Source organism: Enhydra lutris, unplaced genomic scaffold (assembly GCF_002288905.1).
Source record: "Enhydra lutris kenyoni isolate GAN:26980312 unplaced genomic scaffold, ASM228890v2 scaffoldscaffold5, whole genome shotgun sequence".
In the NCBI taxonomy this organism is placed as follows: domain Eukaryota; kingdom Metazoa; phylum Chordata; class Mammalia; order Carnivora; family Mustelidae; genus Enhydra; species Enhydra lutris.
In genome coordinates, this window is record NW_019154089.1 from 5,434,671 (window position 1) to 5,499,925 (window position 65,255).

At 49.5% G+C, this 65,255-nt stretch overlaps 2 protein-coding genes across 2 annotated transcripts; one reads left to right on the top strand and one right to left on the bottom strand.

Moving 5' to 3' along the window:
• Positions 1-10,117: 10,117 nt before the first annotated feature.
• LOC111141254 (paired like homeodomain 1) lies at positions 10,118-15,354 on the top strand. The gene is made up of 3 exons (XM_022493700.1): positions 10,118-10,283; positions 12,567-12,799; positions 14,812-15,354. The coding sequence occupies exons 1-3, from the start codon at positions 10,118-10,120 to the stop codon at positions 15,352-15,354; spliced, it is 942 nt and encodes a 313-aa protein (XP_022349408.1).
• Positions 15,355-31,189: 15,835 nt separating this feature from the next.
• LOC111141231 (cation channel sperm associated 3) lies at positions 31,190-60,699 on the bottom strand. The gene is made up of 8 exons (XM_022493653.1): positions 60,599-60,699; positions 58,515-58,668; positions 39,342-39,581; positions 34,785-34,967; positions 33,956-34,096; positions 33,482-33,601; positions 32,461-32,618; positions 31,190-31,505 (listed from the first exon to the last, which is right to left on the bottom strand). The coding sequence occupies exons 1-8, from the start codon at positions 60,697-60,699 to the stop codon at positions 31,400-31,402; spliced, it is 1,203 nt and encodes a 400-aa protein (XP_022349361.1). The 3' UTR covers positions 31,190-31,399.
• Between the last annotated feature and the right edge of the window lie 4,556 nt (positions 60,700-65,255).

The following is a 65,255-nucleotide window of genomic DNA, read 5'->3' on the forward strand; positions in this document are numbered from 1 at the left end:
GGCTGCTGAGGTCCCGGCCACAAAGCCCCAGAGGATGGGACAAACAGCTCAGGTCCGCGGAGGGTGATCTGGGGCAACAAGGGATAGCTCGTGGCAGGCAAGGGTCACAACTTCCTACCTTCACAGTTCTCAGGCCAAACTGTGGCCCCCTGTGCCTATGGAGGGTGGATGGACCAACAGACACATAAAAGGATGGACAGAGAGACAGAGTGATGATGTCACAGTAATTGGCTCTGATCCCATCTCAAACCTATCCTCTACTCTCCAGGCACAGCGATCTTTGTAAAAGAGAAATGTGACCGGATCTCCCACTGTTAAACCCTCCCCCCCCCACCCCCGCTCCTCTTTGCCTTCAGGATAGCATCCCACACTCCTAACAAGGATTATGAACCCCTGTGGTATCTGGTTCCTACTTAATTCTCTAGCTTCCTCTTCTCCCTTTCTCTGCCTTCTCACCTGTCCCAGTGCTGTTCCCGGTGAGGAATGGGGAGTGGAGAAACTGTTCAGGCAAACTCAAGACCTGTATGGCACTCAAGACCCTTCAAAAGCAGGCTGTAGATTTCCTCTCCAGCACTGTGCTCCAAAATGGTTATGGGTTGGTATGTCTGTCTCCAGCTCAAATAAGCAGAGGCCATCCATCCTTGTATCACTGCAATCACAGGCACAGAATATGTGCTCTCTAAATTTGCTGACCTGATAAAGGCCAGTCCAGGAAGGTCCCAAGATCAGGTCTCTTTCCACTATTCCATGCAGATGCTGATAGGTTTGCAATGAAAGAAAATACTTAAGATGCCCAAATGGTTCCTATTTTTGCTTTGGCTGCCAGGAGGCTCAGAGTGCAATATAATTATGCTCAAATAAATTAATATCTTACCTGATCGTAGGGGTTCCTCTCTATCTGTAGAGACTCTAATTCCCTCCTCACAGGTAAGAAAGAGTACCAAAATATCCCTCCCTTGCTCTGCAGATCCATCCCTAGATACGAGTCAGTAGACACTGAGCCTTACCCCCACAGACTTTTGGGTAGCCCTCCAGCTCTTTCTACAGATGAATGCAGGAACAATCCTGATGGACTTCAGACTGTCCCAACAGAGCCATCTCCTCCCCATCACACTGCAGTGGACTCCCTACCAACACCATCAGCAGCCCTCTGAGAATCTTCACAGTGCAGGGACTTTTTTGAAAACCAACCCATTCCCTGCCACAAGGAGCTCAGAGAACTTGCTCAGGACAGCAGCCAGGATTCTTGGGGTAGTGTGCTGCTTAAGATGGGGGAGTTCCCCCTCCTAGCCTTCTGGGGTGGATCCTGTGACCCTGGCCTAGCCAACCACAACCCCGAACCACTCTTCCTCACAAGGCGATTGGCTCCGCTTTGGGCATGTGCGTTGCACCCAACCAATCAGCACAACAAATCCCTTGGCCCACCCTAGGGAGGGACCTGTGGTTGGCAAGAGAGACTCAGCCCGGCTTTTAGAGACCTTAGAAGTGGTAGGGGCAACGGGTTTTAATCAGTCATTACACAGATATTGGTATCAATCCTAGTGCAATAAGCGCTATGAAGGAGAAAGAGGACACTTCTCCCTACTTTCGCTGGATATTGAGATGAGAAACTATGGAAGAATTTATATGCCTTTCTGCACAAATGCGACTAAAGACATTTGCCCTTATGTTTAATATGAACCCATGTGACAAATTCATCCCAGAGTTTTGTACTAGAGACAAAAACTTCTGATTTGAGAACGTATATGAGTTTGGAAGGAAAAACAAAGCAAACTCATCAGGAGATCTGCTGATCTTTTGTGATTAGGTCCCTAGAAGCTCACCGCAAACGTGATACTGGGGTACGAGGCCTGTGTTACCTCTGTTCCTGGTCGATCCAGCCCCAACCTTCCTCTCTCTGAAGCCTGATCCCTCTGCCTTCAAAGAGGAAATGTATGTGCCCCAAGATGTCAAAACCTGAAGGGAAATCGGGAAAATTTCTTTTTGGAGGAAGTGAAAATAAGATCATAAAAAATGTGTTTTGACGCACCCCAGTTCGCGAAGAACTTCCAGGCCTTCGGGGCCTGATCTCACCCCCACCCACCTGCCTAGTCTCCCTAGTCTGAAACTTCCTAGAAGCTAAGCAGGGCATGAGGGGCAGGCCTACTAAACCAGAGAAGGGACCTGCTCCAGCCTGACTCAAACAACAAGAGCACAAAGAAGGAAACAAAAGTGAGAGCAAACTATTTTAAAGAGCAAAGCAACCTGGCAGGTTTCACCATTAACTTTCAAACATTCGGCCCAACTGCCCATCTCCCGGCAGGGCCGCACCTCTCTCCAATATCTCGCAGATTTCTCCGTGAAACCAAAACTCTTTTTATTCCCATTTTGCAGGTAAGAACACTGAAGCTACAAGAAGTTATGTGATTTGCCCAAGTCCACGTGGCAGGATTCCTACCCCAGCCCTTGGGTCTCAGAGGCAGCTTTCTGGCACCACAGTCTCTCCCTGTAAACAAGGGCACACAGATATCCACACATACACATGCCCTGCGGTTGCTGGGAACAAAACCCGGAAAATTGCTGGTGTGCAGGGGTAGGAAGGTCTGATTTCTCAGTGCAGATGCCAGAATGAAAGCCACTCCAGCTAGACATGGAGGTCACACCCTCTATGCAGAGTAAGGGCCCAGCAGTTGCATTTATGCCCAAAGACACTAGGCCACCTTGGGTCTCTGGGAAGGCTGCCCCAAGGTCGGAAGTGTCTCAGCTTAGCAGCCTGCAGGGCCAGATCTGCCAGCAGACCAGTTTCACACATAAAACAGCCAATATCATGGCAGTGGAGAAGCAGAAGCTAGAATTCCTGAAGTGCAATGTCTAAGCTGCAAGACTACAGGGCCACCTCCAGGTCCAGGTCTGAAATCCTGTGGGCTAGGGGACTTGGCTCTTAACCGTTATGATCCTCTGTGCACCAGAGCCACAGCAGCCACCAGAGAAGCATTCCTGCTGTTGACAATGGAGGGGAGGCTAGGAGTCCCGAAACAGCAAGACAGGGGGCAGGGGCCATTTCTCAGGGCCCAGAACGTGTGGAATCTGCGAGCTTGGGTAGGCTTTGCGAGTTGGCAAGGAGTTCCTGTCTCTGCCATCCCACGCCAGGTGGCCCTGGAGACGCCGGCAAGCAGAGTGTCAGAGCGGGCGCGGGGCCGTGGCCTCTCCCGGGGCAGCTGTCGGCTCTAACCAGGCAGGGAGGCGCCGCTGGTGACGGCACCTCATGAAACATTGATGCCCGGCTTTCACACTGCCATCTCCCGGCACCTTGAGCCAAAGCGGCAGCCCCAGAGACCCGTGGCCATCGGAGGGCAGCTCAGCGGCTCCTGCCCCCCAGGGTAGTCCCCCGACAGTCTGGTTTGCGGGACCTGTCCCATCGCAGGGTCCCAGCAGCGGTAGGCTCAGACTGGGGGCTTGGGAAAAGCAGGAGCCTAGGTCAGCCAACTGCTTTCCCCCACAAGGCTTCCAGAGGGATTATCTGGCTGTGGGCAACACCGGGTGGAACCCAGATCCCATGAGTCCTGCCCATCTCCCAGGAAGAGGCCAACGGGGACACATGGAGAGAGTCCTCCCTTATACGGGGGCTACCGATGGAGGGTATGCGGGCGAGGGACGGAGCAAGTGGCCACAGAAGCATCTGCGCTCCGTAGCGTTGATCTCTCTGCTCATCAGCCCAGCCCCGGAGGAGAATTAGGGAGGGGGGTTATCCTCCAAGCAGGGCAGGGGTCGGGCGTTCGCCCCTCCCCAGTAACAACACCCCCCCAACACCCACAGAGAAATTCTAGGGTCGGACCTCAAACCTCCTTGGCCGCCAAAACTTGCGACGCGGGCACTCCCTGCCAAAATGCAAGACCAGCTTCCTCCCGCAGGCTGAGTGGAAAGGGGAAAGGTAGAATCTTAGAACCCCAGCGTGACCCGCGCCAGGCAGGACCAGGGGAAACTCCAAACAGAACCCGTCAAACCGAGGTCTTCCTGGGCTCCTGGTGTGCCAGGTGGAAAACTGAGCCGAGTGAGGAAAAGTGCGCGGAGGCCAGGCCGGGACCCACGGCGGCTTCGTCCGCATGTGGCCCGGGTCCCCCTTCCGCCCGCGTTCCCCGGCCTCAGACCCCGCCGGCGACCCGCGCCGACCTCTGACTGCGCCCCGAGGGAGGCCCGGACCCCTAGCCTGCAGGACGGCGCGCCGCCCCTCCCCGCTGGTGCAGGCGATCGCCTCGCTTCCCCTCCCCCCTTCCCGCCTCCCCGGCCGGTGTCCCCGCCTTCCCCGCGGGCGACGGGCGGCGGCGGCGGCGGGAGGAGCGGGCCGAGCCGAAGCTGCCTGGACCTGGCGCGGTGCGATGTAGCGAACCAGCGGGCACCGGAGCTGCGCGCACTGCTGGAGACGGAGCTGGATCCGGGGCCCCAGCCGAAGTCGAAACCTGAGGCGGAGTCCGTGGCTAGCGAGCCCGGAGCCGAAGAGCCGCACACGCAACGCAACCCGCGTGGGGTAAGAGTTGTTGGGCTGGGGGCGCTGGGTCGCCGCAGTGTTGGGGCGCAGGGAGGCGGTGGCGGATTCCGCACTGTTTGCTCCAGGCGTTTGTGGGGTCCAGTGGGTGGCGCGGGACTGAGCGCACCTCCCGGGAGTCCGGGTGCCATCGAGGCAGCGCAAGGACTCGCTCCTGAGCCCAGCGCACTGGCCCAGCTGCCGTCGCGGAGCGCTGCCTCTCCTACTTGGCGGTCCCACCCCATGCTTCGGCTCTAGGCACCCCAAGAGGGCAGCAGCCCCGGGGGCGCGGGCCCCAGCCCTGCTAAGGGCACAGCCCCGACGCCCTTCGCAGCCCCTCGCGGAGGCGCAGGCCTCCGGGGACCTCTAGGAGAAAGGGCAGGCGAGAGGGCCGCCCGCCGCTTCCCGTTGCGCTGCGGAATGGGGGCCCCAGCACGAGCGAAAGCGCTGGCCCCTCTGCACGCCTGGGGACTTGAGCCGCAGCTTCGCGTCAAGAGGGTATTTTTTCTAAACGACACCGCTTCGTTCGTTGGTTCGTTGGTTCCTTCGGGCGGCTATGCCGCAGAAAAGCAACAGACACCGGCCAGAGCCCCGGCTCTCTTCGCCAAGGACCCCGACGTCCCAACGCAGTGCTCCGAGGCGCCCCCAGCCCACGGCGGCCTGCCCTCGCCCGCAAGAGTCGGGCTTTTTCTTACCCAGACAGAAACCCCAAATGCTCTTCGCAAAATCCAATAAAGACACTCCCGCGGCTTCTCCGGGGTTTGGTTGTTGACGCAGGGCTCCCCGGCACACAGCCGCTTCTCTAGAACCGGGTCTTGGAAATCTGAAATTGACCAGCCGGCTCTGAACGGTTTCAGCCGCGGTCAAGCGAGGGCCCCCAGGCCGGCATCGCAGAAATGGGAACCCCAGGCTGGAATCCGGTTCCAAGGTTTTCCGATTCAGGAATTCCCTGAATCTAAAAATATTTGAGCCCACTTGTCTGAGAAACTGAGGCTTGGGTATTCTGTTGGCAACCCAGGGGCCTCTGACAGCCACCGGGCCCAGAGGAAGGCAATCCCAGGTTGCTGTCCCTTTGGCCAAAGACACAGGTCTAGGGTAATGGTTAAAGCTACAGGCTGCAGAGGCAGCAGGGGGGACTCGCTGGCTCCCTCCCCTTTCCTCATACTGCTTGGAACTCTTTATCTCTGCTCGGAAAAGGAAAAGAGGCAGACGGGGGCATGGAGACCAGCCTGCCAGGACTCTGGGGTGCAGGGGAAGCATTGTTGCTTCTCCGGCCATACTCAGAGTGCCCTTCTCTCAGGAAAGCAGGTCTTGGGAAGAGGAGGCTGGGGTAATGGCATTAGCTGACCCTCTGCTCCCAAGTTGCGTGACCAGCCTCGGCCATTCGCCCAGCCTTCTCCGCCCCTCGGCTCAGCCATTCTCAGGAACCAGAGAACGACCAGTGAGTGGACTCCGTGAGCCATGAGGCCAGCCCTGCCAGCTGGTGCCAGAATTCCGAGTTCCATGCTTCCATAGGCACCCCACTCAGCCTTCCTGCCTGAGTACATCCCAGGTTTCTGCACCAGGACAGGCTGGGGAAGCCCAGGTATCAGGAAGACTCAAGCTGGGATCCTTGGAAACCTAGAGAATCCAGTGAGATGGTTCCCTGCCCCACTTGAGCACCCCTTTCCCCCTTCACCCAGTAATTGCTTGTATTCAAAGAAACAAGAGCTTTTATTGGAGAGGGGGTAGAGCAGACAGAAGGAGGTAGGTGGTCCCAGATGCACTCCCAAAACTGGGTTTTCTAGTTTGAACTTCTCCACAGCCTAAGAGGCTTAGGGTTGGAATGTCCCAGAGAGTCATGGATGGCCTCGAGGGCAAGCCACGGCACATTCCTTCCTTTTTCCTAAAATCCCTTGATTCTAATGCAAAGATTAGGACAGGGTACCCCCCATAAGTGGGCGAAAGGATGCCCTCCGTGACGGCCCTCCAACCACTCTTCCCAAATAAGATTACTGAACCATTCTTGGGCACAGAATCTGTTTTGAGCAAGCCCGGCCTCAGGAAAGGTCCCTATGGGGACTACTTCAAACCCCACAACAGCCTAGGCTTCTCCACTCAACCCAGCCAGGACTCCAAGCCTCCAAATTTCCTGAAAGTCACAGATTCATCACTAGCTCTGTGTGGCCTGGAGGGATGGGAACTAGGGCACATGGTTCCAGCTCCAGGAAGCCCTCTTCCCTCCTTTCCTCACGTCCCCATCACCAAGCAAGCTGGAAGCTGAAGCAGCAGGTAGGAATTGCTGAGTCCCGAGTCAGACATGGAAACTGGGGCACAGTGCAGGCCGAGCCTTGCCCAAGGTCAGATGGCAAAGCGGGGAGAACACTGAACCCCTGCTTTTACTCCTGAAAGAGAGCTGCGTCCTGTCCTGTGTGTATGATGCATGTCTGTGAGTGTGCTCAAAGCCCCTTCCCTGCCTGGGATAGTGCCCAGCCCGCAGAGGGTGAGGCTGGAGAAAAAGAGAAACCGTCCATGTCCATTCTCCAGCCAACACCCTGGCTGGCCAGGGTGTCCTCTCGGTCAGTCCCTTCCTCGCCCTGTGCTCATTCAGTATTGGGGGGAGGGGTGCTGTGCAGCGGAAGTGACCCCCCTGGGCTCAGCCCCTCTCTAGGCCTCCGGGCCCCTGGAGATATGGAGCTTCACCCTGAAATTGACTGAGGGCCTTTTGGTGGTCCACACAGCAGGCATCAAGATTTCCAAAAAGAGGGACTACTGTGACTGCCTAGGTCACTGCCAGAGGCTTGGGTCCACTGGAGCACACAGCAGGTGCTCGATAAACGCATTAAATGCATCAACAGTGAAGGAGGTGAGCCCCTCAGATGGACCAACTAGAGCTTCAGAGTCACAGAACACTCTCCATCCATCCATGGAAGATGGTCTCCTTACACCCCATGGACAGTGGAAGGCTAGAGCTTTCAGCCTCTGGACACCCAGAGGTGCACCATTCATTCCCCGTCACCACCCAAGCGGCCACTGTGCTCCCCACCTTGGCCTGACACCTGGCAGCCTTAGAACATAGCTCCTGTCCCCGACCAGCCTGGTTTTGCGTTGAGTAGAGTTCTGGAACCCAGAGGTCTGGCTGTGGGCATGCCTAGGTGACTATACGAAGCCCCATGGGTGGATTTAGTGAGTACGTGTGCATCTGTGTGTGCCCCACACCTACATTGTACGTGCTACATGCGTGTGTGTTTGTGTGTGTGCGTGTGCGCTCGCGCGCGCTCCTGAGTCCTGCCTGTGCCCAGGCAGGCTGGGTCACACGCTATGCTTGAAAAGAGTTACCTGCTGCTGCAGGAGACGCAACCGCGAAATGTGGTGAAAGATGGGGCTGAGGGCAAATGCCGGACAACCATACTTCCCAGGCCCCCTTTCTGCCATCCTCCGCCTACACACACACACACACACACACACACACACACATACACACACACACGACTTAGAGAAATTCCCCTCTGGGAGGAAAGGGCAGGAGTTGCAGAATCTCCCCAAAACCAAACCCCCTGAGAACATGGTCCCTCTGTGGCCTCAGACCCAGACCCTGCCCCTGCGGCCACAGGCACCACTGAGAGAGTGCGCCAGACCCCCAAGGAGCCATGCTTTCTCCCAGAGCCCAGAGCTGGGGTCTCGGGCTAAGCTTCAGGGAGTGAGAAGCAGGCCTGTTTCTACCCTTCGGCCATGGACCCCTGCAAAATTCGCCAAACAGCTCAGCCTGAGACTGTGGGTCTCCCTCTGGTGAGAAGCCAGGGTGAGGGCAAGAAGACAGTGCCTGCAGAACATCGCAGATCTCTCAGCCTGCGCAGTCAGTCCTAAGCAGAGACCTTCCTGGAGGAAGAGATGCGGTTGCACCAGGCCCTGGGGTGAGGCGCGGGGCCTGGAGAGTAGGGCAGTGCTTCTCCACCGGGGTGCAGTCCTGCCCAGCGCTGCTCCTATCTGGGGAAGTTGGTCAGCAGGTGAGGGGCAGAGGGCAGTCTGGGGTCCAGCTGTGGTCAGTGTCACACTCGCCCACCCTAGCTGCCCTCTGTTTGCTCAAGACTTTGAGGTCTCAGGGCCGGCTAACAATTGTTCGGCAAAATTGTTCAACAAACTTCACTGAAGTAGAACTCCAGAAGCGTATCCTTCTTGGGGTGGGGAGGAGAACGTCTGTGCCTGCACCCATGGAGGCCCCACTGAGCTGAGCTCAGCCACCGCTGTACCAGAGAGAGCCTCAAAGGGGGTAGGCTTCCTGGCCTGGAGACCCAGGGCTCGCAAAAGGCAGGCACCTGGCCTGCAGGCGAGGCCAGGTGCCTGCCTCTCCGGGAAGCCACGCAGAGGCCCCAGATGGCTGCAAACCTGCCCTGAAGGGGGCAGAAGCCAATCCCCTGGCTGCCAAGGCCCTGGCCGGGCTGATTTGGCCGGACTGGCGCAAAACAAGCGGAGGGAGCCCTACAGAAGAGGCTGCGGGGCCTGGTGGGGCTCTTGGGGTCTCCCGCTGCACTCGCCAGAGGCCTGGAGCCAACAGAAACGTTTCATCTGATTAGAAGCCATCAGTTCTATCCCAATCCCAGAAAACTGCGGTGCAGAGGGGGAGGCCTGAGAAGCAGCCTTGGAGGACAGGGTCCAAGCTAATTAGGAGGCAGCATCCGGGGGCCCATTAGAACGCAGGCTGCTGTCACTCAGCCGGGCTCAGGTCCCGGGAGAAGAGGCCGAGAAAGGAGGGGCGGGCGGCCCTTCGACGAGGACGCCGCTGGGAGCTGCCGGAACGGGCCCCGGGCTCTGCCCCCGCCCTGGCGCTGGCTCGGAGGCGCCCGCTCCGCGCGATCCTGCTCAGGGAACATTCTCTCATCCTGGGCTGTTCTCGCCGGGGGCTGGGGACTTCGAAGCGGCCCAGACAGGAGTTGATTCTGAGCAAAACAAGTCATTTGGGGCTTGAGGTGGGCACGAGCCACGCGGGACTTGGAGGCCAGATGCGTTTCTTTTGTGCGGCCGAGGGAGAAGTCGGTGTGTCAACGGGGAAGGAGGGAGCGGCGCGGGGAGGCGCCGGGGGGGTGGGGTGGAGGGAGGGGGCGGGGAGGCGGCGGGAAGGTGGCTGCGGAGGGGAGGGCACGGGCAAGGGAGGGCGGGCGGCTCGGGGCTGGATTCCGCCCGCGCTCCCTCGCTCTCTGGCTCGCTCCCTCCTCAGCCCCCTCCCACCCAGGCCCACCCCACCCACCACCCCTGGCGCAGGGACTGCTGGAACCTGGCGGTGCGCGCTGTCGCTTTAAGACAGCCTCTGCCGGCGCCGTCCGGAGCCTTAGAAACCGGCCCCGGATCGGGAGCCAGAGACGGGGCCGGGCGGGCGGCAGAGGCCCGAGCGGCGGGAGCGCAGCGCGGAGCGCGGAGCGCGAAGCTGGGCATCCGGTCGCGAGAAACCGCTGCCGCTGCCGCCCGCCTGGCCCCGCAGCCCCGGGCGGTCCATGGGGCGGGCGCGGCGTCGCTGCGGGCGCGGGCAGCCCTGGGGGGCAGCCAGTTAGGCGCTGTGCTCTTGTCCCCGCAGGTCGCAGCCAGGGCGGCCGGGCGCGCCCAGCCCCGGCCCCTGGAGCGCCCGCCGCGGTCCCCGCCTCCATGGACGCCTTCAAGGGGGGCATGAGCCTGGAGCGGCTGCCGGAGGGACTCCGGCCGCCGCCGCCGCCGCACGACATGGGGCCTGCCTTCCACCTGGCCCGCGCCGCCGACCCCCGTGAGCCCCTGGAAAACTCCGCCAGCGAATCGTCCGACACGGAGCTGCCAGGTAAGCGCGGCTCCCCGCGAGGCGCGCACCGAGCCGAGCCGGGCGCACGGAGCGGGGAGCGGGAAGCAGGGCCTGGAGCCCGCGCCGCGCAGTCAGGCTCCCTCTACACCCAGGAGCGTCAGGACCTTTTCTTTTCCCGTTCTCGGCCTGAGGGTGAACGCGTAAATTTACGCGCTTTATAAAACGAAATTCAGTGCTCTACTTCCACCCGGTCCCCACGCGCCAGATGCACAAACCTACAACGGGAGGGTCGGATTGACAGCCCCTCTTGTTCAGAAGCAAAGAGAACAGGAAAAGAAAAATCCGTTTGCGTAACTGGTTGCCCAGGGGCCGCTCAGACAGCCGGAGAGGAGTAGATCGAGAAAGGAATGGAGCAGCGGACGAGAGAGAAAGTGCCCGGAGAGACAGAGACGGGGGCACACACCCCGACAGGCAGTGGGCAACAGACTGAGGAGGGAGAAATCCAAGAGAAGGCGCGGCGGGAAAAGTCAGGAAAACAAACAGGGGAGCGGCGGTGGACAACCTCAAATAAAAAGAAGGCAGAGAACAGCGAGGGCGAACGGGCCAAGGGGTGCGCACCGAGCAGGACCCCCCCATTGAGGGAGCCCGGCCCCACGTGCGCCGCGGGACCCCGGAGCCGCCAGGCCGCCCAGCCAGGGCCCTGACTCGGCTCGAGCACGTCTCCCTCCGCGCTGCCTTTTTGTAGGAGCTCAGGCTTTTTCCCCCAGGCCCGCTGCAAGCTGGGCCGGCGGGTGGGCGGTGCGGGCTACATAGCGCGGCTAATCGTCGGCGGGTGCCGGCTCCCGGGGTCCCAGTTTGGCTCCCGCAGACGGCGCCCCGGCAGAGCTCCCTGCTCCGTGGGCGCCTCTGCTGTGCTCATTTCTTAATCCACCGCTGAGTGTATCTCTACGCGTTTTTAATCTCTATTTGTTTCTGTTTTGCATCCCTAAGTGACTTTCTCTGAGAAGTTCTGTTTGCTTGGCTAAGAAACAATCAACGCGGAACTGTACTTTTGTTTTCAAGAGTTTTTAGCGTGGCCTTTGGTTGGTTTTTATTTGTTAAAACCCAGAGGAATATACAGCGGTAGACTGCTTTTTAAAACCAAATCTACGTGAATATATTTAATTTTTTAACTGTAATTTTCGGTGTAGAAAGAATTACTACACTAGGCATATTTCTCTGGAATTTTAAAATCTCTACATGCAACATTATTCTTGGGGAGATGTTTTAAAAGTCAATCCAAAATGGCGCGTTTCTCCGGGATTTTTTTTTTTTTTTCAAAATCTATTTGCATTGGTGTTATTTTGATAACTTAAATTATCTAACTCTATAGTGTTGTATTTCCCTGGGACTTAAAAATTATCTCTAGAAAGGGCATTATTAGGAAGGGGTTAAAAAATCTATCTACAACAGTACATTGGTTTTTTTTAAATCCCAGAGAAATAAATGCCTGTGTCTGCTTGGAGTTTTTACACCTACAGCACTGTATTTAGTTAGGGGTGTGTTTGCACGGAGATTTCAGGCTTCTTAATTTGCGTTTCCTGTGTTCCTACCTATTTTTAAGATTTTGTGAGCCTTTCCATGGTTTTAGGATAGAATTGAGTTTATCTGGGCTTCTATGTTTTGTTTTTAAATTTTGTCTTTTTATTTCCATGTGTCTGTGACTGAACATGTTTTGCGTAGCTGTAAAGAGTGAGAGGCTAGAGCCCCAGGTCACCTAGACAGTCTGTTGGTCTGGGCTGCCGCCTGAGGGATTTTCTGGGCCTCTGGAGTTGAGGCCTGGAGCAAAGGCTGGGAACACAGCTGTGTTGTGCCTGCCCATGTGGCTCCCACACAGCCCTGGGGAGAAGAAGGTGGAGGGGCTGCAGGCCATGGCCTCGCTCCAGCTCCACCAACCCACTAGCTTCAGGCTGGAAAGATTTGGTCCTGGCTCAGAAAAGCAGAGCCCCTCCAGATTGACACCCCAAAGAGCCCTCAAAATTTCATACATATGCGGGTGACAAAGCCAGACGGGCTCAAGCCCCAGCGGAGCGGCAAGAGCCGGCTCTGCCTAGCCAGGAACCTCGGCCTGTGCCTCCGGTTCCTGGGCTCTTGGGGCGCATCTGACCAAAGGTGACTACTGACGATCTGGCCCCCAGCAGGCTCTTTCCAGTGGGGACAATTCTAGGGCTCCTGGCGGGAGGAAGGGCATGCCAGCGCTCGTGGCAGGCGCTTCGGTGGAGCCGGGATGGGTGCAAAAGGGCAGAAGCCCAAGGTGACTGGGGCCTGTCCTGTCCGATTCAGAGAAGGAGCGCAGTGGGGAAGTCAAAGGGCCGGAGGACAACGGCGCAGGAGGCCCGGGCTGCGGCGGCGCAGAGGACCCGGCCAAGAAGAAGAAGCAGCGGCGGCAACGCACGCACTTCACAAGCCAGCAGTTGCAAGAGCTGGAGGCCACGTTCCAGAGGAACCGCTACCCCGACATGAGCATGCGGGAGGAGATCGCGGTGTGGACCAACCTCACCGAGCCGCGCGTGCGGGTGAGCTCAGCGTGCGCGCCTAAGGCGACCCGAGTGGAGGGCTGCTGGCCACCTCTGCCGCCGTCCTCGGAAAGCTTTAGACCCGCGCTCAGATTTTGTCTCTGTCCCACCACTCAGACCTGCTCCTTCCCTCCGTGGGAGAAGATTCCACTGTAGGCCCTGGTCTCCCGGCTGCTGCTAAGCCCTTTGGTGGTTAGTGCCCTCACCGCCTGGCAGCCTACCTGACCCTGGGGCTCTGCTACAACTTCACCGTAAGATCTGTGGCCCCAGAGGGGATTTCCCCTGTGCTGTAGGGCCCAGAGCCCACTCGGATATGACTGCCCTAGACTGCACAGAGGATTCCCACTGATGGGGACCTCGGAGCTGCTGGCACCTTCTCCCGAAAACGAAAGGGAAAGGCACGTCTTGCCTAGCCACCTGGCAGAGGCCTAAACAGTACCTAGGCTTGGAGGCTCAGAAACTCCTGGGGCAGTGATCCCAACCACACAGGCTGCTTCTCCAGAACCTCAGCACAGTCCCCGCCTGACTCCTCTCCAGCCAGTCAGCCAGTAGAGAGCTGGACCCTTTCCCTGTGGCCCTTTCCTGTAGGGCTGGGTTCAGGTGAAGGAGGAGCAGCTCTGGTGGAAGAGTGACCCTCAGGCCGAGTCCCTTTGGAGATGTAAGATCTCTGACCTGTGACCAGACTGCACCCTCCCTCTCCTCGCCTTTTCCTTCCCAGTGAAATCAAGAGCGAAGAGGTTATGTTGCCAGAGCAGCAAGAGAATCATTTCTTTTCTGAGTACGCAAATATTTAATCAGATACTGGGAGGACGTCCCAAGCGAGCCCAAAGTGCTACCTGGTCTACTGACTCCCTGCTAGAACGCAAGCTCTCGCCCCTCCCATCAGGCTGGCCAGCCCAGTGGGACACGAGTGAAGACAGCACTCAGTAATCCTGAACTCACTAATCCTGCCCAGGTTTATGGTGATTCGGGTGGTGTGGGGTGGAATCAGGCAATGTCAGTGCCCGGGACTAGAAAAGGCTGAGATGCAGGGGTCCGGCAGGCTCGCTCAGGAAACTCAGCCCAGGGCTGGAGGAGGGCTTCAGAGGCATGCATAGGAGGATAGGAGAGGATGGGCAAGGACCAGGAGTTGGTAAAGAACAAGTTCTTATTAAATTTTGTGGAAGAAAGTGGAGGGGAGATTAGAGAGAAACTAGTTAAGAAGTGAAAGGAAATTAAATATTTGCAGAGAAACATATTTGGCATATATTTAGGTCGCAGGGAAGAAATTAAATATTTAAGGGAGGGCAAAAAGGATCAGATGTTTGAGAAAAATAAAGAATCAACTATTTAAGAGAAACAGTAACGGTCAGATATTTGGAAAGACGGGGAAAACTATTTGGGGAAGAATCAAAAGGATCAAAAGTGAAGGATAACGGAGAAAGTGGACTGAGGGAAAAGAAAGCAGTTCAGATAGCAGGGCGGACCAAAAGAAAATAAACATTTAGGGCAGAAATGAGAATATCAAATGTTCCCAATAAATATGAATACAGACTATTTGAGGAATGAAAAAAAGTAGAATAAAGGGAGTCGGAAGACCCTACATTTCAGGGAAGAAAAATACCTTTTACATTAGAGGGCGAAGAAAAAGAACGGAATATTTAGGAGATAGACCGGGACCCCTTTTGGGGAGAAGGCTGGAGATGGACTGTTGAGAGAGGAAAAAGCAAACGAATATTTGCTAAAAAAAAAAAAAAAAAAAAAAAAAAAAAAGAGGATAGATCCGTACTAGGAGAAGCCATCAGATTTAACTTAGGGGAGTAGATGTAGATCAGAAATGGGGAAAAGACGAAATGTTTTCTGGGGACAGGAAAGGAACCATTAAGGAGCGCGGCCGCAGGGGCGGAAATAACGAAGAAAAGAGACGCTATTCGGAGAGGAGGAGGCAGCGGAGGGATGGGGTGGAGGAGGTGGAGGTGGAGGGGCCTTCCCGCCCTCGTCAGCCCTGACGGTTCTCCTGCCCCCTCCCCCAGGTCTGGTTCAAGAACCGGCGAGCCAAGTGGCGGAAGCGCGAGCGTAACCAGCAGCTGGACCTGTGCAAGGGCGGCTACGTGCCGCAGTTCAGCGGCCTGGTGCAGCCCTACGAGGACGTGTACGCCGCTGGCTATTCCTACAACAACTGGGCCGCCAAGAGCCTGGCGCCAGCGCCGCTCTCCACCAAGAGCTTCACCTTCTTCAACTCCATGAGCCCGCTGTCGTCACAGTCCATGTTCTCGGCACCCAGCTCCATCTCCTCTATGACCATGCCGTCGAGCATGGGCCCCGGCGCCGTGCCCGGCATGCCCAACTCGGGCCTCAACAACATCAACAACCTCACCGGCTCTTCGCTTAACTCGGCCATGTCGCCGGGCGCCTGCCCTTACGGCACGCCCGCCTCGCCCTACAGCGTCTACCGGGACACGTGCAACTCGAGCCTGGCCAGCCTGCGGCTCAAGTCCAAGCAGCACTCGTCGTTCGGCTACGGCGGCCTGCAGGGCCCGGCCTCGGGCCTCAACGCGTGCCAGTACAACAGCTGACCGCCCCACCAGGCCCCGCCGGCCCGCGGCAGGCGCGGCGCCGGGCCGGGGGCGGCGCGGAGGACCTCGCCACGCCGCGCCCCCTGCGCCCGCGCAGCCCTCTCCTCCCCACCTCCCCACCTCCGGGCTGGTTGTGTGTTTGCTTTTCTGGACCCCACTGTGCCCTCCCAAACGAAACGAAACAAAACAAAAAGACGTCGGAGAGAAGTGCTGCGAAAAAAACGGATGAGTTGCAATTTCCCTCGGGGTGGCGCGGGTGGTGTGTGTTCGCTCCCTCGGGCGGGGCGGACCGGACCGTTGCGCGGAGGGGACGCGGGGCGGGAGGCCGGCGGTCCGGAGAGGGCGCCCTGGGAGCCCGCGTTCCCGCCGCGCCTGCGAACTGGACGCGCGGAGCCCGCGCAGGCCGGCCCGGGCCGGGTAGGAACCGAGGCGCCCCCTCCAAGCTGGGCCCGGCCGAGCGTACCTTAGCTCGATTCGGATCCGAGTTGGAGCGGGCGTTCGGTCGGGGATGACGGTGCCCAGCCTGGGTTCGGAGACTCGCTGTGGAGCTGCACGCGGCGCCGGCGTGCCCCGCGTGCCCTCGCAGCCGCGAGTACCGGATTCCTATTTTAAGGCTACGGAGCCCCAGCTGGCGGTGCGGACGCGGCGGGAGAATGGGGCAGGCTCTTCTCCGGCGCCCCCCACCCCCACCCAGCTTCGCCACAGGCCCGGACCCTCCACTCCGCTCCTAGGCTAGGAAGTGGTCACCTTGGCCCGGCGAAGAGTCCCCCTCCTCACCGCCTGCCGTGCAAGAGTCGAGCCGGGAGAGCTCGGGGCGCGGCCAGGGCCCCCCCCCGCGCGCCGCGCCCACTTTGCACACCCGCTCTCCGGCCCGCGCCCCTGTTTACAGCGTCCCTGTGTATGTCGGACTGACTGTATAGAATTATAAATCTGTCTATATCGACTTGTCCATGTACGTCTATTAAAACCATAGTACAAGCGTGCTAACCACTGCCGGCCCGGACTGCTTCATTCCACTGAGAAGGGAGGCGGGTAGAAAGGGAACGGCGCCACCGTGGGCCCTGTGGGTAAGGAGAGAGGAGCCAAGTGGCCGCCTCCTAGTGGAGTGGGAGGTGCTCTCTTCCCACCACGATTCCTGACCTGCTCTGCCCCACCCCATGAGGGCTCCATCCGGAGCTCCGAAGTCCCTCTCCGCGCCCACCAGGTGCTCCCCGGCTGGACCGCACAGCCTTAGCGCTGTGCTCTGTGCTTGGCAGCCCTAGCCAGCACCCCATTTCCCCGCCTGCCCGACTCTGCAGGCTCTTTCCAAGCTGGGTCGGCGGGGATCCCCAAGCCCTCAGGGCGCTCTGTGGCCCCTGTCCATCCGGAGAGTCAGGGTGAAGGCCGCTGAGAGCTCCTTTAGTCCTGGAGTTGCCTTTTCTCCTGTGGCCCCCGTACTCCTATCTTGAAGCCCTGCCCTAGCTGTTCTAGGGGAACTGAGGATGCCTGATCAGCCAGGGCCTCCCTCAGCTCCCCCCGCCCCCGCGGAAATCCCACGCAGGGGCATCTGGCAAGGCTGTGCTGGAGAAAGTGTCCATCGCAGGGAACTAACGTCTCATTTCCCTTCCACCCCAAAGCATGGGAAGGAGGCTGATGCCGCTTCCACCCTCCCCAGGCTTTGGAAACTACTGAACAAGACCAGCCTGTAAAGTGCCTGTAAAATTCTGCCTCCTTTAAGTCCCTTCACTTCCAATGGCAAAAGAGAATGTTTGCAGCTGGAGTGGGGGAGGGAGGAGGGGCTGGTATTCTGCTTTAGACTCACCTTGTGACTGGGATTGGCGCTGCCCTGGAGCTGGACCCCCGGCAAGCCCCAGATGGGAGGGGGGCCCAGCCACAGGCCTAATCACCAGCTACTAGCTGGAGAGCCCTGTGCACACATTCTGAAACCAGGTCAGCACTGCCTCTGAGGGCAGGAGTGTTGTCCCTATTATACAGGGGATGGAACCATGACTTCACCATGCTCTGCAACTGGGCCAAGGTCACAGGGAGTCAACAATCTTTATATTCCAAAGCATCTTTCCACTGATCTTCCCACTTTTAGATGAGGAGTGAGGAAGGGTCCTTCCTGGAGGATGGCTCAGCCTGATGCTATAGGACTTAACAGTGTGGGGCTCTGAGGACAGGGCCAGATACACAGGCCAGAGGAGGGAGGTGGGAGGAGGGAAGGCTGGGGCAGGGGGCTGGAGCCAGACCACCCCTCCTCCCCCAAGGGCTCTAGTCCAGAGCTCCGACCCCTCACTCTCTGGAAACATAAACACACAGCTACATCTGGACTCAAAGTTCCTCCCCCTCACACATCTGCCAAGGCCAGGAGGGCCCTGGTCTCAGTTGAGGGCAGAAGGCAGGAGAGACCTAGGAGATGGGACTGGAGAAAAAAGGCAGAGAGGCTGCTCCTGAAATTCAGGCCCAGCCTCAGGGGACACAGCCGACAAGGGGCTCTGGCAGAGGCTCCAGTGTGGCTTTGGGGTCCCAGACCAAGCAGCTGCAGATAGGGGTGACAGGGCAGAAGCAGTCCCAGAACGACCCTGTCACCCATCAAGGAGCATGGCCAACAAGGTCAGTGTCAGACCCTATGGTGGGCTCCGCCCAGCTCTTCCGACCCCACTGTTCGGTGGCTGCAGAGAGGAGTACCAGCCAGCCCTCCCAGCTGTACCACCACGGGATCATCTCTGAAGGAAGGCTGAATATGTGGGGCTCTGAAAGTCCAATCTTCTGGGGGGAAAAAGCAAAAATCCCTAGTTGTCTTCTGCCTCAAGAAGCCCCGGGGAAGGAGTACCATTCATTCACACCACATTTACTGTGTTCCTGCCCTTGGCGCTCGGGATTGAGCGCTGGGAAACAGACAGTCCAGGCTCTCACGGACAAGTAAACAAACACGTGTATAATTACAAACTGGGCTGAGTGCTTTTGAAGAAAAAGAACAGGGTGCTGTGAGTCAGAAAAAAATGAGAATTCTGCCTTGAACAGGGTGCTCAGTGGGCTGTTCCACAGACGTGGCTCTGTCTCTCATTTCTTCAGCCCGTTTGGGGCCCAGGGCCCAGGGCCGGGGCTAAGCGTCCACTGCTGGGTCAGCCCCCTTACCTGCATGCCAACCCTAGAAGGAAGAGTTCTCCTTGTCCCCTTTCCCTCTTTCCCGGATGAGGTCCCTGAGCCTGACAGAGGTCAGGTCACTTGGCCAAGGTCCATAGCAGGAAGTGATGGAGTGTGCTCCAGCCCAGTCCGTGGCCCTCTAGCTTCAGCACCAGGCTGCCCCATGTGCGGCACCTGGAGCAACATGGTGGGGAGGGGGAGGAGCCTGGCCTGGAAGGGGCTGTGATTTCTCCCGGCTACTGGGGACTAACCCCAGGAAAGAGAAAAACAGATTTGGTCCCTGCTTGGTGCCGAAAGCCCCAAAGGGCTGCTGCAGGCTTCGAGTGGTTATGAATTAGAAACAGGCGGGCTAGAGGAGGGTGTCCAGCACTGGTTTGCGGGCACTACGGGGAACCACCACCAGAGTCCCTGGTCACTGAGGGGAACCGAGGTACCTCCCCTAGCTTTAGGGACCCAGCCAGGCTGCGGGCTGCCCTCGGGGCCATGGCCTCCCTAAGGACAGCTGCCAGAGTCATCTAGAAGGGGAGGGGAAGTCACAGCTGGCAGATCTGCCTGGGAGGGGGCATTGGCCCGGGAGTGCAGGCCCTGGAGGTGGGCTGTGTGTCTTCCTTCAGCGCCACGTGCCCGAGCCTGCTGCTCCCGACCAGCGGGGCCTCCATCAGGAGAGAACAAGTGTGGGAAATGAGAGGAAGGATGGTGCGTGCCCACCGACCTCCCCATCTTCTGGGCCAGTTACTCAGCTCTGGCATCCCGAGGAAGCTTCGCTGTGGTCTTGGAGCAAGGGTTTGCATTCTGGCTCCACCTCTGAGTTGCTTTGGACAAGAGACAACGTCTCTGAGCCTGTTTCCTCTTCCATAAAAGGGAATAACAATCACTTGACACAGTTGCTTGAAGGATTAAAGGAGATAACACAGAAGACATTAGTTGTGGGGCTGGCGTAGAGTTATTACTGATATGGTGGTGGCAGTGTTGCTGTTAATAAAGGGACGTGTCCTGCCGCTCCCCTGGAGAGCCTTGTTCCCCGCTTTCCACATTAATAGGACTTCTCTGAGTTTCTCAATGGGTTCTTTCTGAAAATATCATTTGGAACCCAACTTGGGTTTTCCCTCCGGCTTCGCTGGGTGTCATGGATGTGAGTCGTGACCGACAGCCCCACCGACCGCCTTCCCCACTGCATCCCACCTGGAGACCAATTCCAGACTTGGACCCACAGGAACCCAGCCCGGTGTCCTAGGTCCAGGGCCTGGGAGGCCCAGTGGAACCGAGCCCAGTCTCCGCTGTCCCCTGGGCCTGGGGAGAGGCCCACAGGTAGTCAGTACTCTGACAGAGGAGCCCGGGGAGCACAGGAGACCCTCACCCCAGAATTGTCCTCTAAGGACTCCCCGCAATGTGGGATAAAGGGGCCTGGACCCTTCTTCTTGTGTTCTAGATCTTACTGATAGCTAACATCCGGCCCTTCCTGAGTGCCAGGCCCCAAGAAGCACTTGATAGCAATTCCAGCACTCCCTCCTCGGGAGAGGGAGGGGCTCCTTGTGTTTACACAGGAAGAAACTGAGGCTCAGAGAGAATCAACAGCTCACCTGTGATGCCACAGTGAATGGGGGACAGAGTTGGGACCCAGGTCCCTGGTCCCTTCCATGCACTGGGCACTCTCTTGACATCTGTATTGGGCAGCAGGGGATGGGGGGAAGGGTAAACAATTATAGGGGCGTCTGGGTGGCTCAGATGGTTAGGCATCTGCTTTCAGCTCAGGTCATGATTTCCAGGTCTTGGGATCGAGCCCCACATGGGATTCTTGGCTGGCTCAGGGGGTAGACTACTTCTCCCTCTCCCTCTGCCTCGCCCCCTGCTTGTGTGTTCTCTCTCTCTCAAATGAATAAATTTTAAAAACCTTTTTAAAAAAATTATAATTCATGTTGATTCCTGTCAAGAAGCTGGGCTCAGGTGTGCTCTGGGAGAGAGAAAGAAAAGGCCCCAGGCCCCAGGATTTGCCTCCACTGAGCTCACTTGGCTATGGGGGGGGAGAGCAGCAGAGGGCACAGACTGAGGAAGCCCTGGGATGCCGGCAGCAGAATGGAGTGGGCAGGTGAGGGCACAGAGCAGCTTTCTGGAGAAGCCAGGACCCTGGAATATCAACCATTAAATCCAAACTCCCGTCTCCTTCAGTACTACAAACTTCTCATTTCCTAGACACGTGCTTCTAGTCTGCCTCCCTCTGGAAGCCCTCCTAGGCATCCTCCCACCCCTTGCTGGCCTGCCTCCTTGCCGCTTTCACCAAAGGATTCTTTACACTCCCCGTGTTGCCTTCGCAGGGCCCTGGACCCGGCCTCCCAGTTGGCTGGTGCTGCCTAGAGCAGGTGTCCCCCTACTGAGTGGCTGTTAAGAACTTCAGGAGACTCAGCCCCCAGATCCCAGCCAGGCTGGGGGATGGGGGTGCTGTGACCCAGGGCAGAGAGACCCTGCTGAGGAGGAGGTCAAGATGCAGGAAGCTGCATCGGGAGGAAGTGGAGGAAAGCTGCTCTGGCTGTCTCTGTCCCGTTTCACTCTGCACTGTCCCCTGCCATGCACCAGATATATTTTATTTCTCTTCCTCGTCTCATTTTATAGATGAGGAAGCTGAGGCTCAGGCCTGTCATGTAACCTGTCCAAAGGGTACCCAGCTTCTAGGAACTCAGGTCCCCACCTGACCGCAAAGCCCACAGCACTCACTCATGTGGACAGAGCCTTCCAGAAGCAGGGCACCGGCAGCTGGGCAGGCGGCTACTGTCACAGAGTCGGCGCGCTGAGGCGAACAGGTGTGGACAGCAGCACCTGGAGAAGTGTCTGAACACCGTCATGCTCCGGGCGCATTTGCTGAATAAAAGAACTGAGGGATTGGGGCACCTGGGTGGCTCAGTGGGTTAAGCCTCTGTTTTCAGCTCAGGTCATGATCTCAGGGTCCTGGGATTGAGCCCCACACCGGGCTGTCTACTCGGCAGGGAGCCTGCTTTCTCCTCTCTCTCTGCCTGCCTCTCTACCTACTTGTGATCTCTCTCTGTGTCGAATAAATAAATAAAATCTTAAAAAAAAAAAAAAAAAGAACTGAGGGGCTGCCATCCACAAAACAGATCCTGGCTTTTTCTCCCTCTCCCTGCTCCTCTCTCCTCTCTCTTGTCTCTTTCCTTCACCCGCACACACTTACTCCTCGTGCTCAGCACAGGCCGCTCTGGGCACTGCTTTTAAAGGTGAGACAACAGGGGCATCTGGTGGCACGGTCAGTTAAGCATCCGACTCTTGGTCGTGATCTTGGCACCCCGAGATGGAGCCCCACATTGAGCCCACCAACGAGCTCCTCGCTCAGCCAGGCGTCTGCCTGGAATTCTCTCTCTCCCTCTCCCTCTGGACCCGACACCCACTCTCTCTCAAATAAATAAATAAATAAATAAATAAATAAATCTTTTTTTTTTTTTAAACTGGAGCAACCAAAAAAAAAAAAAAAAAAACCCACCCAATTCAAAAATGGGCAAAGGATCTGAATGGGCACCTCCCCGAAGAAGACAGACGCATGGCCAATAAGCACATGAGAAGATGCTCAGCATCACTATTCATTAGGTAAATGCAGATCAAAACCACAGTGAGATACCGCTATACATCCATTAGGAATAAAACAAGATACCAGGTGTCAGCAAGGACGTAGAGCAATTGGAACCCGTGTGCATTGGTGGTTGGAATGTAAATGGTACAGCGGCTCTGGAAAACAGTATGGCAGTTCCTCAAAAAATTTGACAGATTATTACCATATGATCTAGCAATTCCCACTTCTGGGTATTTGCCCAAAAGAAACAAAAGCAGGGACCCCAGAAGATAATGTGTACACCCGTGCTCATAGCGGCATTATTCACAATCCCAAAACGTGGGAGCCACCCAACTGTCCATCAACAGATGAATGGAAAAAATGGGGTCCATGCATACAATGGAATACTATTCAGCCTTAAAAGAGAAGGATATTCTTTTTTTTTTTTTAAGATTTTATTTATTCACTTGACAGAGATCACAAGTAGGCAGAGAGGCAGGCAGAGAGAGGAGGAAGCAGGCTCCCTGCTGAGCAGAGAGTCCGACACGGGGCTCGATCCCAGGATTCTGGGATCACGACCTGAGCTGAAGGCAGAGACTCTAACCCACTGAGCCACCCAGGCGCCCAAAAAGAGAAGGATATTCTGACACCTGCCATGGACAAACCCTGAAGACATTGTACCAAAGTGAAATACACCAGACCCGAAAGGATGACTATTGGAATTCCACTCATCTGAGGTACCTAAAGTAGGCAAATTTATGCAGACAGAAAATAGGATGGTAGTTGCCAGGGAGAGGGGGAGAAGGGGAACAGACAGTCATCGCTGAATGGGTACAAAGCTTCAGAACAGAAATGTTCTGAAGATGGACAGTGGTGACGGTTGCACAACAATGTGAATATGGTTGATGCTGCTGAACTATCTACTTTTAAAAGGTTAAAATGGGGGCACCTGGGTGGCTCAGTGGGTTAAGCCTCTGCCTTCGGCTCAGGTCATGATCCCAGGGTCCTGGGATCGAGCCCCACATCGGGCTCTCTGCTCAGCGGGGAGTCTGCTTCCTCCTCTCTCTCTGCCTGCCTCTCTGCCTACTTGTGATCTCTCTCTCTGTGAAATAAATAAATAAAATAAAATAAAAAAAAAATAAAATAAAAGGTTAAAATGGTAAATTTCACATCATGCGTATTTGATCACAACTCTTTTTTTAAAAGATGTATCTGTGTTTATGCCCCAACCTTCTCCGGAGAGGCTAGAGCCCAGGACGTTCAAGGGCCGAGGCCACCGCCACTGTTGGTCTGCTGTTGATCGGAAAACAATTCCCTGCAGCCGTCTTTGACTGGCAGCCCATGCAAGCCCCCCGGGCAGCTGACCCTCCCCTGTGGCCTTCAACCCATTCTCCATCCCTTCATGCAGCACAGCAGTGGGATCCCAGTCAGGACACTTCCCTTACCAAGTGTCTATTCTGCAGCCAAGAGAGAACAACTGGTATGGATAATTCTTCTCTATCATTTTAGCATAATATTAAATAACAGGTCTGCTGCTGCCTCTTTTTTTTTTTTTTTTTTAACTGAGCTTCTCTGCCAGAAAACCAAACAAGACAGGCTATAAAACAGTATTTAAGCACTGTCCCATTTTTGCTCTTATATCTGCACAGGGAAGTTTCTGGATATGCACAAAGTGTTAACACCAGCTACCTCGGGGGTGGTGGGAAATGAGGGATTTTTTTTTCATTTGTCCTTTCCAAGCTATATTCACTGGGCATGTGTTACTTTTGTAAAAGTGACATGAAACAAAAAATATTCCTTTAAAAATACCAAGATCTGTGATCTGCAGGGCGGGGAGTGGCGTGCCTCCGGGACCTTATCCTCACCCCGAAGGTGTCAGTCGTCACCTACCTGCAACAATGTGTCAACCATGAGGATTCAGCCTCATTTAGGGGCAAGCCAGTGTGACAAGTGTCAAGTAAACCTTTACTGTCAGATTTCCACAGAAGTGAACTTTTGTTTCCAAACACATTCTTCTTTAAATGGAGGTCAAATTAATAGGGGCTAAGAGGAATGTTCAGAGAGGAGAATCATTTGTGATGTCCTTTTTTTTGCTAAGCAAAAAGGGTTCAGAGTTTAAAAAACGGCTGTCATAGGCAGGGAACCTATCCCTCTCCCCTGTGTCCCCTTGCTGCACCCCCTCTGCCCCATGCAGGTCCTCCAACTCAGCAGCCCATCTACACTCCTACCTTGCCTACACACACACACACACACGCATGCACACATGCATGTAGGGTGTGGCTGCCAGCCAGCGTGATCATGGAATCTTTATTAGAGAGGTCCAAATTACCAAGGTTTTACTACACTACTAAAAATAGTCATGCTTACTTAGCCTGCTTAATAAGCACACCATTTCTAATTTTTCTGCCGGAGTAAACTGAAACATCATTCCAGAAATACATTTTTACTGAAACAAGAAGGCTTATTTTTTCTCCTTCGTTCATACATTTTTTCCCTCCTTCCCCTCTCCCTCCTCTCCACCCGTGCTCCTCTTGTCTCCGGTGCTCCTCCCGCTCAACTCCCCACCCCTACTCATTTTTAAATTTTTAAAACATAAAGGGGAAAGTAACAGTGATTTGGACTTGGCTTTCACACAAAATGGGCCAATGTTTTTTAAGTGTTGGTAATTTGTCCTGAAAATGGATATAGAGAGTGGGGCTGGGAAGGCTTTGAAGAGTGGGGTTTTATGAGAGGAAAATGAGGCCTGAGTGTGCGGGACGGCGGGCTGCACCTTCCCCTCTGTGCCTGGGACCGTGCAGGCATGTGTAAATGACCGCAGCTAATAGCACCATTATTGCTTTTATCACATTATATTATTATTAGTCATCAGAATCAGACAAAGCATATTAACCCATTTAATTGAACCAAGGGCTTAACGTCCCAGTGATTTCACGGAAAGTCCTGGGCAAACCCTCCAAGACACTGCAGCCACGAAGCAGCCAGCCGCTTGGCCACTCGCCAGGCTGTGGCAGGGCCCGGCAAGGGTTTCCCCAAACTGTTCCTGCCTGTGGCTTCTCTGGGAACTTTCCAGGACATGCTGGGATGGATGCTTATCCCCACCCTTACTCCAGCCCTTCCATGCACATACCTCTCTGTCCCCATGGATAAACCCAATCTACTAAAGGACAGATTTCCATGAACTACCCCCCCCCCAACACACACACACACACACACACACACACACACACACACACACACACACACACACACACACACACGGGTTGGCCTGGGCCCCCTCCTCTATTCCCCGAGCTGGCACTCCTCTGAGTCAGCAAGGCTCGTACTGAGCACAGGCACACACTACTCATGGTGAACTCCTGGCTTCTCTTGAGCTTGGTGCCCCACCCCTCCAAAGCTCCTTGAGTCCCACACGCCACAGGTGTGGGTGCACACATCCCGCGCTTAACATTTCGTTCCAGGTGAACATTGTGTGATTTTCCCTGATTATAGGATACATAGTCATTCTTAACATTTCTGAAGTTCAAAAAAGCATACGGACCAAAGTCAAGACCACCAAGCCATCACTGATGATAACTTCTCAGACATCCCTCCACCTGTACACAGGTGCATTTACACATATATTATATGTGTGCACATACTATTACAGAAAGGATATCCTGCCACACATTGCTCGAGAAGCCACTTTTTGGACTTAGGATAGTACCAAGAACACCTATTCTTATCCAAAAAGTACTATTTTTAAGGGCCACATGTCTACATTCATAATCATTTAACCAGCATCCTCACCGGTGGGCATTGGGGTAACGTCCTAATTTCTTTTGTTGTGTTTCTCCTCTAGCAGGCCACTGCAGACATCCTTCTCCATGCGTCCCTATGCACTAGTCATCGGGCACATCAGGGCAACTCCAAGAGCAGATCCGCCGGGCCCCAGGAACATGCACATAAAACCCCTTTCCTGCTGACACGAAGGCCACGCCTGTGGCCATTGCCGGACGTGGCCAAGGGGATCCATTCTGCAGATACTGGCCAGTACTAGCTTTTGTCTATCCTCTTTGCCACCTGGAAGAGAATAGATAGCTCATGGCCACTTTGCATATGTGGTTTTAATTATTTCTCCTCCTCAAAACAAAAGCAAAAACAGATTGTGTCGTGTACATTCAGTTCTACAACTGGCTTTTCCCATCTGCCAGTTTCCACTCCTTTTGGGCACGCTCATTCCAGGGTTAGGGGAAAAGCCAGCTACTCAAGACAAGAGAGTCGCCAAGTGCCCCCTTTGGGCGCCCACAGCTTCTATCCTTGCTAATGAGTTATCTGCGGGTGCGGCAGTGGGGGAGCAGAGAGCCAGAAAGGACTGACCTCAAGGTCACCACCCGAGAGACCAACTTTCTGGGTGCAGGAACAGCTGGGCTGCTCTACACGGCACTGCCAAGGTGGGCTCATCCCGCCTGCAGAGCTCTTGCCCGCCCAGCACATCCCTCCTGCCGGCCAAGCCTCTGTGTGGGCCGGCTTCACTGAAACCCGCTGATGGGTGACTTGTAAGCCAAACCCTCGGCGGCGGCCCAGGCTGTAATTTCCCCATTAGGCGCCGGAGTCACAACCCATCTGCGCGCACCATCCCCTCCATCTCCGAGGCTCCCAGGGCCAAGCCAGGGGCTGCTGGGCCAGCAGACTTCAGACTCGGGCCCCACTTGGAAGGCAAACATGGCTTGAGTTTTAATGTTCAAAAAAATCGCTCTGGAAAGAAAACTAAGGCCGCTGGGAGGCTGTGGAGCAGAGGGTACCTGTGTAGTCTGCATTGAAATCCTGACTCTGCCGTTTAAGGACAATCCCTGCCAAGTGACGGTCCCTGTGGGGGCCTGCTGACCCACCTGTAAAATGGAGCTAACGATTGGTTACAAGATTGGCGCACAGCTTTGCGGGAGAGTGTTGCAAATGCCACACTGCATGGCTGCGAGTCCTGGCTCTTCCTCCTTACTTGTACAGACTGCGGGGTGCGGGGGGGCACTCCATCACCTTTCCAAGCCTCAGTTTTACCACCTGTTTAACGGGAATCATGAAAAACACCTAAGTGTTGTGACACGATTCGGATCGTGTATGTGAAAGTATCTTGGAGGCAGAAATGCCAACAAAATAGAAGGTAACGTTTCCACTGTCAACAATGCGAATGGGCTGTACCTTCAGAGCCTGGGCCTGAACTCTACTTAGACACGTCCTCGGTGAAGAGGACTTCTCATCTCACACTGCCATTCCAGGCGTCAAGGTCCTACTGGGGATGGAGGGAGGCCACGTGTGCTGACCTGTGGGCCAGTGGGGGGCCCCTGCTATGAGAACGTCATTGTCCCATCACCACCAGCTTACAGAGCTTGGAGTCAGTCCCCAGTGTCCCAAGAGTTCTGGAACAAATTCTCATCCCCCTTGGGCTTCTTCCGCACCTTCCTTTGGAAACTTTGGTTTTGTTTTGCAAAGGGCTAGCCACACGTGGTGCCACCAACCCCGGGGGTGCTTCACCTAGAGGCCTCTGAACCCAGGTCGGGCTTCAGGTGGGGGTTTGTAAACCCCTCATCACGTTTTCCCGTTTTAGCCTGAGAGGTCTCTGTTATAACGCATGATCTTTGGGCCCCCTAAATATAATCCAGATTCTATGTGGTCAAATCTATTCAGGGGCTGCCATTTTTAAAAGGCACAGCCAGCAACCAAAAATCATCTTTAAATGATTCCAACCATGACTTGCCTCTCTCAAAGAACATCAGGGAGGATCCCATTCTCACCCCCCAAGGACACCTGTCGTCGCAATTTCTCCGCTTTGCAAGCCTCATGCTCCAGCTAGGTCAGAACCTCTGTATAAAAGTCTCTGACTCTTGGCCCTCGGCTTTTACTTCCTTTTTCTCTCCCTGTCCCAGCTCCTGATTGTGTAGACCCATCAAACCTGACTGGTCTCCTCATTTGCTCTCTGTTTTGCCCATTACCCTGGCTCTCCATCATGGAGGAGACCAAGAGAGGACGAATGCTCCCCTCTCTTCCCTTTCCTGATCCATCCTGGCTCTCCCCCACTCCCCCAGCACTATGTCACCCACAGTCTACATTAAATCAAAGATAGAACTTGGGGACGGTGAAGCGTGGGATGGACCAGCACAGGCAGAGCTCCGGGTGGTGGGATGTGGATAGGAGCGGGGCACTCTCGTGGTGATAAACCTGTCTCCGTCACATTTACCTCCTTCTCGTCATTTCCCAAGCACTTGGACTCGTATTGGCAGCCATCGCCTCTCCCTTCTGGGCAGCCTACTTAAGAATTCAGAGCCATCCTCTCTCTCGAGAGCCTGTGAACCAAGAGAGCAGGCCCCAGCAAGCTGGGCCAGGGACAGAGACCGAAACAAGGAAAGAGACCACCGAGAGCAAAGTCTGACTGGGTAAAGGGCTCTTTGAATTAGGACACGGCCTGTCTCACCCACATTTGATGGAAACGCAAGGTGTGCAGTTCCCAGCATCTCTGTGTAGGATGCCTAGGGGCTGTTGGAATAAATAGGAGAGTTTATATTCTCACTCCCTGCCTGGATATCCATCATATAGGGAGTGCTTCCTGCCGGTGGAATCAACAAGCGGTTAAGCAAAAACAAAAATATCCGGCCACCTTCCAAATACCTCCAGCCTTAGATTCCAGATCCTTCCCAGAGGAACTAGGGGAAGGCCTGAGTGTGACCCAAAAGACTCAAGCCCAGGTCCCCTGCATCCCAGCGCAGCTACCAAACCAGAGGCTGCCAAGACGGAGATGAAAGAGCCTTCTGGGGACAGCTCTACTGGACCCAAGGCCTGGAGGGCCGTGAGAAGGGTCCTGCTTTCCACAGCCAGGCCTGGGCAGGCAGAGCACTTCCGCCCCAAGCAAATCAATTGAAAGTTGTGGCCAGGCCTGTTTGAGTTGGTGAGAGCCCAAGCGGGAATTCCAATCTGCCGGTGTTTGCTCTGCAGACGAATAGAGCCAAACAGAAACACTGCTTTGGGACTTTGCGCCAAATACCCGCTGGCTTGTTGTGCCAGCAGTGCTGGGCCGGCCCTCTGCACGTCACCCTCTCCCGGCTCCCTGCTCGGTGACAGCCTTCTGCTTGTGCCCTTCAAGGTAGCTTGCCTTCCCCGCTGTGGCCCAGAGCCCTGTGCCTGGGGCTTCCCTGTGGGAACCCAGGCCTTCCAGCTCATTCCATGCCAGCTCCCCATGGAGACCCCTTTACCGCCCACCCCCAACACCAGCTCCTGACTTCTGCTTCCTGCTCTCAGTGCCATACTGTCCTCCCTGACCCTGACGTTGGCCCAGGCCTTCTCGGCCCCTGACCAGCATGGCCCGCTGCGGCTGGCCACCCAGCAGAGGCAGAGCTGAGCAGGAGGAAGCACCAGCCACAGCTGCCTCCAGCCTTCTTCACGTTCTCACATGTATTTCATTCCGTCTCAGAGTGGGTCAGTTTTATCAGCCCATTTCTCAGAGGAAATAGCTGCATTTTCAGAAGATTTGGCACCTTGCCCAAGGTCACCCAATTACCGAATCCAGACCTACCCACTCCAAAACCGGAGCACTTTCCAACTTACCTTTCTGAGGCTAATTTTTTTAGTCCTTTGTTCACTCCCAGGGGCTTAAGGCAATTCTCGGGATTCCTGGTGAGAGCAGGGGAATGTGTTTTCATATTCTCCCGAGCAACATAGGCACACAGCAATGCCAAGAGTGTCCACGGCAGTGTGAGCAGCGTGTTTGCTTTGCCCCGGGTCTGAACCAGAGCTGTGGCCTGAGGCCTGCCTGTCCTACAGGCAGGGCCGCAACCCCAGAGTGCCCACAGAAGCCCCCAGCCTTCAGGGTCAGGCACCGCAGGCATAAAGCCCTGGGCCTCTCCCCGATCCACGGAGGGCTCACATGTCCTGCATACTTAAGTACCCTCCCTCTCCACTAAGGGCACTGGCATAAAGTTTTCTGTGCCTCCGGAAAGAACGAGGCTACCTCTCCCGCCCTCAGAGGGCTCCCCAATAGCATGGTGACAGGTCTCACTCTTCAAGGCAAGCCTCCTCCACATCTTTACACGATGGGAGTGTGAACATTTGCAAATGGCAATGATTTGACTCTCTTAAAAGACGCATGCTCTCTGCAAGTGAACAACCATCACTTCCTTAAGGAAATGTCTCTCATCCAGTCTGGCTGGATTACTGATTACCGAGGTCCCCAAGAGGACCAGGACTGGACTGTGGGTCTTCTCATGACAGCACCCCAGCACCCAGCACAGTTCAGTAAATAGTAGTCGGATGCGTGAACAAAACCACGAGGAAAGGTTTCCAAGTGCCCTTGTTCTGTGGCCTTGGAGGAGCTGTCACCCAGCCCACAGACCGTGGGTCCATGCAAGGGGCCCTTCATCCAACCGCTCTCAATTTTACCCCATGTGTTTTCCACTGACCCAACTCCCCAGTAGGTCTGGGGCTTTTTTTCCCTCAACTGTATGTGCTGGTGTCCCACCCCAGCTCTGCCCAGGACTCCTTCCTTCCTCTGTCAGACAGGGCCTGCTAAAGTAACGGGCCTTGAGAACAGCCCCCAGCAACGGGAGCAGAGGGGCACCACAGGGCCTCCGGCCTGGCCAGTCAGGGACAAGGGGTGTCAGCCAAACCTGCCCCACCTGTGCCTTCAGAAAATTCCATCACGGCTGGATCAAGGGAGTGTCAGGAGTGCGGCAACTCTGCTAGTCATGTGGCCAGGAGGGACACAGAAGAGGCCACCTTTCAAGTGAAAAGTCCTAACTGACCATAGTAGCAGCAACAGCCCAATACTGCTGCTCCTCCAACCCCTCTGGGAGGTCCCCCGTGCACCCACTGGGGGATCACAACCACCATGAGCCTAGAGAAAAGCAGAGCCAACTTCCAAACAAGGGTCGTCACGGGAGTAGGTGCATAGAGAGAAATGCTGCTCTTCCTGCTGTGGGGCACCCACAAAGAGCCACCCAGATTTGAGAAGTTCCAAGATCAGTGGAGCACCAGCTCAAAGGAGCCATTATACATGTAGGGGGCTACTGGAGGCCCTTCTTGGTCTGGGGTCCTCTGATGGCTTTCCCAGGAGCCCAATGAGTCCTTGCTGCTGAGGTCAAGGGAGGAGAGAGCCAGTGTGGCCCCTGGATGAGGTGTCTGGCCAAGGGCAAGTCCTGAGCATCTTCTCCCCACCCCACAGGCTGAGGGGGAGCAGACCAGGCAATCAGACTTTATGGGCGCCTACCCGGGCCCAACCCCCTGAGGCAGGGCAGTACCATGAGCTTAAGCAACTGCAGAGAGGGCAATTCAAAAAGCCTGTGTTGAACGAGGGCCTGTCACAGCCTGCAAGACCCCTTGGTGTCTGGGTGCCCACGCCCCCTATGTCTCATCAGCATTTTCGGAGGTCTGGGACTGTTTCTTCTGCGGCAAGTCTTCAAGCATCAGGCTCAACACATGCGCGATCTCGTAGTACAGCTCCTGAAGCCTGGAGGTAGGGGCAGGGGGGAGGGCCTGGGCTTGGGATGGGCTCCATGCCCCTTGAACTCCCCCACACCACCACATGCCCACCCCCGGGATTCCCATGCCCGGTCGGTGTGGGTGCGGGGAAGAGCAAGGGCTGTAGAGGCCAGATCAGGCCAACTGGAATCCAGGTCCACTGCTCAACCCATGGCCCCCGAGTAAGGTATTTCAGTACACATGTCAGGTTGGAGACGCCAGATCCTGGGCTACAAATAAGGTGACTACGGGGCAGTGACCAGACACTGCCTGGCCCACTCTTGGGCCAAACATGGAGGTTCCCAGACCCCCTCCTTTGAGTTCCTCCAGGCCATGAAGCCCTCCAGGGGGCTTCTGTCATGAAGCCAGCCTACTGGTGTCCGTCTTCACTCAAGAGCTCACCATGACTCCTTAGCAGCTGTGCCCCCGCCTTTCTGCTCAGTGATGGCCAGGTTTCCTTCCAGCTAATGCTCAGAGAGCACAGCCCTGGGCTGGGCCAACTCAAAGCCTCACACAACTGCTTTTGTAGCATCGGCTCTTGTGTGACAGGTGGGAAAGGGACAGAGACCTCCCCAGAGTCACAAAGAAAGGTCGTGGCATTACCAGGCCAAGAGCCTGAGCTCTTGCCTTGCCAACCGGTGCTCTTCCATCTAACTTCTGGAAAGGGGGTGGTGAGGAAGGCCCTGAAGAGTCCGGGGCCCAGCACTGCAGGGCCAGTGAGAGCAGGCCGGGGAAGGCCAGGGAAGCAGGGGCCTCTGAGCCACAGGCCTATGCACACATGGGGTCCTGCAGCCCCAGGAAGGGCTGCAGTTCAGCCACACGCAGACAGACCAGCATCCCCTTGCTTTCCCAAGGCACCTGCCGTGCCCCCCACCCCTGGAGGAAGCTTAGGGACCAGGAGAGGCCCCATCTCCCAGGATCAGGGCAGCGGGGCAGGTACTGACTTGTAGATCGTGGCGTCCTGGTTGTCCAGAGTGGACAAATAGACATCGATGAAGGGCAGGCTGGTGCCGAAATCATCCAGGACCATGGGGTCAGTGTGCTGCAGGGTCCTCTTGAAGTTCTCCACAAGCTCACTGAAACTTTTGTAGTCAGCATTTTTCTAGAGAGGATAGCATAAAGAGGGCAGTGAAGAGGAAGGCACAGGGATCCTTCACGAGGGGCCCAGGCGTAGGCCTGACCCCAGCCCCAGGAGAGGCCCTGCGCCGAATCACAGCTTCAGCTGGATTCCCTCCAAGTCTCAGCCCCCTGACCGCAGCAGCCTCGTGAGCCACCATCACTGACATGAGGACAGGTGACACAGAAAGGAACCAGTGAGAGCCTGAGTGTGGCTTGGCGTGGTCTCACCCCGCCCTGCACAAACTCGGGCACAGTCAAGACAAGCAGATGACTCCAGCTCAGAGAAGGGGCTCAGGAGGGATGCACTGGCTGCATGGGGAAGGGGGAACAGGGGTTCAGGGCCCAGCAGAGCATTCAGCGCCCGGCCTGAGGAGGTCAGAGAGCTTAGGCTGAAAAAAGAAGGCTTGCCCCCAGGATTTCACAGGAGTATCCCTCTTGACAGAAGATCTCCAGCCTGCTGTGCTCATCCTTGTTCCACCTGAGAAAAACCGGAGCTGAGGAGCACCTGTCAGGACCTCCATGGCCTTGCCCAACACAGTGGATGGGCCCCCTATGGCTGCCCAGTGGCCAGGGGGCCTCTGTAACAAGAGCATTCCAGGCAGAGGGCCTGGCAGTGGAGTTGTGCCCAGGAAGAAGGGAGAAACGATATCTACAGTCCTCAACTCCCTAAGAGGTCCAGAGAGATACAAAAATACAGAGAATAAAGCCCAACTGTGGAAAATACAGGGCATCAGAACCTGCCCTCCCTAAGACCAGAGAGGGCTGACAGCACATGCTGCCTGCATGGGCCCTAAGGCCCCTTTGCCCATGGGCCTGCCCCCGGCCCCCGGCCTGGAGACGGCCTACCTGCATCTGCATCAGCCTGCTGACCTCTTCCTGCTGCCGCCTCAGAATCACCTGCTTCTCTCCCATGAGCGCCATGTGCCTCTCGGCCATCAGGTCCAGCTTGAACTTCTTAAAGGAGGCCTAGAGAGGGGGGAGAAAAGGGGAAGATACAGGCTCTCACCACACACCCACCCACCCCGTCTTTCTTCTTCCCTAGGCTCGTGTGGCTCCTCAGCAGGGGCAGCTCCTGACACCATACAGGGCCGGCCCCTAACTCAAGCTGCAGTCCGCAGCTGCAAGGACTCCTCAGGCCCCCATCCTGCTGACCGCCAGCACGAGGCAGGGAGATGCCCTGGCCCAGGGAGAAGAGCGGGGCTGGGCAAGGGAGGGCCCACAGAACCACCTCCCCACGCACCCCCACCCCGAAGATGGGGGCCTGTGGCTCTGCCTGCCACGTGAGCGCCAACCCGGCCATCCTGACGAGCGCAGCCTCACCTCAGTGTGAATGATCATCACACCCACGAACATACTGAGGAAGATGAAGGTGGCAAGCAAGATGAAGATGATGGTGAATGTCCGGCTGAGAGCCAAGTTGCGATTGTCCAACTGCTCCTGCAGATCTGTCCAGCCATCGACCTGTGTGGGCAAGGCACGGTGTGCCGAGTGCCAAGGCCCCACGGGGTAGGCCTCCCCATTCCCTGGGCTACTGCAGCCCTGGCCCCACTGAGGATGTGGCTGGCTCTGCCTTCCCATCAGCCCCACACCACCACCCCCAGCCAATGACCCCAGTCTATGCATGGTGGCTTGGGACGCAAGGCTCCACGGGGTACAGACGCTACTAGCCAAGGTGCCCTGGGGGCTCTTTTCCAAAAGGCCTCCCATCCTTCCAGGAAATACACTGCCTCTCTACAAGGCCCTCCTATGCAAAGACCCCAGAGTCTACCCTTCTGGACTTGGGCACTGCAGACCGATTTTGGGTGGAGTTGTGACAGCCTAGTCCCAGAAAGGCTACGCGACATGGCTTTCATTTCTAAAGTAAACTTGATCCAAATGAATTATCTTTTGAGAACTCCTTGAAAGTTTTTACAACCCTGTGGGTCAAATGGGAATGCTTTAGGGAGCCACAAGATCAGAGAGAGGAATGGACCCCTGGCCAGGGCCCTGGCATCTGCTTAGCTCTGGAAGGCCAGCCTTCAGCATCCCCAGCCCAGCTAAGTACCTGAACATGAGGACGATCCCATGTGAGGTCCAGGCTGTCCACACACCCACACCAGCTGGCACTCCCTTCCTAAGGCCACTGCCCCAACCCCTGTTCCCACAGTACCGTGGCCAAGCTGAAGAGAGTGAAGAAGGCCACAGCCAGGTTCCCCCAGTTATTCGGGTCACCCCTGTCTGGAGTTCCAAATAGGCAGAAGCCCAAGATAGCGAAGATGAACATGAGGACGAAGAGCAGGATGAGCACGGAGGCCACGATATAGGCTGTCTGCCCCACGGCAGTGATGAGGGTCTGCAAGGCAGAGGCACGGGGGCTAGGCCAGGCTGCCAGGCTGAGTAGGGCTCAGCTGACAGGTCCAGTCTGCCCAGACCCCAGCTGGTCCCAGCATCCAGTGCCAGGCCCCATAAAGGGATGGATGGATAGATGGATGGATAGATAGATGGGTGAATGGATGGATGGACAGACAGATGGGTGGATGGATGGATGGATGGATGGATGGATGGATGGATGGATGGGTAGATGGGTGGGTGGATGAATGGGTGGGTGGATGGATGGGTGGATGGGTGGGTAGATGGATGGGTGGGTGGATGGATGGATGGGTAGGCGGATAGATGGACGGGTGGTGGATGGATGGATGGACAGACGGATGGGTGGGTGGATGGATGGATCGATGGATCGATGGATGGGTGGATGGATGGATGGATGGGTGGGTAGGTGGGTGGGAGGATGGGTGGGTGGGTGGGGGGTTGGGTGGATGGATGGGTAGATGGATGGGTGGGTAGATGGATTGGTGGGTGGGTGGATGGATGGATGGATGGATGGGTGGATGAATGGGAACTGTACCCAGACTGAGGGCTGGACCAATCCAGTAGTGCTTGAGCAGTACCTGGCCTCTGCCCTCAGTCCCCCATGGGGAGATGGTCCTCAGGCCTGGGTGTCTCCCCATCAGCACCACTAGCAACTCCACTTGAGTCCCAGCCTGCCTCTGTAGTCATCCCAAGGTGTCCCACTCTGCCTCTCAGCTCAGGGCCAGCCCTGTATGCTCTGTCAAGCACAGAAGGAATAGGGGAGCTACCCTGGGAGTGGGAATGACGAAGGCTCAGAGGGATGTTGCTTCCTGTTCTTTCTGGGTCCTACTCCACAGACAGGTCTCCATCCCATGACCTCAGTCTTCCTCTAGAAAGTGTGCATCTGTCTTGCCTCCCACTGTGTTCACCACTCCTGGGGAGCATATGGCTCTTCGTCATTCATTCTCCACGCCCCAGTCTTGCATACATTTGGTGCTCAAGACATGGTCACCTACCTAGATGCTGCCCCAGACATTATTTCAAGGCAAGTGGGCATTATCACTTGTCATGTTTTGAGATGAGGAAGCAAAGGCTCAGAAAAGCAAAAATCCTTGGCCAGTACAGCGGCAGAGCCAAGACCAACTCCCGAGCCCTTTGCCATGTATCCCTTCACCTACCAAGGCCCCCCCTTGCAGGTCAAGAAGCTGTTTACTGGCTTCACACTAGGAATGGAGGCACTTGAGAGAGCTGCGCCCCGGGACAGTGAAGCGTTAGTCTGGGGTAACTCAGGAAGCAGAAAGACAAGGGGAGAGCCCTGGCGCTGCCTTCCACATGGACTAGCTGGATAGCCGCCTACAGAGGGGAACACATCCCTCTCCTTGGGGGAAGAAAATCAGTGTCTGGGGATTAATTCCAGAAGAGGCGAGATGTACAAAACTGCCTCCCTCCCTGTGAGACAGAGACAGAGCTTCTTCCCCAAGAACTACTTCAAGGGAAGAGGCAAGATCTCGTGAGAAACGCTGCCCTGGGATGTAGTCCACAGAAGAGGCCTGCCCAGGCCCAGATGTGTGAACAGTGAGGCGCTCCAGGGAGCAGGAGACCAGCACCGGGAGGCTGTCACCAACCCCCAGCCTCTTTGTCCCTTAACTCCTTCATCCCCATTGACCCCCGCACCACTTTCAGCTCCTGTTTCCTTGGTGCCCAACACCTGCAAAAAGCAGCCATGCTTCCAACTGTCTGACTGTCCCTCAGTCTGACGCGCCTATCACTCAGCATCCACCTCTCAGGGACCTCTTGTCTTTTCTGTCCACCTGCCTTACCACCATCCCTACCAGCCAGAGACTCCAGTGCCCGGCACCTCTGATGCTCCCCTCCCCCACTCCTAGGACATATTATAGGGTCTATTTCTAGCCTATAAATAAGGGGAGCCACTCTCAGGTTTGAAAGGAAGGCTGCCGTGATTTGAGGTACCCTTTGAAGACTCTCCCCAGCAAGTGCTCACCATCACTCGGCATCAGGGAAATACAAATCAAAACCACAATGAGATACCACCTCACGCCAGTCAGAATGGCTAAAATTAACAAGTCAGGAAATGACAGATGCTGGCGAGGATGCGGAGAAAGGGGAACCCTCCTACACTGTTGGTGGGAATGCAAGCTGGTGCAGCCACTCTGGAAAACAGCATGGAGGTTCCCCAGAAAGTTGAAAATAGAGCTACCCTACGACCCAGCAATCGCACTACTGGGTATTTACTCTAAAGATACAAATGTAGTGATCCGAAGGGGCACGTGCACCCGAATGTTTATAGCAGCAATGTCTACAATAGCCAAACTATGGAAAGAACCTAGATGTCCATCAACAGATGAATGGATAAAGAAGAAGTGGTATATATATATATACAATGGAATACTACTGCAGCCATCAAAAGAAATGAAATCTTGCCATTTGCAAGACGTGGATGGAACTTGAGGGTATTATGCTAAGCGAAATAAGTCAATCAGAGAAAGACAATTATCATATGATCTCCTTGATATGAGGAATTTGAGAAACAAGACACGGTATCATAGGGGGAGGGGAAAAGTGAAACGAGTCAAAACCAGAGAGGGAGACAAACCAAAAGAGACTCTTAATCTCAGAAAATAAACTGAGGGTTGCTGGAGGGGAGCAGGGTGGGAGGGATGGGGTGGCTGCATGATGGACATTGGAAGGGTATGTGCTTTGGTGAGTGCTATAAATTATGTAAGACTGATGAATCACAGACCTGTACACCTGAAGCAAATAATACATTCTATGTTAATTGAAAAATTAAAATAAAAAAAATATTCTCCCCCAGCTGGGGGGACATTTTTGCCCCAGGGCTCTCTAAGGTGTGTGGGAAGCCAGTGCAGGAATCCTGACGAAGTAGGGTGGTGATGGAGAAAAGATGAGGACTGGTCACGAACTACGTAGCAGGTCACGCAACAGGACTTTGAGACAGAGGCATCAATGCTGACACTCAAATTTACAACCTGGCTGTTGAATGGGGGTGGGGCACAGCCTTTATGTAAAGACACAACACAGGAGGAGGGGCCAGGGTCTGGGGATGTGAGGGTGGGGGAAAGCGATGACATCCAGCTCAGATGGCCTGGATTTGAGGAGCACGAGAGACGTCCAGGAGGTCATGCGTCTGAAGGTCAGAGAGAAGCGTGGGCAGGTGATGATCCCTGAAACATGGGAAAGATCACCCAAGAGAATATGCAGAGTGGGGTGCAGGTGAGAAGAACATGGGGTACAGTCTTGAGAAAACAGCATGCACCCAAGACGTCAAGCTCAAGAGGCTGGAGGAACCCCAAGAAAGGGCAGTGACGGGGTGCCAGTGGGACTGGCCAGGGGACCTGGTGACAAGGAGGTTGCTGACTACCTCAGAGAGGCTAGTTCCTATGGAGGGAAGAAGCCAGGGCGCAAATGACAAGTAAGGAAGTGGAGAGTAGGAGTTACTCCCCCGTCTCTCCAGGAGTCTCACCATGAAGGGGAAGGCAGGAGGCCTGTTTGGGAGGGGCCCCAGGGGCAAGTGACCACATGAGAGCATACAATGAATGAACGGGGGTCTGTGCCAAGGGGAACTCTTCAATGCAGTCCTCGTCTTGACCCCCAGGCCTGTGGCTGCTAAGTGTAGGGCCCAGGCTCCAGACAGATGCCCGGCTGGGCAATCGCTCAGCAACACAGGCCAACACATACCCAAGCTGCTTAGATGCAGCCAAGGCCACCCCTTCCTGGAGAAGCATGGACACGGGGCACAGAGCCACGGCAAACATACTGCGCCTGGGATGGATGCTTCAGGGCGGGCTGGGTCAGCTATGAAACCTTCCAAGCCAAACAAAGATTGGTCACCCCATGACTTCTAGCAGGAGCCCCATTCCTGGAGCAGCCTGAACAAAGTAATGCTACTATTTCTGTCAGGAGAAGCAGCAGATTTTTAGCTGTATGGGGAAAGCACACAATTGGAATTGAGTGGCCCCTGCCACCAAGGCGCCAGAGACTCCTGGGAATGCAGCTCCAAGGGCCTGGACCGTAAGCAAGTCCGTCCCTTTGGTAGCATGGGAGAGAGGAAAAGTTTGCGTGGCCCCTGGAGTCAGCCACACCTTTCAAATCTCGGCTGTGATATTTAACTGCTGCGTGACCGTGGGTCTCGATTTCTTCACCTGTGAAACAGAGCTAAGGACACTCTTTCGCAGTTGTTTTAGGATGAAATGAGGTAACATTGGTAAGGAGCGACCTGCCCTACAGTAGGGCTCCATAACTGGATGGTGGGGGGAAAAGGATTATTTCCTCGGGGGCTGGTGGGCAGATGGGCCCCGCGGTCGGCGCCCCCAGCCCACAGCAGCCCCAGGTCACTCACCCGGATGCCACGGCTGTAGGTGATGAGCTTGAGGATGCGCAGGGACTGCATGCCATCAGCAATGTTGAGGTAGGGGTAGTGCTTGCCCTTGAATCTGTGCAGACCGTAGGGGATGAAGATAGTGACGATAATGATGACATCCAGCAGGTTGTAGCCGTCCTTCCAGTAGTTGATGGGGTCCACGTAGAGCTTCATGCAGAACTCGGAGCTATAGATGGACACAAAGATCAGCTCGGAGACCTGCGGGGTGCCGAGGGTCAGAGGGTCAGACCAAGCTGCAGAGCCCCATCGTTCCTCCCCCTCCCTGCAGGAGGGGCCCAACCGGCTGTGTGCATCTCGGCAGGCAGAGGGTACGCCTCAGTCAACCACGTAACAGAGAAACCCAGGCAGAGTTGTAGGCACACAGCGGACACACGGTGGGCCCTATTCTCCTCCCGTTCTGCAGCTTCCCTCCCTGCAGCCCGAAACTGGGGCTAGGTCACACCCAGAGGGCTTGAGAACGACAGACTGACTGGAAGATGGAATGACCACCTAGACCCCAGTCTAAATCAACTGGGCATGTGAGGTAACCTGAATGTAAGCTTTCCCAAAGAAAAGATCCCAAGAGTTTTCTGGCCAACCTGAATTTCCAAACTTTTAGGAACAGAGATGAAATACTCAAATATCTATTAATATTTATCCATCCATCACAAATACTGAAAATCAGTTAATTGTTTTAGAACAGTTAGAACAGCAGAACATTCTGCTTTTTTCCCACTTCTATACTTTATGAAATAACCTTATTCAAATTCTTCTCGTGCATCTACAACCCCAGTGGCTTTGATTTTACCAAAAGGTACTTCCTGAGTGATCTTTTTCCTTATTATCAAAACACAACAACGAATTAGACAGAAAATATTCAGCTCCCAGGAAGCATATGATCTAGTAGAGGGAGACAGAAATGAAGGCTCAAACAAATACGGAGATAACATGACCCCAGGTGGGAAGGAAGGGGAGCGAAGGAAACAGCCAAAGGAGATGAAAGGACAGGTTGGGCTGGGGAGGGAGAGTCGTGGCAGCTATTTTAGAAAAGGGGGTGAGTGGAGGCCTTGGAAAGGAGCCGTGCTAAAATCTGGGACAAAGTTCCCCAACGGCAAGTACAAGGGCCTTCGGGTGAGAAAGAGTTTGCTCAAAGAACAGCAAGGTCCACGTGGCTAGAACAGAAAGTGGTGAGGAGGGCGGGAGATGCCGTTGAAGGGGTAGGCCACAGAGGGTAGGCCTGGTGAGAGCTTTGAATTTTAACCTCCACCTTGGAGGATTCTGAGCAAGGGAGTGATAATGTACATTCTTAAGAGATCTCCGTGGAAAAGCGACTGGTGGGGAGCTGAGGAGAAGGGCAAGTCGGGGGGTGGCTTTAGGGAGGAAGAGTCAGAGAACGGGAGAATGATTTCTCCCAGTTACCCAGCTAGAGGGGAGGTTAGACCGGACTGGACTGGGGATGGTGTGGCATCAAAGGGAAGAGGGGACAGCCTGTCTTTTGTAGGCTGCCAAGTCAGGACTTGCTGCTGGAGTTCGGGGTACACAGGGAAGACAGGAGGCCAGGGAAGATTCAAGGGCTTGAGACAGAGCAACTGGGTCAGCAGTGATGCTTTCCCTGGGATGAGTTTGGGGTGCACTGAAATGGGCTGGAGAGAGTTTCTGGAGAGAAACAGGAAGGCTTTTGAGAGAGAGCACCTTCTAAATATATGTCAGATGCTGCCACTGGAAGATGTAACTGTGGCCACAACTATCCATTCCGATAATATTAGGACAGCTGGGATTTTTATTTGTCCTGCTGACTTATGTTTGTGACCCCCTAACTGGCAACTGTTTACATACATTGTTATTTTTTTAACTACTACCTAATATTTAAGATACACAAAAAGACATAAAGAATAATATAATGAACAACCACATACTACCACCCAGCTTAAGAAATAAAATATTATTACCATTGCAGGCAGCCTCCTGTGTAGTCCTCAGGGACCATATGTATCCCTAAAAGTACATGGCATTCTTTTGCATTTTTTTAGACATCACAACAAACAGCATAATGTTACACTGAAGTACTCTTGGCAATTTGTTGGGTTTTTTTTCCATTTAAAATTATGTTGGAACACCTGAGTGGCTCAGTCAGTTAAGCATCTGACTCTTGATTTGAGCTCAGGTCATGATCTTAGAGTTGTGAGATCAAGGACCACCCCCCGCCACACACACACACACACACACATGCACTCATTCTATCTGTCCTGAAAATGAATAATTTTTTTTAAAGATTATACTTATTTATTTGAGAGAGAGAGAGCACAAGCAAGGAGAAGGAGAAGCAGGCCACCATTGAGCAGGAAGCCTGACACGGGACTCAATCCCAGGACCCTGGGATCATGACCTGAGCCAAAGGCAGACACTTAAATGACTCAGCCACTCAAGTGCCCCTCAAATGGATAAATCTCTCTAAAAATAAAAACACTATGAGATTCATCTATGTTGATATGTGTAAAACTAGTTTACACAAAATCTAGTGGTTTTAAAAAACTACTATGTAGCGATACCACTCATGAAAATATTGTATTTATCTAGTTACCCATTGGGGATATTTGGCTTTTGGGTAAATTTTACTATTGCAACAGCACAACAGTACAAAAAGGGTGAGTAATTGGTATATATCACATATATATTTACACATATCCATGTGTAAAGCTTCCCTCGGGTACAGACCCAGGAGTGGAATTAGGGAGTTGTAAGGTAAGAGCACCTTCAACTTGACTGCATGGTGAGAAGTGTTTTCTGTAGTTATTGTACCCATTTAATCCCACAATGTTCCTACTGCTTCACGTGCTTACCAATGATTCCCACTGTTGAACTTCTCCATTTTTGTCAGTCTGATGAATATGCAATGGTATCTTTTTATTTTACTTGTAATTTCTATAATTAATGAAGCTGGACATCTTTTTATACACCTAATTGTAAACTGCCTGTTTCTTATCTTTTGCCAAATTCTCAGCTGGATTGTTTTGTTTTTTTCTTAGTGGTCTGCAAAACAATGAATTTTTCCAGATATTTTGAATCCTGATTTTTTACCTGTTAGATGTGTTGCAAATATCTTCTCCTCCGCTGACTTATGTTTTCACATTTTCAATCATCTTTTGATGAACAGAAGTTTAAAATCTTAATGGAATCAAAGGAACCAAACTGTTTTTTCATGACTTACAGAGTTTGTATTTTAAGAAACCATCCCCTCCTAAGATTGTGTAAATATTCTATATTTTCTCTAAACATTTTGAAGTGTCACTTTTCAGGTTGGGTCTTTAACCCAGTCGTGTCTGCCATGAAGCAGAGATCCAGTAACATGCTCTCTTCACAGCTACGACCAATGGTCCCAGTACTGTTTCCTGCAGAAGGCGCCCTTTTGGCACTGGCCCACAGCGCCCCCTGACAGGTGCGCGGTCTCTGTCCAGACCAGGGTCTGTTTCCCAGCCCTCTTGCCTGTTGCCCTGGCCTCTACCCTGCCTTTATTAAGAAAGTCCTACAGTCTGCTTATCTGGTTAAGTCTAGCCTTCTCTCCCCTTTAAACTTTCAAAGCCATCTTGTTTGCTTTTTCTCTTTCATTCTTTTCCCTAAATTTTAGCATCAGCTAAACCTTCACATATTTGAATTATTTTCTCCTAAAAGATCACCCAAATCTGGGGCGTCGGGAGGGCTCAGTTGGCTAAGTGTCTGCCTTTACCTCAGGTCATGATCCTGGTGTCCTGGGATCAAGCCCCATGCTGGGATCCCTGCTCAGCGGGGAGTCTGCTTCTCCCTCTGTCCTTCCCCCTTCTTGTGCTCTTGCTTGCTGTCTTTCTCTCAAATAAATAAAATCTTTTTTAAAAATCACACATCTTTTTTTGATTTATTAGATTTTATTAAATCTTTTGTCAAAGTACTTTTCATATTTCATTAGAAGTGCTGTTTTATAACTGATATATTAAATGTAATTAATTTTATTTATTAATCATATATCCAGCAAACTTGCTGGGCTTTATAATTAACTTTATTAATTAGTATTAACTTTATTAGTTAACAATTTTTTTCAGATTCTTTTGGGGGTTCTCTGCAGAAATGACAGTATTTTTCTGAACTTTGAAAGAGAATACTGCTAAAGTTTCATCACTATGTGTGAATTTTGATACAAGTTTTACATACATTTTTAATTGGGTTAAAAATAAATCCTTTCTATTCCTAGTTTGCTAAGCTTTTATCTCCTTGTTTTTTAGATTTTTAAAAATTTATTTATTAGAGAGAGTGCACGAGTGGGGGAAAGGGGCAGAGGGAGAAGCAGACTCCCTGCTGAGCTGGGGGTCCCACATGGGGCTCCATCCCAGGACCCTAAGATCATGACCTGAGCCAAAGGCATATCCTCAACCAACTGAGCCACCCAGGTGCCCTGCTAAGTTTTTATCTTAAAGGATATTCATGATATATTTTTTTCCTGCATCTCTTGAAACTATCTGATGGGCTTTTTTTTTCTCCTTTAATATTTTAAGCTGGTTAATAAAATATGTGGATTTTTCTAATACTTGAATTTCTGAAAAAGAAAAAACTTGGCAATGATATATATTCTCTTTTTCATCCATTTTCTAATTCAGTTTCTTAATTTTCTCTTTGGGATTTTTGTGTTAATGTTCATATAATTTGGTGTCATTTTTCTTTCTCATATTATCCTTGTCTAGTTTGGCATGGAAGTTATACTAGCCTCACAAGATGGACTGCCTGTGGGCAAGGCAGATATACTCATTTAGCTAATCACTGTAAGCACTGTATTTGTTTAGAACGGTATCTTCCATGAATGTAAAACTATCTAGTCCGGGTTGGGTCGTAGGTTTCGGGGGTAATGTTTTAACTACTAATTCAATGCTTTACAGCCATTAAAGGAAATAAGGACATACAAAGTTTATTTCAAGTTTTTGCTTTTTTATTGAAAATCAGTTTTGTAAATTTTTTCTAGAATATCTTATTTCAGCTAAGTTTTCAAATTCATTGACATAAAATTATTAGATTACTGACATCTACTGTATCTGTAATTTTCCTTTTAAATACCTGACATGAGGGGCACCTGGGTGGCTCCATCGATCAGGCGTCTCCCTTTGGTTCAGGTCATGATCCCAGAGCTCTGGGAGAGAGCCCCAAATAGGGCTCCCTGCTCAGCGAAGAGCCTGCTTCTCCCTCTGCCTGCTGTCCCCCTGTTTGTACTCTTGCTTTCTTTCTCTATCAAATGGATAAATAAAAAATCTTTAAAAAAAAAAAAAACCTAACATGATTCAGAGCTTCCATTTGTCTTGTCTCATGAACAAAGTTATTTCATAATTGTTTCCTAAGCTCTAACTATGGCTTTGTTAATACTTTCTCTTGAATCTTTGCTTTCTATTTCATTAATTTTTGTCCCTATCTTTATTATTTCCTTTTTTCTATTTTCCTTTATTCTTCTACGTTTCCTTCCTTTTTCCTTCTTTTTGATTTTATTCTGTTCCTCTTTTCCAAAAGGTCAGCTCATTAATTTTCTAAATTGAGGTATAATTCATGTACCATAAAATTCATCATTTTAAAATGTAAAATTCAGTGAGGAGGGGGTTAGTTTTGAGTATTTATAACATTTGTTTCTACTTATTGTAAGAGATATACATAACATGAAAATTACCCTATTTAACCATTTTTAGATGTACAATCAATACAGTGGAATTAAGTGCATTCACAATATTGTGCAACCATCGCTACCATCTATTTCCAGAACTATTTCATCCTCCCAAACAGAAGCTCTGTACCCAACAAACAGTAACCTCACATTCTCCTCTCCCTACATCCCCCAGAAAACTCCATTCTAGTTCCAGTCTGTATGAATTTTCCTCTTCTAACTACTTCATGCAGATAAAACCATACAATATTTGCCCTTTTATACCTGGTTTATTTCACTTGGCATAATGTGTTCAAGGTTTATCCACATTGTAGTGTGTATCACAATTTTATTCTTTTTAAAGGCTGAATAATATTCCATTTTACATATAGACACATTTTCTTTATCCATTCGTCAGCCAATGGACACATGATTTGCTTCCACCTTTTGGCTACTGTGAACAATGGTGCTGTGAACACTGGTGTACAAGAATCTGTTTGAGTCTCTATTTCTGATTCTTTCGAGTATACACTTGGAAGTGGAATTGCTGGATCATACGGCAATTCTACATTTAACTTTTTGAGATGTGTTCTAGAGCGGCTCCATGATTTTACATTCACACCAACAATGCACAAGGGTTCTAATTTCTTCACATCCACAGCACCAACACTTGTTCTCCATTTCACAGTTTTTGTTTTTATAATGATTGTAATAATTAGGGTATGGAGTTGTATATTATTGTGAGTTTGATTTGTATTTCTCATTCTAATGACTAGTGATTCTGAACATCTTTTAATGTGTTTATTGGTCGTTTGCTTATCTTCTTTGGAGAAATGTCTACTCAAGTCCTTTGGGTATTTTTTAATTGGGTTATTTTGTTGTTGATGTTATTGTTGAGTTGTGGGAGCTCTTTGTATAGTCTGCACGTTAACTGTTTATCAGATTCACGATGTGCAAATATTTTCTTCCTTTCTGTGGCTAATCTTTTCACTCTCATGATAGTTCCCTGAGACTTACAAATGTTTTCATTTAATGAGATCTAATTTATCTGCTTTTCCCTTTTGTTGCCTGTGCTTTTGGTGTCATACATAAGAATCTATTGCTGAGGTCAAGGTCATGAACATTTACCCCTGTGTTTTCTTCTAAGAATTCTAGCTTTTATATTTGGGATGTTGATCCATTGTGAGTTAATTTTTGAATACAGTGTAAGGTGGGCATCTGAGTTATTCTCTGCGTGTGGATATCAAGTTATCCTAGAACCATATGATGAAGAGACTATTCTTGCCCCAACTAAATGGTCTTCACATTCTTGTTGAAAATCAATTAGCCATACTTAATTTGGTTTTATTCCTAAAATTTCAATTATATTCTTTGTCATTGTCTATCCTTATGTCAGTACCACACTGTTTTGATTACAATATCTCTGTAGTAAGTTTTGAAGTCAGAAAGTACAAGTCTTCCAAGTCTGTTCTTCACATTCAATATTGTTTTGGCTACTCAAGGTCCTTTGCACATCCACATGAATTTGAGAATCTATTTTTTAGTTTCTTTTTTTTTTTATTTTTTAATTTTTTTTAGGATTTTATTTATTTGACAGAGACACAGCGAGAGAGGGAACACAAACAATGGGAGTGAGAGAAGGAGAAGCAGGCTTCCTGCCAAGCAGGGAGCCTGATACGGGGCTCGATCCCAGGACCCTGAGATCATGCCCTGAGCTCAAGGCAGACATTTAACAACTGTGCCACCCAGGCACCCCAGTTTCTTTTTTTTAAAAAAGAAAATTTTTTCTCTAAATTTGGATAGGGATTGCAATGAATTTCTAGATCACTCTGGGTAGTCTTTGTAACAAGTCTTTTTTTTTTTTTTTAAGATTCTCTCTTCTTATTTGAGAGAGACAGAGACAGAGACAGAGACAGAGATACAAGCAGGGGTAGGGCCAGAGGGACAAGCAGACTCCCTATTGAATGCAGAGCCTGATGCAGAGTCCAATCCCAAGACCCCGATATCATAATCTGAGCTGAAGTCAGTCACTTAATCAAATGAGCCAGCAAGGCACCCCTGTAACAAGTCTTAACAGGTCTTCTAATCCACGAATACAGGGTATCTTTCCATTAATGTAGGTCTTACTTCTTTCACCAATGTTCTATAGTTTTCAGGACACCCATCTCATCTCCTTGGTGAAATCTAGTCCTCGGCATTTTATTGTTTTGGATGCTTTTGTAAGTCAAATTTTCTTAAGTTCCTTTTCAGATTGTTCATTGCTAGTATACAGAAATATGTCTGATTTTTGTTGTTGATCTTGTGTCCAACAACTTTGCTCAATTTGTTTAATAGTCCTCATAGTTTGTGTGTGTGTGTGTGTGTGTGTGTGTGTGTATTCTTTGGGATTCTCTATACATAACATCAAGTCACGTGCAAACAAAGATAATCTCAATTATTCCTTTCCAATTTGAATGCCATTTTTTTGCCTGCTTAATTGCTCTGGCTAAGGCTTCCAGCATAATTTTAAAAAATGGTAAAAGCAGGCATCTTTGTCTTTTTCCTGATCTTAGTTAGATTAGAAAGATTTCCAGCCTTTCACCCCTGAGCATGATGTTAACTGGATTTTTTCATAAATGTCCATTATCAGGTTAAGGAATTTCCCTTCTACTTCTAGTTTGTTTTGTTTGGTTTGTTGTTTGTTTTTAAATCATTAAAGGGTACTGGATTTTGTCAAATCCTTTTTTAGCAAGAACTGATACAAACTTGGATTTTATTTTTTCCTTCATTCTACTGGTGTATTACATTGACTGACTTTCATATGTTGAAGGCATTCCAGGGATAAATCAAGTAATGAATCATGGTGTCATGATCATGGTGTCTAATCCTTTAAAATAGGCTGCTGGATTCAGTTTGTTACTATCTCCATGAGGATTTTTGCATCTATATTCATAAGGAATATCTGTCTGTAGTTTTCTTTTCCTGTGATGTCTTTTTCTGGCTTTGGTGTCAGGGTAATGCTGGACTGATGTAATGAATTCGAAAGTGTCCCATCCTCTTCTATTTTTTGGAAGTCTGAGAAGGATTGGTATTTATTCTTCTTTAAATGCAGAGGGATGGGGATCCTGAGTGGTTCAGTTGGTTAAGCATTTGCCTTTAGCTCAGGTCATAATTCCAGGTGCCTGGGATTGGGCCCTGAGTTGGGCTCCTTGCTCATCAGCAAGTCTGCTTCTCCCTCTCCCTCTCCCCTTCCCCTGCCTGTGCTCTCTCTCTCTTACATATATATATACACACACACACATACATACATACATAAATGCAGGAGCAAATTAACTAGTGAAGCCTTCTGGTCCTGGGCATTTCTTTGTTGGGAGATTTTTGCTTAGTGATTTAACATCTTTACTTATTATAGGACTGTTCTAATATGTCAGTTTCCTATTTTTTCCTTAAGTCAATTTTGTAGTTATTAAGTTTCTAGGAATTTGTCCATTTCATCTAGGTTGTCTAATTTGTTGGCATCCTATTGTTTATAGTGTTCTCTTATATCCCTTTTTATTTCTCTGAGGTTAGTAGGAATGTCTCACATTCATTTCTATTATTAGCAGAGTCTTCACTTATCTTCTTCAATCTAGTTCAAGTTGTCGATTTTGTCAATCTTTTCCAAAAAATGAAATTTTGAATTTGTTGATTTGGTCTCTTCTCTGTTTATCTCACTCTAATCTTTTTTTATTTTCTTCTTTCTGCTAGCTTTCGGTTTGGTTTACCCTTCTTTTTCTAGTTCCTTAAGGTCTAAAGTTAGGTTATTAAACTAAGATCTTTTATCTTTCCTAATGCAGGCATCTGCAGGTATGTATTTCCCTCTGAGCACTGCTTCTGCCGCATTCTGTAAGTTTTATTATTATTTTTTAAATGGAAGTATATTGACATACAATATTAGTTTCAGGTGTACAACAGTGATTTGATGTTTATGTACATTATGAAATGCTCACCACAGTAAGTGTTGTTACCAGGTGTCACTATACAAAGTTATTACAATATTATTGACTATATTCCTTATGTGTTACGTTGTGTGTTCGTTTTCTTTTTTTTAAATTTTTAAAAAGATTTTATTTATTTATGACAGAAAGAGAGAGAGATCACAAGTAGGCAGAGAGGCAGCCTGGGGGGTGGGGGGCAGTGCGGAGGGAAGCAGGCTCCCTGCTGAGCAGAGAGCCAGATGCAGGGCTCAATCCCAGGACCCTGAGATCATGACCTGAGCTGAAGGCAGAGGCTTAACCCACTGAGCAACCCAGGTGCCCCTGTGTGTTCATTTTCATTTACCTTAAAGTACTTTCTAATCTCCCTTGTGATTTCTTCCTTGACCTGTTGGTTATTTAAGAGTATTTCCATATATTTAAAAAATTTCCAGTTTTCCTGCTGTTATTGATTCCCAGTTTCGTTCCACTGTTGTCAGAAAAGATACTTTGCATGATTTCAATATTTTAAAATTTATTGCATCTTGCTTTATAGCACAACATATGGTCTATCCCAGAGAATGCTTCATGTGCATTTGAGAAAAATCACTGTGTTTTCTTGGTGAATTGACCTTTTTGTTAATATATAATGCCCTTGTCTCTTATAACAGTTTTTGCCTTAATATCTATTTTGTCTGATTTGGGTACAGCCAACCTAATTCTCTTTTCATTTCTACTTGCATGTTATATATTTCTCCATTCTTTTACTTTCAACCTATTTGTATCTTTGGATCTCAAATAAATTCTTTGTAGACAGCATATACTTGGATTTTTTTAAAGATTTAAAAAAAAATTTATTTATGTGACAGAGAGACAGCAAGAGAGGGAACACAAGTGGGGGAGTGGGAGAGGGAGAAGCAGGCTCCCCGCTGAGCAGGGAGCCCAATGTGGGACCCAATCCCAGGACCCTAGGATCATGACCTGAGCCAAAGGCAGACATTTAATGACTGAGCCACCCAGGTGTCCCAATATTTGGATTTTTAAAAAATAACCCATTCTGTCTTAATTGGAGAGCTCAATTCCTCTATATTTAAAGTAATTACTAACAAAGAAGAAATACCTCTGCCATTTTGTGATGTTTTATATACGTCCCATTCTTTTTGTTCCTTAATTCCTCCATTACTTCTTTCTTTTGTGCTTGATTCTTTTGTAGTGTACCACTTGGATTCTTTTCTCATTCTTCTTCTGTACACTTTTTCATTGTGTTTTTACAATTAAGCTCTTAAACGTGTAACGATCTATTTTTAATTAATAAAACCTTAGCTTCAATAGTATATAATAATTCTGTTTCCTTAGCGCTCCGTCCCCCCCTTAAAAAATCAGATTCTTCCCTTTCCTCAGAGTTTGTTACTTTTTGTGGGTAGTGTTGTTTATTTAGTGGCCTGGCTCAACAGTTTTTTAAAAAACTATATTCTTTGGAGGGTGCCTGACTGGCTCAGTTGGTATAGCATGTGACTCTTGATCTCAGGATCTCAGGATTCATGCCCCATGTTGAATGCAGAGATTACTTAAAAATAAAATGTTAAAATTATTTTTTTAAACTGTATTCTTTGCTATCAGTGTGGCCTTTGAAGTGTCTTCCTTTAGTTAGTGCTTAAGGAGAGATTTTTTTAAATACCTCACACAAAAAGAAAAAGAGGAAGGGAGGAAGGAACAGGAAAGGAAGAAAGAGAAAGAGGGAGACAGGGAAGGGAAGGAGGGAAACAAAGGAAAAAACCTTTCCTAGTCTTTGCAGACAGCTCTGTGTTGGAGAACTCCTCCAATGCTTAGCCAAGTCATTTATATACCTTAGCCTTCACTCCGTACTTGTTCTGAGCCTAAATATCAACCAGAGGTGAAAATTTGAGGTCTTCTTAGTTCTTTTCCAAACATATACCCTGTCCTGGGCATTTAGGGCTCTCTAAACTCTACCACATACATGGAAGTTTGTTAATGCCTTCATTTTCCGAAGACTCTTTCTCCTGGTTTTTCTTCTAAGGCTTTCAGCATGTCCTTTGTTTATGTCAACTGGTCTCTTGTTGTGGTTGCTGTTGTTGTTTTGCCCTAGATAGCAGTGAGTTTTTCATCTGTCTCTCAATGATTTTAAGAAACGCTCTTTGCAGAGTCACCTTTCTGTGCTGAGAAAGTTCTAAGTCAGGCAAAACAAAGGCAATTGCCTTGCATCAGTCCTTCAGGCAGCCCTCAAACAGGTCAAAAGAGACAACATAACTCTTTTTTTTTTTTTAAGATTTTATTTATTTATTTGTCAGAGAGAGAGAGAGAGAGAGAGAGCGAGCACAGGCAGACAGAGTGGCAGGCAGAGGCAGAGGGAGAAGCAGGCTCCCCACAGAAAGGAGCCCGATGTGGGACTCGATCCCAGGACGCTGGGATCATGACTTGAGCCAAAGGCAGCTGCTTAACCAACTGAGCCACCCAGGCGTCCCAAAGACAACATAACTCTTTAAGAACAAAGTCAGCTCTGTGGCTTCTGGAACCAAGGAGACCAGAGTTCCACAATGAGAACTTAGGCTGCCATCTTCAGGGCCATCACCACGAGAAGGAGGGGACTGGGTCAGGGACAAAATAAAATGTTGTAAAGTTTTCTTATCTTTTGAAAGCTGACTCTTTCTTAGGTACCTGTGTGGCACAGTTGGTTAAGCATCCGACTCTTGGTTTCAGCTCAGGTCATGATCTCAGTCATGAGATAAAGCCTTGTGACAAGTCCTGGGTTGGGCTCCATGCTCAGCAGGAAGTTTGCTTGGGATTCTCTCTTCTTCTGCCTCTACCCGCCCCCACCCCCCTGCACTTGCTTGCACTCTCTCTAAAATAAATAATCTTTGGGATGCCTGGGTGGCTCAGTCAGGTAAGCATCTGCCTTCAGCTGAGGTCATGATCCCATGATCCAAGTCCTTTATCAGACTCCTTGCTTGGGGAGCCTGCTTCTCCCTCTGCCTACTTCTCCCGCTGCTTGTGCTCTCTCTCTGACAAATAAATAACATCTTTTAAAAAATAGTATTTTTTAAAAAATAAAAAGTAAAAGTTGACTTTCTGGAGTCACTCTTCACTCATTTGCTATAAATCTTTGACTATTTTCCAGAGTTCTGACACTTTTTGTCCCTTTTCAGGTACTTCTGTGGACAGATGGACCCTTAAAGTACCTACTCTACCATTTTCACTGACATCATTCATCTCTTTCATTTTTGAAGGATGGGTTTTCTGGATACGGAATTCTTGGCTTTTTTTTTTTTTTTTCTTTCAGCACTTTGAATATAACACCCCACTACCTTCTGGCCACTGTAGTTTCTGGTGACACATCAGCATTAATTTTACTGAGGATACTCTGTATGTGATGAATCGTTTCTCCAATGGTACTCTCAAGTTCTCTGACTTTCAACAGTCTGTTCATGATGTGTCTAGATGAATTTCTGAGTCTATTCTCAGAGTTTGCTGGTGTTTTTAGATGTGTAGATTAATGTTTTCCATTGAATTTGGGGAATTTGGGGCCATTATTCCTTTATAATTTTTTTGCCCTTTCTTTCATCTCCTGGGACACCTTGTTTATCTGATGAGGTTCCACGTCTCTGATCATTTTCAGTCCTTTATTTTTCTTTTTTTTTTTTTAAGATTTTATTTATTTATTTGACAGAGAGAGAACAAGCAGGGGGAGTGGCAGGCAGAGGGAGAGGGAGAACCAGGCTCCCACTAGGAACCAGATTGCAGGGTTCAATCCCAGGACTCCAGGATCATGACCTGGGCTGAAGGCAGCCTCTTAACCGACTGAGCCACCCAGGCACCCCCTAGTCCTTCATTTTTCTTTCTGTGCCTCGCACTGGATAATCTCAGTTGACCTATCTTTCTGTTTTTCAACTCCTTCCTCCACTAGCTCAAATCTGCTACTGAATTCCTCTAATAAATATTTCAATTATTGTACTTCTCAACTAAAGAATTTTTACTTGGCTCTTTTTTAAATTTTTCTCTTTACTCATATTCTCTATTTGGTGAGACAGTCCTCTCATATTTTCCTTTCGTTCTTTAGATAGGATTTTTTTTCATTAGTCCTTTGAACATACTTACAATCCCCGATTTAAAAACCTTCGCATAGTAAGCCGAAGAGATGGGCTTCCTCGGGGACAGTTTCTATTGACTGTACTTTTATTTGCTTGTGTAGGGGCCATACATTCTTGTTTCTTTGTATGTTTTGAGATTTTTGTTATTGTTGTTGTTGGAAAATGGACATTGTAAATTACATAAAAGTGGAACTCTGGAAATCAGATGACACCCTCTGCCTAGAATTTTGTTATTGTTCCATTTTTTTAGAAGAAACTTTCCAAAAGTACTTCTATAAAGTCTGTATTCTTTGTCATGTGTGGCTAAAGACCCACTCAGCTAACTTAATGGTCTGCTAGTGAATGGGCAGGTATTTCTATAAAGGCCTGAACCCACTAAGTCTCCCAGCCTTTGCCATGAGGTTCTGAGTGTTGCAGCAGACATTTAATAGTCCAGCAGTTTACGTCTCTGCCTTAGCCTTCATTTCCTGCTTGCAGAGTCTCAAGATTTTCCAGAGGTGAGATATCAGGGCCTTCTCAGGACTTTCCTGATACCTTCGTTGAGATTCTCCAAAATGGCAATAATTTCTCAGAGTTTCACAGTTAATCAAGGGTTTTCATACATGTTATCCAATGACCTCGGCCACCCTGTGTACATTAATGACATCACTTTATGAATGTTGAAGCGCAACAATTTCAAGATTAAGTAACTTGCCAAAAACCCCAATTTCTCTAACACTGAAATCTGCACCCCTTCCACAGCACAGAACTTCCCCTAGGCTTGCAAACCGGGATGCTACAGGAGGTACGTTATGTGACCCATATGGCCTCTGCAGGGTAATCAGATTTAGATTCCTCAACTCGGCTCTTCCCCTAACTCCCATCAAGTGCCATACCTAACATGATGCTCTGCGGTCCATTACCAAATGCTATGGAGTGCACTGCCACACCGACAGGTTCAGAGATGTGGTGCCAAATGGACACTGGCTCATTTCATGCATTGATTAGGGTACTCCACCACCTACCTCCATGGCCTCTGACTCCATGCTGGGTTGATGTTGACCACTTTCACCACCAAGAAAGAAACTTGTTATTTACCATAAAAGAAGACAGAGTAGATTTTTATCCATTTTATTATACAACAAAACATACATACAGAACCACACAAATACATAGCCTAATGGACTGTTACACAGCCCACACGCTATAACTACCACCTAGGTCTAGAAATACAACTTTGTTCACCAGCTATCCCACAAGTCCTCCACGTGTGCCATCCCAATTACAACTCCCTCCCTTTCCCCCAAATTAACCACCATCCTGATTTTCATAGTCATCACTCTCTTGGATTTCTCTATAGATAGGAACACATGTATACATCCCTGGAACTAATACTTTAGTCTTGCCTTTTAAAATCTGTTTAAATTTGGTGTCTTTTAAGTCTTCCATTCCTTTTTTTCCTTTCAATTTACCTATTGATGAATCCAGGCAGTCTGACAGGTAGAACTTCCCAGTCTAGATTTTGCTACCTATACACTCAAGATGCAGCTCAGCCTGCTCCCCTGTCCCCTATCTTCCAGAAACTGGTAGTTAGATCGAAAGACTAGACCGGATTCAGGTTTCATCTCTTTAGCAAGATCATAGCTTCTGTTCTTTCATAGCAAGCATATATCTGCTTGTCTCCCCTCTGATGATGGTAGCGGCCACGCATTCTCATTGCCTAGATCCATTTCTTCACTAGGGGCTGAAAATAGTGATACTCTAATTCTATCATTTCCTTTTTCACTTATTAACTGGGAATTTCTATAAAGAGAGTTCTCTCTTATTGACTGTACGGTTACTCAGTAATATGGTTCCTATTAGGTCAGTAATGCTTGATTCTTTCTCTTAATGTTTTAGAGATAAAAATTAGTTCCTTATTACCCTCCAAAAGTGACCAGTTAGTTTTTGGTATCATTATGAACTTATGGATTGTATGAGGCATTCCAATCCATTTTAATTATCATCCTTATCAAAGCTCAAATTGTCCCATCTTCGGCTAGTAGCAGCCTCTTCAAGTTGTCTCCTGAGTCCTTTTGACACAACCCCCGTGATCTTTGACATCTTCCTTGCTAATATGACAAGATATTCCTGACTCCTCTGGTATGTTTTTTGCCTTGACTTGTGGTCAATCATTTCTTTAAAAATCCCTAGTTTGTTTTCAGTGAGAAACGGCATTTCAAAATCACATGAATTGTGAGCACTATGGCTGTGTAATTGCTGGAGTGGTCAATGTTTAGGTCTTTCACGGTTAAGGATAAAATACTTTCGTCATTTATCCTGATACTTCCAACTTAATGTCAAACTGGAGGATTTTTACTTAGCATTGTCTGTATTACCTCTGTTTCTCCTTTCTTCCATGAGTATACTGATTCTCAAGAACACAGAGGATAAGAGAATGAAACTGTCCCATGTTTGCCCATCTACTTTATCCCATATGACACACACAACAGTCTCAAAATGATACTACTCTAATACATCTCCACTAATTTGACTCCTAAAAATGGTTTAAAATTTTCTGGGCATTAACTCTCCCCACTCTCCTCCCTGTTTGAGTCATACTGTATCTTCACCATCAGAGGACAGATTCATTCTATGGTGTATTCTCTCCTTGTTAGCCCACAATTAGGATTAATTCTACCAATAATTGTATTTAACGCTCATCACCCATCCTAATGTTGATACGTCTCTAGCCATTTTGGTTGGCTGCAACTTATTCTTTACCAGATTCTGACAGAAGGGCTCAAGGGAACATTATCACCCAAGGGTTTACATGATTGATGACAGTTTATCTCTGTGTGCATTATACTTGAAATTTCATCAGTTTTAATGGATCTAGAACTCTTGGTTCATTTTCCTCCCTGAAGTATCTTAAATATGTTGCTTTCTTTTAGCATAAAGTGTTAGCAAAGTCTGCCAATACTTCCCCTTTCCTTGGCAGCCTCTTTGCCCAGATGCTCATAATTTCCTCCACCCTCTTTCATTTAGAGTCCAATAATTTTAGTAGAATGTTTCAGCGCTTGTGGTTCTAAATTCATATTCTCAGGTGTGTAATGTGTGCTCTTTTGATATAGAACTTCAGTTCTTTTATTTAAGGTAACATTTCTTAGATTATAGGTTTCTGTTTGTTCCATCCCTTTACTTTGTTACTGTTTCAAATTCAGGGACTCCTGTTATCCTTATGTTGGATCTTTTCTTCCCCCCATTTTCTTTACAACTTCTTTCTTTTCACTTTATTTTTATTTTTAGGTAATGTACACCCAACATGGTGCTCAAACTCACAACACTGAAATCAAGAACTGCGTTATCCACCAACTGTGCCGGCCAGGTGCCCCTTCCCCCATTTTCAATATTCATTATTTTCTCTTGAATCCTTTTTATTTCTTCATTATTGATTGATTTTAAAATTCTCTTCCTTGGGCACCGGGGTGACTCAGTTGGTTAAGCATCTGCCTTTGGCTCAGGTCATGATCCCAGGGTCCTGGGATCAAGTCCTGCATGGGGATCCCTGCTCAGCGGGGAATCTGCGTCCCCCTCTGCGCTGCCCCGACTTGTGCACTCTTGCTTTCTCTCTCTCAAAAATAAATAAATAAAATTAAAAAAAAATAAAAGTCTCTTCCATTAATCCAATATGTCTTAAGCTACTACCAGTTGTGCTTAATTGCTCTTAGCTGCATCTTCATTTCTGAAATGTCTTTTATTTCTAATTCTTTCCTGAGTTTTTTCACTTTGCCTCTGTTCTTTCCTATTTCATATCATTTTCTTAAATATTTACCTTGTTTTGAAATAAGATGTTCCAGTTGTTATCTGTTTTGTGGACATGTCTTTGTGGTGGGCTTCTACCATCTACAGGGATATTATTCTCCTATATATTCTCTTTTCTCACTTCACAAAAATTGTGTGGGATTTTACTTCAATCTCTTTATAATATACTTTTTTCTATGACATTAGTTTTCCTGAACTTTTAGAAGGTGTGGTTCTGACTTCATGTAGCTCCCTCTTCTGTTTTAAAGACATGCTAGCTTGATTTTTAAGGTTTCTTCATTCCATCCCCTTCCTCCAATTTTATCTAGACTTTCTCTTCCTTCATCTCTGGGTCTCTCCCCTGCTCAATTTTTATTCCACTCCTTTTATTTCTTCTAAGCAGATGGGGATCATGGGGGATATCCCTGAAGGGAACTCTGGCTGGTCAGTCTTCAGAGTTCACAAGATCCAGACTGCTTTAGGTCCTTCAGGAATTACCAGGAACCTCTTGCACTAACCCAGTACTGGACTGAACAACACCCTTCCCAATATCAAATACTGTTCATCGACAGAAGAAAAAAAATATATATATATGAAATTATAATGTATACAATACATATAATGAAATTATATATGTGTGTGTGTGTGTGTGTGTGTGTATGGATATGTTACTCAGTCATCAAAAAGAATGAAATCTTGCCATTTTTAACAATGTAGATGGAACTAGAGGGTATTATGCTAAGTGAAATAAGTCAGTCAGTGAAAGACAAATACAGTATCATTTCACTGACATGTGGAATTTAAGAAACAAAACAGATGAATATAGGGGAAGGGAAGGAAAAATAAAATAAGACAACAGGGAAGGAGACAAGCCATGAGAGACTCTTAACTACAGAACAAACTGAGGGTTGTTGGAGGGGAGGTCGATGGGGGATGGGGTAATAGGGTGATAGGCATTAAGGAGGGCCCTTGAAGTAAGGGGCACTGGGTGTTATATGCAAATGGTGAATCACTAAATACTACCTTAAATTAAGTATTTTAAGTTTACTTAAATTCTACCTTATAGACTAATAATACAGTATACGTTAATAAAAAAAATATGTTCTCATATCAGCCCATATTTTCCAACTAATATTTATTGAACATCCTCTGCTTCCTCTCCCACAGAGGCTAATACTGTGCAGTTGGGGCTCATAGTAAGGATACATTTTTAACTAGTTTTGATTTTTATGCTGCCCATGGATTCTGGTTTTGCTCCTAAGTTGCTCCACCCCCCCCCCCCGATTTTATTTATTTATTTTTAGAGGGAAAAAGAGAACATGCACCCACAGGGGTTAGGGACAGAGAGAGAGAATCCCAAGCAGACTCCCTGCCAAATGCAGAGCCTGTCACAAGGCTATCTCATGACCCTGAGATCCAGTGACCTGAGCCAAAACCGAAAGTCGGATGCTTAACTGACTGAGGCACCCAGGCACCCTCCAAGTTGCTCTTTTTTTTTTTTTAGGAGAAAATTCAGAGAGATTAAAAAACCATGTTACCACTGCTAATATTGTTACCATCTTTCCAGATTTTAGAGTATATTTTTTAAGTCCTTAGAGCTTTCCTATGGAAAATTTTCTTGAACAAAATGCCTTAAAAATCTTATAATGTTTTCACAAATAAAAAGGATGAAACAGAAGAGACTTTACTCATTTTGTCTGCTTACCTCAAAAAGTCTGAACAAGTTGTATTTTGTATTATAATCAGTCCACAAGACCACAAAAAAGGCATTCAGGGAGACGGTGCTAATCATAATTATCTTAAAGAGACGACTCATTATGACTCTCTTCACAAATGCCTGGCACTGAGTATCTCTCCTCCTGTCAAAAAGTTGAATAAGGGGTATGATTATCTTACAACAGAACTAGATCCCAAACATTACACACTTTTTGTGAGACTGGGTCCTGCTTTCTCCCCTCTGCGAATATAAATTTAAATATACTTTTAAATTGCAACACATTGCAGAACCCCTGGCTGGCTCGGTCAGTAGAGCAAGCGATTCTTGATCTCAGGGTCATGAGTTTGAGCCCCACATTGGGTGCAGAGATGACTTAAATAAATGTGTGTTTTTTTCTTAATTGCAACACAATGCTAACATTGAACTAAAATATGTATGATGACCTCTGAGTTGATCTGTTCCCACTCAGTTACTTAGTTCCTTCTCTTAAACCTTGGGGTGGGGTCGGGGGGAATGATTCCTAGTCCCTCTCAAGCAAAACAAGGCATTATCTTCATTTACTCCTTCAATAAATTTTTACTGAGTGGTTACTAATGCCAGGCAAGACAGCAGACAGCAGACACTGTGGATATAAGGAGAACAAAACTAAATATTGTCAGTCTAGTAGGAAAAACTGGTAATAATCAAATCATCACCTATATAAGGGTTTACAAATCAGTGATTAAAAAAAAAAAAACTGGACACCCTAAAAAACAGGCAAAAACAGTCACTTCATGAAACAAATTTAAAGGGTGATGAACTTCCCCCAAAATGTTCAGTAGCATTGCTAACGGGGAAGGGAGGTTGCAAATTAGGTCCAGCCATTATTTTGGCTTATAAAATTAGCAAAGATTTAAATGTCATAGCATCTAATGTTGGCAGTCGTGTGGTGTGATGAGGTGTTCTCATAAACTGCCAGGGGGCGTGGAAATCGGCCGGCCCCTCTGAAAAGCCTTAGAACTATTTTTAACCTCTGATCCAAGGAACCTACCCCAAGAGAATGCAATCTGGAATGAAGTGGCTTTGGCCAAACATGTTCATCCCAGCTTTACTTACAGTAGGAAGAACCTGGAAACAGTTTAAAAGTCTAACAAGAAAGACTGGTTAAGTACAGATGGCCATCCACCTCATGGAATCTTACATAGATACCGAAAAATGCCTACGACTTTTTCATGGTTTAACAAAATGTTTATGCTCCACCGGATAGCAAAAGACAAAAACAAAATAAGATACCAAATTCTCTACTCAGTATTATTTCAACTGTGCAAAAACAGGTGAAAAAAACGGAGCAGGACACTGGCCAAATGCTGACAGGGTCTGCCTATGATGGCAAGCTTACAGTAAATCTTTTCCTTGGTTATTATATTTATCTATGTTTTCCAATTTTTCTCAAAAAGTATGTATTATTTTTCCCCACTATATGTAACAAATGGACACACTTCTCCTAACAGTAAATAAATACAGAACGCATATACTTTCATAATCTAAAAAACAAGATGTACAGTTTTCATCATCTGTTTTGAGGTGAGGTCAATTACCTTCAAATTTTCTTTTTTTTTATTTATTTATTTGACAGAAAGAGAGAGATCACAAGTAGGCAGAGAGGCAGGCAGAGAGAGAGGGGCATGCAGGATCCTCACTGAGCAGAGAGCCCGATGTGGGGCTTGATCCCACGACCCTGAGATCATGCATGACCTGAGTCGAAGGCAGAGGCTTTAACCCACTGAGCCACCCAGGCGCCCCTCCTTCAAATTTTCTAACACAGTAGCTAATAAAAACAAAGTAAGAAGGACAAAAAGATAAAAGGACTAAACAGAGTCAAATTCAGTGTAAGACCGTGACTGAACACTGACTTAACTAACCAGTCACGATATTAAAGCCAAAGAAGCAAACTGTTTGGCTGAGCCTTCACCAACCTCCCCAGTGAGAGCACAGGGGTGAGTGTACCCAGAAGCTAAGAGTATACTGGCACCCTGCTCCCAAGCTGCCATCTGCTCATTTCTTAACAAGCAATAGAAATAAAGAATATTTACTGAAATTTCCTGAATCTTGCACAGAATTCTGCTGAAGGATTATCCAACAGCGAGCTCGAAATGACTCTTGTATCGTTCTGGTAATGAAACTGTTGAGACATTTTCCAAATTCCCAATCTTTATTCCTTGCTTTGATCATCCAAACAGAAAATCTCTGCTTAGGGATTTCCTTGGCATCTAGATTCCAAGAGGCCACAGACCAGGGCCCACAAAAGGAACTCCCACTTTATGATGTCATTCTTGGGCGTTATAGTGCGTTACTAGCCTGCAGGTCCCCAGAGTCAAATACTTCCTGTGCTGAGATCCTGTCTTCCCAGGGAGACTGTGCATCTCAGATCAGCGAAAGGGATACAAGTACACAGGAACTGTGAAGCTCCAAGCTGAATCTGGGAGATACCAGAGCTAGAGCAGAAAAAAGTCATTTCTCTCTCAAGAAGAATCCACATCTGGGGGACACCTGGGTGGCTCAGTTGGTTAGGTGTGTGCCTTTGGCTCAGGTCATGATCTCTGGGTCCTGGGATCGAGCCCCGCATTGGGCTTCCTGCTTGGTAAAGAGTCTGCTTCTCTCTCTGTCTCTCCCTCTGCCCCTCCCCACTGCTCATTCTCTCCCTTTCTCAAATAACAAATAATATCTTAAAAAAAAAAAAAGAAGTATCCACAAAACCTCTTAATAATGTGTTAAGACTAAGTTAAGCATCATATAAGAGGAAAAAGCAAAGTATTCTGGGGTTCTAAGAGCCAAGAGCATACATTTGGGCACAGGACCAGAAACATCAGGATAGACAGAAAAGATGTTGATAGGTTTGGGGCTAGAACACAAGAAAAAGGAGGAAAAGAGAAGGTCATCCACTCCCAGCCCTACCTTATGGGAAGCCCATAATGTGTATATATGACCCTCCTGAACAGAGCATAGGGGATGAGCCTGTGGGGCCAAGATATTTTAAGTACAAGAGCCATAGGGTTTTTGCTCTGTTCAGTTCTTGGGATTAACATATTCTCTTTGCTTTCCTTCTTCTAATCCCTTTGGCTTCCAAGGCAAATCTAGACAGAGGGATCTGGATAGCCCTCCATTGTATTAAACCTTTAGTGGCTAAACTAGTCACATTCCTGGAAACATAAATTCTTGAGCTCTAAGAAAAGCGAGTAACCACCAAAATAGCTCTGTAGTCCCAGGCATTCTAGAATAAGTGTATGTTATTACTCCTGGTAGGAAAACACTCTTGTAGGCAACCAATACACTAAACTGGGAAACAATATCCTATTTATTCAATTTCTGCGTTTAAAATCATCAACAGTAAAACATTAAGAATCACTTCAACTCATAGCCCCAAGATTCAAACTTTAGCCTCATCGTCCCACTTTACATTCTGTCCCCCAGGGATCAGCTTCTCCTGTACCTCCTACTGCCTCCTTTGGTCATATGGGCCCTAATGCCTCCTGGGCTCATGCCCAACATCCCCACAGCAGACTCCTGGAGCAGCTGCTGGAAGAAAGCCTGAATTAGTCCTTCACCTGAATCTGGTTCCACCTGCCCCAGTACATCAGTGTCTACTCAAGTTAGGGGGGACACAGAAGGCCCTTGGTGGGTGTATGCTGTAGAATTATACAAATGAATGGCACTAGGGACCCTTATGCTCGCTGAGCATGGTGGGAGTCCATCTCCGGGAACCCCAATGGTCTACTTCTATGCCTTCCCTCATGGAGCATCAAGGCACTCTTTGGGGGAGAAATAGAAGATTAAGGATGTAAAGAATTCTTTCACGATGCTTGGAGGGGTGAGGAAAGATGGCCAGCTGGAAGCAGCAGAGAGAAGTCCGGTTGTTGTTAGAATACCCCATGAGCACAGCTAAGCACAGCTGAATGTGGTTTCTGAAGTCACTGATGAACACATCAGTCTGGGAATGGAACTCCAGCTGTGAGCACAATCAGATGTGATAAGCTTCTCCAGGACCTACTGAAATCATCCATCTTTTCTCACAGACAGGTGGACACAACAGGCACCCTGCGATAAGAAGCCAAAGGGGGCACTTCCTCTGCCCTTTCAGCAGCAACTCACACTGTGCTCACTGTGGGTGCCACCAGCCCAGCCCAGCCGCACACAGAGGGGGACATCAGCAGTCAGCCGGCATGGCAGTTTGGTGACTCAAGTCTTCGGCTAAGAGTCATGCCTTTACTTGTCCCAAGAACTGGCACTGGAACAGAAACCTCACATATTATAGCCAAACCCTCATACAGCTCTTGGTGTTTTGCAGGAAATTCCACAAAATTGAAAGTCCTAGAGTTCAACCGGTCTATTTTTGAACTGGGTGAGAGAGCTTACAGACCACTGCGTACTTCCACCAGTCCTGCAGGACAGTAATGGAGTCAGTTTGGGTTCAAACACAATATACATGCTGTTGCTTTCGGTCTAGAGCAAAAACATCAAGAACCATGCTTATTCTGTTTATCCAAAGATTTCCTTATTCCTATCAAAGTAATCATTACTTTTACAATGTTAACTTCAATCTAGAAAAGGGAACTGTCAAACATGCCGGCAACCTGGTTTGTTACCCAGGAAGGTCTTCCAAGGGGTCATAGTTTATGTCTATGGAACATAGTTCATGTCTATGGAACTCCTCTCTCCTCCAGAGTTTCTTTAGAAAGAAAATAAAGGGAAACCGAAGCTTACTGCATCAGAAAAACCACTGCCATCGCACAAAGATTTGGAATAGAAAAGAACCTGGGAGCCTCCAACTTTGACAATGTCTTTTGAGGCTGAAACGTCAGTTACTTGAACAGAGTCTGGAAGTTCATTCTGTTGGAATTTAGCCCAGTTAGTACTTCCACAGCCTTCTACTGCGGGGGCTCTGGTGGTCTACAGTCAGGTCTGTGAGTTCCAGCAGATGCAACAACCCTTAACAAAGACCTTATGTCAAACCCTCATGTAGTTGCTAATTAGTAAATGCATTCTCGGGTCTTCACCACTGCAATTACAAGCCAAATCCTGCTCTTTCTGCTGCACTAATATGTGGTGTATGTCCCAGTCAAGCTGAGCCCCTCATGCTTACATTCAAAATAAGGGGAAAGGTTTCAGGGTACAGTGAAACAAGGTCAGTGACACCAAAGGGAACAAACAAGTCTGGAAGGTGGGATATTCTACAGGACACCTGATCCTGTTTTTACAGTAAGTCAATGACGTGGGGGAAAGGGAGGAAGAAAGGGGAGCTTGCTCATTCTAGACTGAACGAACAAAGAGACTAGACGTGATGGGTGGACTTCATGTGGATCCTGATTAGAACAAAAATACTGTCCAGATGCATTCCTGACCTTCAAGAAAATCTGATTTTACCTGGGTGTTAGGTGATACCAAGGAATCATGGTTGATTTTGTTAGGTGAAATAATGGCATTATGGTTTATACAAGAAAATGACCGTATTTTCTAAAGATATTTACTGAGGGATGTAGGGATAAAAGGACATGCTATCTAGGATTTTAAATGTTAAAGCTATTTTGCAGCTTTTAAATGCTTTAGCAAAGAAAAGAGAAATGGAGACTTCTGTGAAGTAACTGATGTAAAATCTTGATAATTGTTAAATCTGAGTACATAATGGTTCAATGTACTATTCACTTTATTTTTAAATATGTTTAAGTTTGTTCGTGTTTAAAAATTCATGTGAGGGGGGCCTGGGTGGCTCAGCTGGTTAACTGGCTACCTTCGGCTCAGGTCATGATCTCAGGGTCCTGCAATCAAGTTCCAAGTCAGGTTCCCTGCTCAGCACAGAGCCTGCTTCTACCTCTCCCTCTGCCCCTCCTCACAGCTCATGCTCGCTCTCTCTCTCTCAAATAAAGAAAATCTTTACAAAAATAAAATAATAGGGACACCTGGGTGGCTCAGTTGGTTAAGCAGCTGCCTTCGGCTCAGATCATGATCCCAGCTCAGGTCATTGAGTCCCACATCGGGCTCCTTGCTCAGCAGGGAGCCTGCTTCTCCCTCTGCCTCTGCCTGCCTCTCTGCCTGTGCTTGCTCTCTCTCTCTCTCTCTGACAAATAAATAAATAAAATCTTTTAAAATAATAATAAAAAAATAAAAATTCATGTGAAAAAATTAAAGCACTGAACTAAAAATCTCTGGTAAATAAAATGTATAAATGTCCCCAAATCTATAATATAGGAAAGAGTTTATAAAAACACGAGGCAGGGCACCTGGCTGGCTCTGTTGGAAGAACATAGGACTCTTGATATCAGGGTTTTGAGTTGGAGCCCCAAGTTGGGTGCAGAGATTTCTTAAAAAAAAAAAAAAAAAAAAAAAAAAGTTTTGCCTTTTCCTCTAAACAAATTTCTAAGAAGCAGCAATGACGCATCTCCTGGCAGCCACAGAACCTGGGTGGCTCTTGTCCCTCTTCAAATGGAGGGTGTGCTCCATATCCACAGGGCAAACTGAGAGGACCTGTCTCTCCCCAGCCAACAGACCCAGCCAAGAACCGGCTTCGGAGGGCACCTGGGTGGCTCAGTGGGTTAAGGCCTCTGCCTTCAGCTCAGGTCATGATCTCAGGGTCCTGGGATCGAGGCCCGCATCAGGCTCTCTGCTCAGCAGGGAGCCTGCTTCCCCCTTTCTCTCTGCCCGCCTCTCTGCCTGCTTGTGATCTCTCTCTGTCAAATAAATAAATAAAATCTTTTT

Bases quoted from the DNA above. Each gene is read 5' to 3' on its own strand.
- LOC111141231 (XM_022493653.1), bottom strand. From the start codon at position 60,699: ATGTCTCAACAGTTTCATTACCAGAACGATACAAGAGTCATTTCGAGC. The intron at 34,097-34,784 runs GTACTGTGGGAA...TTGCCCACACAG, and splicing joins CTCTCTTCAGCTTGGCCACG to GTCGATGGCTGGACAGATCT. The intron at 32,619-33,481 runs GTAGGCCGTCTC...TATCCTCTCTAG, and splicing joins GCAGGCTGATGCAGATGCAG to AAAAATGCTGACTACAAAAG.
- LOC111141254 (XM_022493700.1), top strand. From the start codon at position 10,118: ATGGACGCCTTCAAGGGGGGCATGAGCCTGGAGCGGCTGCCGGAGGGA. The intron at 10,284-12,566 runs GTAAGCGCGGCT...TGTCCGATTCAG, and splicing joins GTCCGACACGGAGCTGCCAG to AGAAGGAGCGCAGTGGGGAA. The intron at 12,800-14,811 runs GTGAGCTCAGCG...CCCCTCCCCCAG, and splicing joins TCACCGAGCCGCGCGTGCGG to GTCTGGTTCAAGAACCGGCG.